This window comes from Pteronotus mesoamericanus, unplaced genomic scaffold, assembly GCF_021234165.1.
Source record: "Pteronotus mesoamericanus isolate MK-2021 breed Mesoamerican mustached bat unplaced genomic scaffold, CSHL_Meso_final contig_173, whole genome shotgun sequence".
Taxonomy (NCBI): domain Eukaryota; kingdom Metazoa; phylum Chordata; class Mammalia; order Chiroptera; family Mormoopidae; genus Pteronotus; species Pteronotus mesoamericanus.
Window position 1 is genome coordinate 10,212,546 of NW_026555072.1, and position 70,885 is coordinate 10,283,430.

Genomic DNA, 70,885 nt, shown 5'->3' on the forward strand with positions numbered 1-70,885 from the left:
TCTCAGCTATTTTAGATTTGTTTTGAATAAAAGGAGTAGCTTCAAAAAGAAATGTTGCTACAACACACAACCAGAGGCCTTTCTCCAGCTGCGTCTGTAACTTGCATGCGTTCAGTCTAATAACTTTTAATGTCTGGCCCTAAAATGTCTTTATAAAAAATAGCTTTACAGCATAATAGTCCAGGTGTCTTTCTGCTTGTTACCGGAGATTAAAAAAATGTGTGGGTTAGCTTTCAGAGACATCCACCTCCAGAAAGACGGGAAGAAAAAGGCATGCATTCCATCGTGCAGGCACAGGTCCTGGACGCAGTGGCGGCCCAGCAGGGCTGGGCACTGCTCGCTGGGGCACTTGCCTGCCTGTCTTTTGCATCAGTTGTTATAAGCAGCTCTGGAGCATGAAGATTTAATTCTGCCCGAAGTTTCGGGTTTCAAACGGTAGAGATGTTTCACTTCTGCTTTGGAAAGGGCTGTTTTTATAACTGCTGAGAACTAAAACAGAATAAATAAAATCGCACCTAACACCAGTCCCGCAGTCGGTATTAAGTCTAATTTTTTTTAAAGGGATCTGCTAGCTAGAGCTGGTTTTGGCCTTGACCTTGACTTAGTAATCAACTTGAGATGCTTTTGATTATTTTTGGCATGGAGACACTCCAGGAAATTTTAAAACTTTCCGTGTGGATTTACAAGTCACCTCCATTTCGGATTGATGTTCTCATCGAGCCTGCACCATCTTGTCCTTAAGCAGAAAAGAGACTCCCCACCTTCAACATAAAAAAGACCCTAGCAGCAGCAGAGTGGGGTCACCTTTTGCCGCGTTGTCCCGGCCCCGCGATCTGGGTGCGGTTAGGCCGGAACACCCCTCCCCCACTCCCACCCCTTCCCGCTAGCGGCACGAACTGGGGCTTCTCGGCTATCCCCAGAGGCTCTGCGCTCCGGGGAGGCCGGAACCTCGCCTCTCCGCTTCCCCCTCCCGCCTGCCTGCCCCCGCCCTTCCCCCGCGCCCAGCGCCGCGTCGGGTGCGCTGGAGAAGCTCAATACGTGTCAATTGAATTAACTGCTGCGGGCGCGGGCTGTACGATCAGCACGACGTTACCGAGTGGAAATTTATGGGGCGAGTGGTGTAAGCCAAAAGTTGCTCCCTGCCAAGGAAAATAAAACGCGGGAGATAATCTCTCGAGGTGGGGGTGAGGGGTCGGGACAGACCCTCCAGCCATCTGAGGTGCACACTGTGAAATGCCCGCGAACTGGGAGACATTTCTGGCGGACCTCCCCTCCCCTAGAGTCCCCAAACCCCCCATCCCCGCCTCCTTGTGCCCCAAGGGCTGCCTCTTCCACCCCCCTCCTCTCCCAACAATTCCCATACAATTGAAACGTCCGGGGAACTCGGGCGGGGAGTTCGGGCGGAACGGCCACCGGTGCCCCGGGCCGTGTTTTCAGGTAGCTGTTGACAGCGAAATGGGAAAGGGCTCCTCCGGGAGTAAGGGGCGCCCCAGGCAGGGGGTGGGTGCCAACGGGCATTCGCCAACCTCTGCTTGGTCTAGTAGGGGACGGGCGACAGGGAGAGCGCAGCGCTGGTGGTGAGAGGAGGCAGCAGCGGCTGCCGCTGGGGTTTGACAGCTTTGGCTGAGCGGAGTGCGAGGCGCTTTATGGTAATTGCGGTCCTCCACTGGCCTTCTGGGTAGCGAGGGGAGTCTCGGCGCGCGGCTGGGAGAGCCGCCCCCGCCGCCCCCCATCCCCTGGGCTCCGGTTCTGTGGGCTGCCCTCGCCGCCGCCGCCGCCTTAGTCGGTCTGGGGCTCGCCCAGGACGCGCGCTCAGACGGGTGTGCGCAGCCAACTCGGTCCGAGAGGGGGAGGGGAGGGCCAGGGGCGAGAGGGGCGCCACCCAAGTGGTCTGGGGCTCGGACCCCGAGAGGCGAAACGCGCCCAGCGGGGAATCGATGACGGCTGGGGCAACTCGGGCAAACCTTTCCTGGGGAATCACCCCTCCGAAAGCCCAACGCCGAGGCGCCGCAGCGGAGGGTGAGCGGAGGCTAGGGGAGCTCAAACTTGCGAGAGCTGGAGGCGGCAGCGGGCGGGCAGGCGGCTGTCGCCCGAACGCTGGGCCTGCGGGGGGGAGGGGAGGCGGCTGCTGGGAGGGAGGGAGGGAGGGAGAAAGGGCGGGTGGAGGGAGGGGGGAGGAGGAAGAGGAGGGAACCCGGGAGGGGGGACGCGTGGGGATCGCGGCGTGCGGCGGCAGACGGAGCTCGGGCTCCCAGCGGCAAGGTGAGGCTGAGCTACGCTCCTCACTGAACGCTGGCGGAGCTCGGCGGCTGCGGGGGAGACGCGCCGGAGCCCAGACCGCGGTCGAGAGCGGGAGCGAAGCGGGCGGCGGAGGGGGAGCCCGCGAGCCGCCAGGCGGGGAGCCCAAGCCGCGCTGTCGCCGCGCAGGGACGACTTGGCCAACACACACACAGGCACACACACACACACCCAGCCCGAGCGGGCGCTCGCGGCGATCCGTCAACATGGCGCTGGGGCTCCTGCCCGAGCGCGGGCGGCAGCAGCGGCGGCGCGGGAGCTGCTGAGCCCGGTCGAGCCCGGTCCAGCAGCGGGAGTCCGGAGGATCGCTCGGGGCTGTCGCCACCTGCCTGGAGGCTTTGAGCCCGCCCCGCCCCCACCCAGTCCAGAGCCCACCCCACAGCAGGGCCGACCCCGAGGGCAACCGGCTGGCAGCAGACGGCGAGGGAGGCGAGCGAGCGCGGCGCCGCGAGCGGGTTGCGGGCAGCCGGGGACGGCAAACTTTGCTGTCCGCCGCGCTTCCCCGGCCCGGCTCCATCTCCGATCGCTACCCATTGCCACCCCACTTTCCTCCCACCCCGCACACCTTCCCCACCCACCCAGCCGCCCCTGGCTCCTCGTCGCCTCGACTCTGCTGGGGGGGGGCACCTCAAAGCTCCGGATCGCAGGCTCCCTGCTTACTCCCCGGCTGGGGATTTCAGGTCAGTGCCCGAAACACCTTTCCCCGGGGAGACCGCACCGGCGGGCAGGCGGGTGCGCCGCGGGCTGCAGTCGTCCCCCTCCCTGGGGCCCCCACCCGCTGCGGGCTGCTCCTCCGACTCGTGTACCCCGCAAAGCTTTCGTCTCGCGCTTCCCTTTGGCTGCTGTGCTCGCTTTCGTTTTTATTTCTTAGCTCTAAGTTATTAAAAATGCAGCCAACCTAAGCGGCCCCGCGTGGGCACTGGGGAGGGGCGAGGCGGGGGGCATGCCGCCTCCCGGGGGGCCGGGAGGAGATCGGGAGTTCGTCGAGTGGAAGTTTGCAGCCTGTGTGTCTGCGTGCGCGGGAGTGCGGTCGCGGCTGAGTGCAGCGAGTCGTGCGCAGGAGAGCGGGGGGGGGGGGGGGAGCTGGGCTGGAAGCTGGGAAGCTCGGCTCGGCGTTAGCTCGCGAGCAGGAAGGGGAGGGCGGCGGGTTCCCGTCTGCTTTCTTTTTCGACTCGGGAAAGAACTGTAAAAACCCCCAGCCGCCGCCGCCGCCGCTTGGTCTCGACTCTCCGGGGGCTGCTCGTTCCTCCTAGTGGAACTCGGCGTGTGCGTGCGCTAGGGTGTGTGGCAGGCGCCCCGGCCGAGCCGAGCTCGACCTGCTGCCGCCTCCGCGCAACTCGGGAAGGGAGTCCCGGGTTTTTTCTTGGCTTGCCCCGAACCAAGAATCACGTGGATTAAAAAAAAAAAAAAACAACTAGGAAATCTACCGGAGTGAGGGGTTCCGACTCGGCCTGTCCTCCCGCCCGCCAGGTCAGACGCTTTGTTTTGTAAATGTTCTTGTAAAATTGCAATCCGCCACTCTCTCCCATCCCTACCCTGTTCCCGACACGCGGGGTAGGTTTTAAGTTCTGAACCCCCAGGGGTGGGGGTAGAATGTGTGCGGGGGCGGCGGCGGGAAGGGAGGGCGGGGTGGCAAGACCTGGGCCCTCCGCTGGGCAGCGGGGAGTCTGGTGGGAAGCCCTGTTGGGCGTGTGCGAGTCTGCGGCCGGAGGAAGTTGGTCTCACTCCGAGGGTGTGCGGTGTTGAGGTGGAGGGTGAAGAGGAACTTGCGCACCCGGGCGGGATCCTCGGCCGCGGCGGGGAGGACAAGACGCCGCGGGGCCCGTGCTCGGAGCAGGCGGGCGGCTGCGCTGCAGAGCCTCAGCCAACTCGGGGGCTCCGGACGGCGGCGACGTGCGCTTGCTGTTTACGAATCAAGCACTGAAGTGCCGTATTCGGAGCGGGGCGTCTCGAGCCATGCGTGGTCCCCGCAGGCTTCCCGCTGCTCGCCCGCTCGAGTGGGCACGTCTTCGGGTCCCCGAGACGGCGGAGTCTGGCCGCGTATAGGCCGAAGCCGGGTGAGGCTTAATTTGCTGTTAATGAATCTTTTCCAGAAAGTCCAAGATCTCCAGCTAGAGGCTGTGAGTGCCCGCGCGCGAGGGCGCGCGCCGCCGGTATCTGAAGGGTGGGGGTTGGGGGAATGGAAGAGCGAAGGGGAGGGGAGGGATATGTGTATTTAAAAACAAACCTTAAAAAGAAACCAGCGCGCTTCAAATAGGTATTCGCACCGCCTCGCTGTGTCTAGACTAGACAGATCAGGGTTTTAGCTTTTCTTTCTTTTTTTGAGAGAGGGCTAGGCTAGGGGGAGAAATAGTGGTGTTACGTTCTAGGGCTAGCCTCTTGGAGAAGGATCCTTAAAATGGCCTGGGAGTAAAAAATGGGGAGGAAATGGCTCACCCCAGAAGGTGGTGGGTGGTGAACCCAGACAGACTTGGGTATTTCTAGCCATCTGACACTTCCTGTGGCACTGGAAAAGGACACCGCGGGTCGAAATCAATCCTTACGAGGTGTTGGATTCGGTTTTGCCAACAGAATTGCTTATGTGGAAGGCGTTTTAATTGTCGGCCTCGGAGACTCCTGTACGTGGACACTTGGAGAGAATACGTTTGGTTCTTGACACTTCCCACTCCACCCCCGACCTGTTATCTGGTCTGGGCTTTGCAATATTGGTTCTCGTGTTTATTTTGGGCATGATTTCACCGCGTGGAGGAAGTAGGGGAAATGTTGATTAATATGCCGTCCAGGTTTAACGAAAGACTGGCCTTCGGAGTGCGAGTATACGCCGCCGCTCACCTGGATCGCCTGGGGTACTTAGGAGTGCGCGGGGTTCGGGCGCTTGGCGCTAGGCGGGCAGATTGGGGCTGGGGCTTGGACGGCCCCAGCGCTGTCCTTTGAGGCCCTGTCACCAGTAGGCGACTGAGAGTTAATTAGGAAGTGTTCTCCGGATCAATGGGCCGCACAGCTCATTAGTGATTCTCTCCAGCCCTTCGCAGGGCCGGCCCGGCCTCTGCCTCCCACACAGGCCGAGGCCCGGCGGCTCGGGCTGAGGAGAGCGCTGCTGGGAGGTGGGAGGGCCGGGCAGCGGGGGGCGGTGGGGAGGCGAGTGTAACTTCGCCGGGCTGCGCGTTGCGTGCGGCGCCCCAAGGCCCGCGCAGCCCGCTCTTTCTTCCTGCCCTCAGTCGCCTCGACTGTGTCTTTAACTCGCTCCCGCTCGCGTCGCTGCCTGGCTGCTCCTCCCCGCCTCCCTCGCCTATCTCTTGTTCTCTAAGCACGACGCCTGTGCTCCCCGCCCAGTTTGGGATTAGACAAGATAAAAATAGGACTGCCCAGTGCGCAGAGCTGTGACTGTGCCCCGGCAGCCGGGCTGACGGGAGCTCGTGGGGCTGGGGCCGGGTAGGACCCGCGGTGCGCCTTGGGCGGCCCGCGCGGATAAGCTTCCCTCTCCACCCCGCAGGCTCGGTCACGCTCCCCGGGTCTGTCCTCCGGGAACCGTGCGGGCAGGGGGACCTGGGCAGGGTCTCCGCGCTCTCGCGGGTGTTGTTGGTGTGCCTGTGATAGATCGGTCTAGACAGGCATGCAGGCTCCCTCCCGGCTGAAGGACGGGAAGGGGGGGCGGGCCGCGGAGGCGGCGGCAGACTCCCGCGAGCTGGGTGGAGGGAGGGCTGCGAGGGTTTCTCTTAACCCTTTAAAGGCGATGGGGGGGGGGCAAGAAGCCTAGCAGAAATTCCTGGAGGCAGAGTAGCCCCGGGGGGAGGGGCAGGTGTCTGGGCCTAGGGTTTTCCCTGTTTGCACGCGCACATCCTGGTGCATTGGGCTCGATACTTCCACAAGCCAAACGCAGCTGCTAGATGATCTAGTTTGACCCGGTACTTCTAAATGGGGAAGATCTGAACACAACGAACACCCTTACTTAAGGAACTGAGTTTGGGAGATGCAGATGTAGACCTCAGTGTTCCAGAAGAGAACTCTTGCGGCGATCCAGCATGGGAAGGTCTACTCAGAGTTGTAGTCTGTTTGAGGGTCTGACCGAAGACTGCTGCAAATGGGAGACCTGAGCTTAAAATGCCAGGCCACTGTGTACAGGTGTTTGGAGAGAGCAAAGAGGTCCCCGAGTTGTCTGTATAAATAGACACACTTTTAACCGTGAACTTGTGTGGAGTTAGTATCACATATGTGCAGGGAGACCGCCTCGAAACAGGAATTGGACAGTGATGTGTACAAGATTGATAATTTGTATACACATACATGGGGTCGGTGCTGAATTGGTCTAAAAATTTCATACAACTCAGCAGGCATTTGGTCTAGTTCTTTCCAGAGGTTGAAATTGGCAGGTGGGTTATATAAATAAGTCATTATTAGCACTCTTGTCTCCTTCTCCCTCCTCTCCTTTTTAGAATTGTTGTCTAGGTGATCTTCTAGTTACGTTTAAACTGCAAAGCCATATTGGCCTGGCCTGAAAATGAGCCACACATCATAGGCAAGGCAAAAAAGTTAGTAGTAAGGAAGTGTACATGTTCGACAGGAGTGCCCAGATTAAGATGTGTGCCTGGATGACATGTGCTGAGACAAATCAAGATACTTCAGCTCTGATGCCCACAAGGAACAAGAGATACACAAGAGATAAACAACTGGCCAAGAGGAATGTAAACATGGATTTACAAATACAGTGACCTATAGTGATATTCTAAGAAAATCCCAGACTTTCTTGAGCTGGAAACTGGGACAGAATTTCTGTAACTTTGGTCCATAGACAAAAGCCCATTTAAAGGTGTGAAGAGGGTCACTTGGAAACACAGAAAGCATTCATATGCATACGCCTATGCTTAAGTACACAGGCTGAATGACAAAAACTCCATGTCTGATGTAGACTTTCCTGAGGAGTGAGACTGTGGTGGACGGAAGTGTGGGCCACAACCGCCACTTTTGCACCCTGGTTCACAGGGAAATAATGTCTTTGGCTAGATGGGAACTGAAGGCAAAGTGGCCTGGGTAAAGGTGGATGGCCCTCAGTTACCAAGATTACCTCTGGTTATAGTTCTCATCTAGAGTGGAAGAGAGGGTGTGTGTTTGTTAAGCAGGTAGGAGGATTTTTAAGAGATATAGAGTTTTTGACCTTGAGTGGATGCAGGGTGGAGGAAGAAGAGGAGTAGCTTTACATTTTGGGTCAGGAGGGAAGAATGGATGTTGCACTGCTCATGTTAAGGTGGCACAGGGCCCAGTGGACTGATAAAGACAGAACTGAAAAGTGCGAAGTTTGGCCTCTGGGAGGAATAAAAAGGAGATATGCTTTCATTTTGCTGTGTATGTGTGTGTGTGTCTCCTCTGTCTCTCTCTGTGTCTCTGTGTCTGTCTCTCTCTCTGTCTCTCTCTCTCTCTCTCTCTCTCTCTCATGTTCTGGAGAAGACCATGTGGGAACTGCCTGCGTAGGATGGATTAGCAGGCGTCTCTGTGACCCCAGACGCGCACGTAAACTAGGCTAGGGTTTGGTTCGCCGGCGGCGTCGATTTGCCGCGGTCCCTCTTTGTCTGAGCCCAGCCGGGAATTCAGCCTTTATTGGGAAGACCGCACTCTCGGGTGGAGCCCGCGCCGGGTCGGGCGGGGCAGGGGTGGGCAGCGGGCTGGGCGGGCGGCTCGAAGGCTACAGTGCCACCCGAACCCCAAAACACCTAGGACGGTACTCAGCAGTGCCCGGCAGCTCTGACAATGCCATCTTGGTGGCTTCCTCCAGGGCGCCGGCCTGCCTAGTAGGGGGCCGCGCGAGTCCACTTCGGCCCTCGCTTCCCACCCCCTTCCCCCACCCACTCCCGCACCAGCCCCAGGCTGAAAGGTACTCAGATGGCCCTTTGTTAGGCCCCAGGGTCACACCCGTCCCCTGGGGGCCGCAGAGGGGCGAGAAAGTGGTGCTCTGGGCGAGAAGAGACCTTCTTGCTAGGAGGTTTCTTGCCGGATCACAAGGTTCGAGCCTGGAGGGGCCTCGCTCAGCCTTGGAAGGGGAGGACTAGGCCCCCGCCCTGGCAGCTTTGCCAATGTGCATGGCCGGCAAGATTCTATGTGCAAAGCCGGTTCCGCTGCTTAGTCCTGGGTGGCAGCGGCCAGGTTGAGAAGCAGCCGGAGCAGGAGTGGTTGGACTCCTCAGAACGACCTCCCTACAGGGGGTGGGCAAGCTGCCTTGTTGCCAGCACTTGGCCTGGGACATCCACCAACCTCCAGACCTGCTGGTCGGCTTTTCTGTGGTTGCCCCCAGTGTGTTCCTTTGGAAGGCAGATCTGACTTGGTGGTAGGTGAAAATTAGTGAACGATGCTTTTCCTTGACATTCTGTGGAAGCCCCCCTTTCCCAGTGCAAGCTCATCTCCGCCGGCCCCCAAAGGAGGGTCTCAGAAATGTGGGCCCCCACTTGGTTACTTTTTAGAGCCATGTCTCCCCAGCAGACAGCACCCCTCAGCACCCATGGCTTGGCTCCCGGTGATTAGTCTAGCGGGGAAGTCCGCTAGGAGAAGATCCTGACAGCATAAAATATAATTTGTGATCTAAAAGACAGTTTCCAGTATAATCTCATTATGCACCACAGACTCCCGGTGTTATTTTGTGGAAGGCGGACAATGATCAATTTACATTGACCCGGGGCTGGGCGAGCTTTTAGATGGTAATTGCCATATTGATTTGCATGCAAAAAGGAGACCTGCTAAAATTAAAGACCGGAAGCTAAATTAAACTAAATTTATTGTCTAGGTGCAAACCAGAGGAACTACTCGGGAAGGGGGGTGAGTGAGAGCAGGGTGGCAGGGGCAAAGCAGGTGAGAGGCCCCAGAGTTTCAGGTCACAAATTTGGGAGCGATGTTTGCCTTTGTGGTTTCATAATGTGAGGGGGGGATCGGTTTAGGGTGTGGAGGCCCAGCGGGAAAAAAGTTATAAACATGTACTATTGCATTTAAGGCACTGGAGTCTTTTAATGCTAATAGTAACTGCGAGGGAGAGGAGAGGTTTATAGCGTTATTGGGGTCTTCCAGCACCATTTCCGGCACTCCCCCCATTTCTATTGTTCTATCCGAGCGAGCGCTCGCAATCGTGTCAGGGACACCCAGAACTCTCCATCTGAAGAGTTTTTTAAAAATTAAAAAAAAAGCCATTCGTAACCCTTTTACCTCCCTTTCTCCCTCCTCCCCGCCCTCTCTGAGCGTGGGATCGCGCGAGTGTGGGGTGCACTGCACGGGCGCCGAGGGCAGGCTCGGACCGTTGGAGGCTGCGGAGTTCCTCCCCGGACTACGTCCCTGTCTCATCCGGACGCCGATCGCTTGTAGAAGCTGCTCGCTCCAGGTGGCCCAAGTGGGGGAGGAGGAGCGTCTGCCGGGTACCCCGTCACGCGGTGCCGGGGGCGGGAGTCGCCTCCCCTGAGGTTGGACGGGCCTGCACCAAGCTGGGGGGCGGGGAGGGCGGTGGTAGCGGCTGGAAACCCTGCCCCGATGGTCTTATCGTGGAGGCCGGAAAGTTTAAAAATGAGAGCAAGCCACTGATCGGGAGTCGGGAGAGGCCGGGCGGAGGCCTGTTCGGCTGGCCAGCAGGGTGAGGACCCGGCCGGCCGTCACCTCGATCCCTTCTGCAGCCCAGGCCCTTTCCCACTCAGTGGCTCCTGGAGCCATTTTTGCACATTCGGAGCCTGCTCGGCTCCTGGAGGAGCAACTGGTCCCTGCCCCCATCCAGTCGCACCTGAAAGCCTGGAGCAGACCTGGAAATTGGGCATGAGGTAGGAGGGATTGTTGGGTGCTGACCCTGCGTTTCTGAGAGAAGAAGTTGGGGGTAGGAAAGGCTTTTTGTGTTGGGAACCTCCAGGGGCCTAACGAGGCCTAACGCGGCCTAACATCTTGCAAGCCACTTACATCTTTATTTCCTTGCCCACCACACCTGGAGTTTTTCCTTGAAACCCTAGGAGTGGTAGGTGTAGACACTCTTTCCAAAGGGCTTTTGCTCTATCTAGATAATCCGATTTATTGCCTTATGTAGTAAAACTAGGGTGGTGAGCCTTGTTCCAGTGCCAGAAGTCTGCACTTTCTGCAGAGACCTGAGAATAGCAACCCACCAACTATCCCTGCCAATTCTGGGGTCTTGGATGGAGGAGAAGGTGGAGCCTTTCGGAGCCCTGACCTCACACCAGGGTATTTCAGTGTAGGAAGATGCAGAAGATGTGGGGGAAATTGGGAACGACCTCAAATGGACCAAGAAATTACTGGGTGTAGGAGCAGCTGGGTTCCAGGCTCCGTGTGGACTGTTACCTTGGTGTTAAAGGCTATCTTTTTATCCTGGACTTGAGTAACAAGACCTGAGGAAGCCTTCTGAGCTTATTGGGGATTTCAAATGGCACAATTAGACTAATAATTGGCTCCTCTCCGCAACTCCAGGACTGAGTTTGACCGTGGCCCATTTTTACTAGCTGTGTGACCTTGGGGGCAAGTTATTTATGGCCTCTGAGTCTCGGTAAGTTTCTTCATTTGTAAGACTGGGAATAATTATCCACCTTAGGATCAAAGAATACTTGGCACATAGTAGGCCCCAAGGATTAGTGACTTCTTTGAATGACTGGTCATGTTCCTATAGGTTGTCCTCTAGTCCCCGCTCCCTCTGAGACCTGCTGAGTCCAGTCTGAGGACTGTAGTTCAAGTTCCCCTCCCAGGGTATCCCCAAGGATATTTCCCTCCCCACCTCCCCCACCCCCGGCCCACCTCCCCCACCCCCGGCCCACCTCCATGGGTTCCCCTCTTCCTTTGTTACAGCTCTTTGCATTCAGCATTTTAAAGGGTTCCATATGAAAAGACTTGGATTTTTCCCCCCTAAATGGGATCATTATATGGTTAGGAATTGATTCCAGAACCGGTATTTGGGTGCTCTTTGGCGAGTCTTCCCTTCATTCTTTTGGGGGAGGGAACTGCAGTGGCTGGAGGGGAGAGACCTGGTTGGAAGAGGTGAGAGGGGGTGGCCTGCTGCAGAAGCCAGAGGTGCTGTGGTTTGTTTGATAGGGATTAAGTCCGGATGTTATGAGGGCTCAGTGTGGTTTTCAATAAAGTCTGCCAGGGATTGCTTCTTTTATATCGATATGTATTTAAAAAAATTACTAGCATGAGAAGAAAACCAGACCTGTATGGATCCAGGCCGGTAGTAAGCTACTGTGATCAGGTTTCCTACTCGACTCCCAGAGGGGAAGTCAGCATTTGATTGAAGCTACACTTGGTTCTTGACTCTCAGGGGATGCCTGCTCTGAAACAGGAGCCCTCCCTTTCTCTCCTCCTCTCCCCCTCCTCCTCCCTCTTTTTCCCTTCTTCCCCTAAAAGCCTTTGTGCTGAAAGAGCTTCAGTAGGCACGAATCCCTGGTCCCTCTCTAAAGAATGCCTTCCAGCCTTTGCTGACATTGTTTCGTGAACAGTGGGTTTTACCAGACCAGCAGTTTTGCCCCCATCCTAGCTCACTATTTTAGAGGTAGAGTATGGCTAGGATGCACCTAACTGCGATGATTTCCACAGTGGGTAGCCGGCGCCTTGCCTCTCCTGTGAAGACACCTTAACCTTTGCCCTAGGTATCCCCAGAGTGGGGTGAAGGTGGAGAGAGCAGGGCAGGGGGTTGTTGTTGAAGGTCTGTTTGTTTTCTTGAGCAAAAGAGGCTGAGGGTAGAGAGTGGGGAGAGTCGGAGACTAAGCATGTTCCAGCTTTAGGTGTAAAAGTTGGTTTAATTGGAGAAACTCTTAGGTATTTACCAGTTCTGTACAAATGCAAATTTGAAATAGCTCTAGGCCTAGGTCATTTAGGAAAGAATAAATGAAGTACAGAAATGTCCAAACTATGTAAATCCTCCAGTTGTCTGCCCTGCCATAAACACATGACAAGTGCCAAGGCATTGCCAGTCAAAACACCCGTGGAACAAGCAGCCTCCACCCTTTGTATTTATTATTTTATTAACAGCATTTTACACAGCATTTAACAAGCACAGCCTGCCTGCTCTGCACTCTCACCAGACTGAAGGGGTGGAAAACGGCTGGGGGTGGGGAGGAATGGTCTCTAGGAGAGAATTCTAGCTGGAGACAGCTCTTCAGATGGGGAAGGAAAAGTAGCATTTAGGGTTAGTTTCTGCTTGCTCCAAAGAGACAAAAGTAATGCTTTGGAGGAAGATATCCCCTCTTTCCTCTCAAGAGGAAAGTTGTACAGATGTGGTGTGTCTGCTGTTGGCTTCAATTCCAGAAGGTGAAACCGAGTCTTGGTTCATCATACTCTGCCCATCGGTGATTTTCAAAGAATAAGTATTTGTCTGCTGTCGTTATTTTACATCCTGGTGGAAAGTTTATAACGAAAAGTAATGCCTTTCTTAAGTCATAAAATGAGCCTTGTATGATTATTTAATTAAAATCTATTTAAGGACCGATTAGGCGTGTAATTTGCGCTAATAATGACGATTATGGAAATGTTCGACTTAACCAAAAATCATAAAGGAGACATTTTGATCAGTGGGGCGGCCAGTAACTATTCAGGGAGTTGGACAATTTCTGAAACACAAGGGGCTGCCGAAAGCGCAGAGCTGCCTGGCCCCTGTGACAGGCAGGAGAGCTGTAGGCCTCCCTTCCCAGACCCCAAGCATGGCTCAGGCAGGCTAGCCCACACTTTGCCAAGCATAGAAACCGACCCTGGGAGCCTGAACAACCTTTATTCCCAGCTGAGAAACTGGGGGGGGGGGAGAGGGGTGGTTCCCCAAGCCACTAGAAGGAGAAAACTCCGGGAGCAGGCTGATAAACCACAGTAAAACCTTTGCGAAATGGCTGTGCTCTTTTGCATTGACTGTCGGCCGCAACGAACGCATGCTGCCTTGGCTAGCCTTGGCTGGAGCCTGGAGGGGTGAGGGAAGGGGGGGTCCCTTGTTCCGGAGAAACCTGCCAGCTGCTGGGCTTGGTGCGAAGGCCGTGGAGGCAGACACAATGCTGCTGTTGTTGGTTTGATCTCGAACTGTGGATTGTTAGTCTGGCTTTAACTATGTGGTAAGGGGGGAATGTGAAGGCTGTTTACAGCGAGTGCAAATAATGTGACAGCTGTTGGTGCACGAGCAGCGCTGTGCCTCCTCGGCACTTACACAAAGCGCACACTATGCAGGCCCGCCCAGAGCTGCAGAGGTGGCTGCCACTTTCTGGCCGGAGTGTCCTCAGATGAGGGAAAGCTCAGCAGCAAACCCCTCCCCTCACATACACCTCTCTGACTCTAAGGATTGGGGTGGAGGTGCAGAATGGTTTGTGTGTTGTGGTTTAGGAAACTCGTTAGAAAGAGGTGGTGGGAGAAGGTCCACAGGGTCATGAGTGTCCCTGTCTGGAGGGGTTTGGCCAGGATCCGTGGACCTGGGTCCTCAGACACTTTTGAGAGAATTTTTAAGATTTGGGGAACTAACTTTCAGCCCTAAGCCAGCTTGTTGGAAAGATGCATTCTTAACTGAAGGCTTTCTGGGAACTGCAAGGGTCTGAAGGCCGTTGTTTCCCCCTCTGAAATGGCCCCGTTATTCAGACAAGTTAGAGAGACAGGTGGGTGCTGTGTGTGTGTTCTGCTCTCTGCATTGTGTCCTGGATTGGAAACCCAAGTGTGTAGGTTCGGGACCCAAAGAGGAGGGGGCGTATTGGTGTGAAAGGGGAGCAGCTTGAGTTCTGACTCCCAAGCCTGCCCATTTTCAAGAGCGCGTTTGCCTTCAGCTGCAGGACGAAGAGGTGCAGTCCTGAGGTCTGCCCACAGAGCCACCCACTCTGACTTAATCAATTAGAGACCCACAGCCACAGGCCTTTTGAGTTCCTGGTTGCGGGGGGGGGGGGCCCTCCCCGTCCCACACAACTGCAGGGAGGCGCCAGGGTGGGAGGGAGAGCAGTTGATGGCAACAATGGTCAGTCCTGGAAATTCTTGGATAGCCTGGTGGGTCTGCCTCTGGACTCTCCTGGGGCAAGGTGAGTAAAAATCACCCCCCACCTCCCTCCCCATTGCAAGATTGAAGCCTGCTCAGCCCTGGCCCCTAGGGTTTAGAGGAGGATCATTTAGAGCTGACTTAACTCTACGTTGGTCCCTTTTCTTTGTGACTGTGCTTGGTCCCTGGGTATACAGCCTACAGGATGTCTACAAATAGAATTTACCAACCCACCCCACCCTGTCAAGTCTCCCCTCTCTGGGTTTTAATGTGGATTTCTACATTCAGTTGGGTTCCCTGGTGGAGAGTGGGGAGATGCTTCTGGAGTGATACATGAACTTCGGTGCCAGTTCTATAAATTGGTCTCTTTTTATGACGTGTGCCATTTTCTGTAGGAATGTTGCTTGCAAAACGAGTTTCGCCTTGGAGGAAAGGCGGAAAGATAAACAAGCTTGCAACGCCAAAACACTGGCAGTCTTTCCCTCCTTCCAGCTCTCTTAAAGCAGCCGGGCTGTATTTCCAGGATTAGACTCCGTGCTTGTGAGGAGGGACTTTGGTTGGCTTTTTTTTTTCCCCAAGCAAATGCAAATTAGAGAAAAATAATTTTCTTTCAACGATATGCAATGTATTAGTCACTTGTTATCGTGCTCCGAGGCAGGCCTCATTTGCGCGTCTGCCAGCTCGCTCACATCTGCTCGGTGCTGTTCAGGGCATTTTAACCTTGGTGGTGTCGTGTCTAGTCCCACGGATCAAGGAGGAGTAATTAAGCTCTGAACAGCGAAAAAAATTCACGGGCCCCCATCTATGCCACACTTGTTCCACAGCTTTGTTTGGGATGTTCCTGAGTTCCAAGATTGAGTAGCAGACATGGGGTTCCCATTGTTCCTTGTAAAGAAAGTGGGCACCCCTCTCCTCCTCTGACCGTCATCCCCAGCCTTCTCAGGACCCCTGATAGCACACAGTCAGCAAGGAGTAGTGTGGTGCAGACCACAGGACCCTGTGTTTTATGCATCTTTTATTCGTAAAAAGTTCCTTTGTGCTTCCTGTGTGTACTAAGGATAGCTGTCCTTAATAGCCTTATGGTATGGCTTATTGGTTCCGGGATTGGGGGGGTTCTGCAAAGCCCTGGTGGAGACTACAGTACATTGACACCCCCAGTGGAGTTGTGCAAATCGTTTATTCTGGATTTGCCCCCAGGTTGTGTAACCTACGAGTGGAAACCCAGCTCTGTAGAGACTGGAGAGGAGTGTGGGGTTGTTTTGGCGGGGTTGGGGGAGTGGGGAGAGGGAGTAAAGGGTGATTAATTGCATTCAACCTAGGTTTCCTGTCTTGGGCCACCTCCTGTTGGGGAGGGACACCAGATTCCAAATGGGCCCCCATCTTGCATACTCACGTGGTTGTGTGTGGCACAACCATGAAAGAAAGTGAAAGGAACAAAAAGCTGCCGCAGTGGCCTGGACAGGCAGCAAGGGGGAAAGGGAAATGTCCCACGATGGTCCCTTAAGCTGACCCCGGGCCATGGCCCTGCCTGGAGGGTAGGGAGGGGTGCATGGGCAGCCCCAGTTGGGCAGCAGTTCTCCCGGTCATCTTGCTGGTGCTCACCCACCCCTCCCTCTCCATAGTTGGCAATATTTGGCTTGCATCTTGGCGGGGCGAGGGGTGGGGTACGTCCGCGGACCACGGAGAGCAACGCTCCAGTCCGGGCAGAAGGGAGCTTAGGATGATGGTGAAAGGGGTCAGCCGTGCCCATTCCCCTCATTGGCTCGGCTGGCAGTACACCCTGACTTCCCCGTGCGCCCACCCAAAGTTGCTTTTTGTCAGATTCGGTAGCGGGTAAAGAAGGTGCGGCGGGGGGGGCTCTGAAAGAAGGACGGCAGAGGAGTGCGCGGGGTGGGGGGCGGAGGGGTTAACCCAGGTCAGGGGATGATTGGGGGTTTCTGGAAGGCCAGGCGGGGTCGCGTCTCGGAGTGGGTGTGCGGGCTGCCCTGGGACCTCGGCGGGCAGCCGGCTGGGCTGAGGAGCCGCGAGGAGGGGCGGGCTAGCTCGGAGCCGCCCGGGTGTGTGTGGTGGGAGAGAAAATCCCTTTGTTGCCGCCCTATCGCCCTCCGGGCTGAGTCTGGGGAGGGCGTGCCCCTCCTCTGCTTTCACCGCTGCGGAGGGCCAAGTTCACTCCGGACCGACCCGAGTGGCTCTCTTCTCTGACCCACCAGCCCTGGGAGGAGGCAGGGAAGGTTCTGGTTGTTCAGAAAGGTCAGGGCTTCGCGAGTTCCCGGCCCTTCTCTTCTACCCCTCCCCCTTGCTTCGCAGCTCACTCTATTACTAATGCAAAACTTGTGGCGTGGGTGGGGAGCCCCCCGCAGGCAATCCGCCATGGCTTGGAGTGTGCCAGGAGTCAGCGCCTGGGCAAGCTGGATCACTGCCGCTATCCCCACCCCAACACTCATAGAGGGCAGGAGGACGGACCTCCCTCAGCCACACCCCTGGAAGCCTGAGACCCGACCTTGGGGGGCAGGCAGCCTTGGGGTTCCCAACTCCCTGCTGCTATGCACACTCAGGAAAGGAGCCCACCCAACACTGCACATCCGGAAGTGCTCTCTCTCTCTCATCTCCCACCCCCACAGGGCCCCCCATCCTAAAATAGGAACTCCCCCACCTTCTTTGACACCAGTAGAGAAGTGCTGTTGTGTGTGACTTAGTCTGCACTTGGAACTGCCCCAGGAAGGCCTCCTGTGTGGTTAGCTTCAATGAAATCCTCACAACTCTGCTGAAGGTCACCCCTCTGTGGCGTGGCCCCCTCAGTGTTCCCTGCCTCAGCTTTCCCACTGCTGTAGAGAAACTGAGGAGATTCTGGGGTTTGTTTTACAGTATACTTAGTGGAGTCAGATGCTGTCTAATGGGGTTAAACGTGGCCTCTACGAGCCATTGCCAGGCAAACCCGAAGTCCATAGTGCAGTTTAATCCTGTGGAAAACATGGTGCCAAATATTTACAGATGAGGGAACCAAGGTTGAAGGGGTTCAGCCACCTGTCCAGAGTCACACTGTGCATGAGGGTGAGAGGTGGGAGAGTGCAGTGACTATGTTCTCGCATTCTCCAGAGAACCAGCCATGCAGTGAGGGAGAAGACCCCTTCCCCCAAAGAGGTCCCGCTGCACACTAGCTGGGATCCCTGCTCAGCCTTCTGAGCCAGAAGCTCCTGCAAATCTGTCCTGGCCTTCTTGGGTACTAACTAGATAACTGCCCTGATTGGGGCAAGGTGTGCCTAGTGAGGGAGACCCTAGAAAGAGGCATCATTAGTACTTGTGTGGAGCATGGGAGTTGGGATGGTGATGCTTTCCATTTTGTCTATGCTACTTGACAAGTGTGATATGCAGACTTTAACTGATCGGCACCTCAAGGGCAGAGGCAGTGGAAAGTGGCCTGGTGCCAGGAGGAGCTGGGGTAGAGAGAAAGGACAGGTGCCAACAGTGGCCTGGTGCTGTCTCCCCTCCCTTCACTCATCTCAGCCTCTCAGGGCCTCAGCTCCTTCTTTTTCAACCTGCTCCTTGTTTTCTGTTAGGGTAACTCACCTTAAGCAAAAAAAAATGTTCTCCTTTTTCTCAGTCCGTAATGGTGTCCTCATGGCAGGAATAAGTGAAATGGTGGTGTTGGGTGCTGCTTGGGGCTCATGTGCCCCTTATATCTTTCCACAGAGGGCAGGAGTACACCTTCTCAGGGGTGACAGCTCCTAATCTTGGTCCCTTTGACCTCTTTCTGCCAATCAGGCCCTTCTCCCCAGTGTCCAGGCCAAGCTCAGATACTAATCATAGCTCTTAGCTTCCAGAACAGATGACTGCTCAGGTCTTTTGAGGGGGACCGAAGTATTTTGTGCTTTCAGTTAACCACCGTACTGAGAGTTGGAGACCCCTCAGTGTGTGTCTGCATTTTGTGGGCCAGGTTTCTCCCTGGAACCGGTGTTCCATCAGGCAGCCACTACAATTCCCGTCTGTTCTTTAGAAACCAGACACTCCTCTGTCTCCCAGGCTGACCTCTTCTCTCAGCCATCTCTCTTCGTCCCTGTCCTGCATCTTTGCCCCCTTCTCTCCACTGCTGGAAAAAAGGGTTAAACCCCAGAGCCTGGGTGTAGCTTAGCAGCTCACACCGCAAACAGGTTGGTGCTTGTAAAGTGCTTTTCATGAGTGACTTCACACATCTTGGCACTTCTAGAAGCATAGCCTGCCTGTGGAAGAAAGCGGGGGGGCGGTTGAGAAATAAGGGAAAATGAACCTCTTATATATAGCAGCAAAGTGACTGTCCTGTTTGTCATCCAAATCACATTGTTGCTCTCTCCACCATGTCCCATGGCCAAGGGTCAGCGAAGCCAGTTTTGAGGCACTTCCCTTTAGAGGTTAAAAAAAAAAAGGTCCCAACTATTTTAACAGCCACTTCTCGAACTGGAGTGGGTGAGTCGCTGGACCTCAGCTTCTCAGCCTCTTGGTTTCTTAGCCCCAATGTCCCCTTAGTAATGCATCCCAGAGAGTTGGGGGAGGGGAGTTCCCATTCTTCAGTAATGATGGGGTGTACACAGTATGGCCTTTGCTAAGGATGTTCCTGCCAGGAAGTTGGGCTTCTCTTGTTTGTCACCCTGGAGAAGGGCCTCATGCCAGGCAGTGCCATTGCTCATTGGCCCTTTCCACTCAGCTCCATCTTTGGTCAGGAACCTGAAGAGTTAAAAGTCTTTAGCTTGTTGCAATGAAATTATGGCTGGCAGTGGCGCCGCTGTTTGTTCAACAGACCTCCAGTTTTAAACAGTTCACAAAAAGTTCATGGGGCAGCTAAAGATTATAAGTGTATGTGTGTGTGTGTGTGTGCGCGCGTGTGCGCGCGCGCGTAGTCAACAGGATCCAAAATGTATCTCCCCACGTTTTGCTTCTTCATGTTCAGCCCTGCCCATCCCCCTCCCCCGCACCCCAAACACACACACAGATGACACTGAATCCTGCGTGCTCTGGGCCTCAACACACCATCTGACCCTGTGCATGTGAGAACACTTCATTCTGACGCCTGGTGTCATTTATCTGTGCAGCATTAATATTGAAAACCCCACAGGACGAGCCCTGGAAAGGGGGAGAAGCTTTGAAAGCACCCAGTGGTTCCAGATGTCTCTTAACTACATTCACCTTTACGCTAAGTCCAGGCTGAGCTTTCTAATGGAAAGCCCTTTCAAAGGAAGGAACTCAGTAGGGTGATCGAAGCAGCACTCTTGCTTCCTCTTTCCTCAGTCAGGTGTTGGGAGGTCCTTGTCACAAAGTGACTACTAAAGGAGGTGTGTAGGAAGTGGCTTGTTTAAGGGGAAGGCTGATTTTGGAGACGGGAGATTGAGGTTTCATAGGCACACACTTTCTCCTTCCCTCATCCTTTTCTTCGGGATTGGATTCAGTGACCTTTTGCTCTTTAAGTAGTTTCTGCATTTCATTATGGCGCACAGTGAGGGGATGGCATGGTATAGTAGTCCCACTGCTGCAGCCAATGACCAGGACACTTGAACCAAGGAATGTCGCTGCACTTTCTACATTAGGCCACTCAGAATGTCTTCCTTTTGTTAGAAGGGGCCGCAGGGGTTAGGGAGGGGACACTCCCTTGAATGTGCCTTGCGGTTGTTCCAGTAAAAGTGGTGGCCTTCCCCTGAACCCAATTTGTAGATTTGAAAGATGGACGAAAAGCCCACAAGCCTCCATAGAACCTTCCTCAACATCTGAGTTGTCTTTTTCAGGGGGTACTGTGGCTCGCACATTGGAAACACCCCAGTCTGAAGAAACGTGCTTTCTAGAGAAGTAGCTCCTTCAGAATCCCACCAGGCCTGCCGCACTCTGCAAGTGTCTACCTCTTCTTCCCTTCTCTATCCTCATTGTTGAGCTCTGACTGTGCGCGGTGTGTCTGTGCTTGTGGCTCTTGATTAACAGCCGGCGTTCTATGTCTAGGGGCTGATGGGGGATGCTGGTGGACAAAAGACCTAGTTAGGACAAAGAAATGTCCAAGAACAGCCTGGCTGTTGGATTCAGGTTTCCCAGGTACTCCCCCATCCCCACCCTCTGTGACTCTGGACTCTCAGGTAAAACATCCTGGATCTGGTGCCTCCAACCCAGGCAACCAGCCTTGCAGGCTCCTGCTCCATGTGCTAAAGTGTAAAAACCGATCATTTGCATATTTTTTCCTGCTAACAAAGGAAATGTGTCGACTTAGGGAACATTTGGGCTTTCGGAAACTGTGTGGGTGGGTATGTAAGGGAGGAGGAGAAAGAAAAGTTCCCCTGATAATCTGCTCGCCAATGATTCCACACTCACATTTGGGTCTGGGTCTCCGGCAAAGATGCTGTGGCCAGTCTGGACAAGGGAGCTGGCGATGTGATTGTGATCAGGGAATTGCCCAGGGCCATCGGTCCCAGGCATTAAAGGCTCCCCTACTTATTAACCCAGCATTTAACAGCAGGATATGGGCTGAAGCGCAGTCAAAAGAAACGGCTCAACCTCCAAAGAGCAATTAAAATCCTGCACGAGGATAAATCACGCGCCGTGATAATCCTGTTAATAAAATGCAGCTTGTCCTGACCCTTCACTCAGGCAGCAAACTAGAATGTGCCGTGGGTGGGGGTGGTGGGCAGAGAAGGTAAGGAAGTGGGGGTGGGGAGAGGTGCTGTCCCCTCCTCTGTCTGGCAGCCTCCCCCTACCGGTAGGTGGAAAATGGGTGGCTTTTGGCTGCTCCCAGTGTGCCAGCGGCTTGCAGCTCACAGCCTGGGCTGCTAAGACTTCTGTGCTTGCTAATGATTTCTTGTCCCACAGCGAGCAGGCGTCATTGAATTACTCAGCTGCCTCCCTCCGCAGCTCCCAGGCCAAACCACCCAGGCCATACCACCCGAGTTTGGTGCTTAATCTAATCTAGGGCTGGAGTAGAGTGGATCACTAGCCCACCGACTCTTTAACCTTCAGGCTGTAAGTTGCACACACCACAGCTCTAGAAACTCCTGGTGGTGTGGGCCACACCTGACTGTTGTACCTTCCACCGGCCCTGTTTCTTTCAAATGTGTTCTCCAAAGGCTGGGAAAGAGGAAGGGAGGCCGGCCACTGGGCAGGGGGTGGCTACACTTTGGGTGGTGTCGGGGAAGCACCTTAACCCTCTCCCCTGCTGGACCTTCCGGTCAGTTGTGTGCCTACACTCCTGGCCATCTGTAGAACATCGAGCATAATCTGCCTTCCTGAGTCTGCGTTCTGTATGAATTGTCTAGAAATTGCATTCTGTATGGATTGCCTAGAAAGAGGGCTTCTCCCTTTTCCTGTTTGGCTCTTCTTTAGTCAACCTCCTGGGATTTTGTTTGTTTTGTTTTGTTTTAAACAGACTAGACGCTTGAAGAAAAGCTGCCATCCAAGAAGACGACATGCTTTCAGCAACCCCCCTGTATGGGAACGTTCACAGCTGGATGAACAGTGAAAGGGTCCGCATGTGTGGGATCAACGAAGACAGGTGAGTGTGCCTGTCTGGCAGAGGCCGGGAGAGAGTGTGCAGGTCTCTTCCTGCTGTCCCTGAGCAGAGCTGAGCGCCCCACCCCCCATTTTCGCACGGCCAGAGTGGCCTCAAAAGGGGTGGAGAGAAAGATCTCTTGCCTTGCTGGCAGCCCTTGATTTACAGTTTTAACAGGCAACCCAGCTCAGCGAAGCATTGCCGCCCTTTAAAAGATTAGCCCCTAAAGCGGCCTTTCAGTGCACTTTCGTCCTTAATTTATTATTTCATATTTATGAAAGAGAATTAATCCCAGTCTATATGCTGCTTTAACTCTAAATGTCAGGAGTGCGGGCCCAGGTGGATCGGCATTCGATGTGCTTTTAAAACAAATAGTTTGCTCAGTAATAACTGGGGAGATAGCCACCCTTTACTTCATTTAAGCCTAGGATTTCTAGGCATCCTCTGCCACACATTTTGCAAGGCCATTGGCTCATCGGGTCAGTCACCTGACAACTCTGTTACACTTCCTGATCAGTAATTTTTCGGGGTGTGGGGTAGAGGCATCTAAGTAGTAGATGATTGAAGCTGGTTTTTGGGGTAATGATGAAGCTTTCTCTGCTGCTTGTCAGCGATTTTATCCTGGGGATTTGGAAGTTGGCACCAGGCACTTACTTTATCGATGCTCTCTGATAACAAGTCCCAGGGCAGCCACAGCAGGCTGGCACAGATGTGCGGCTTCCTCTGGAGCCTAGAGCGGCTGACATTTGTATATTAGTGTGTATCCCTCATCATTTTGATAAAGGCAGTCAAATATGGCTTCGTTATCACCATGGAAACCCATTTCGGAGGACATGGTACCTAATTTTGGGGAAAAGTTTTGAAAGCCTGACCTCGTGGGTAACACAGAAGTGGTTGATGTGGCCAGCCAGCACGCTGCAGCCTTTAGTCTCCCACTTCGGTCTTTGGCCATTATATTGCTTACTGTCTGTCCTCAGGTAGAGCTTCTGAAGGGGTAGCCTAGGATAGCAGAGCCCAGATGGGCCTACTTGGCATCTCTGGAGAAAAGACTGTGCCGGAGTAATGGTTGCGCTTAATTTCTGGTTTACCCACCTCAGGGTTATATTTGTGATCTCACGTCCCAGTTGGCCTGCCTTTGTTTTCCAAGTCCAGTTAAGTCACTATTTGGGGACAACTTTTAACATGGGCCATTGGGGAGGAAAGTTTTTTAAGGGCAGTTGAAGAAAAATGGAGTTATTAGAAACTGATCTTTTTCTGGGGGTGATCTACGAAAGATGGATTAAGTGAGGAATGCTTTCATGAAGTTGGTGTGTCCTTTTAAATAGGAAAATTCCTGTAAATGATGGTGACGCTTCAAAGGCCAGACTGGAACTAAGGGAAGAAAATCCCTTGAACCACAACGTGGTAAGAGATTAATGGCTTCTGTTGATGTGCTATCTGAATCTCAGTGATCTGTAATCAATCGTACATTAATTTGCATACCATTAAAGGGCTTTTGGGGGAGGCGAAGAGCAGGGTGTTTCAGGGCAGGGCTGAGTAGAAACCTTCTGTCTTCTGCAGGACCAGACTCTCACCTAAGCTCTTCCCACCTTGGGTCCTTGTCCACATCCTTTAGTGAGTGGTGGGATATGTGCTGCCTTTTTCTTTGCTAAGCTGCATGCCACATCAGTGCTCCCAACTGGGTACATTTCCAGCTGCCAAGTAGATCCGTAGGGTTTACCTTTCCAGTAATACATGAAACACAGAACCTTTTTCAGGCACCAGGGAGAAGAAGTCAAAAGATGCAACCACAGTTTGACCCATGGCCTCTTTATTGATTTAGAAATGAGACAGCTAAAGTCCTCTTTTCCTCCTGTCCCACTGAAGATTGTTTCTTGTTATGTTAAATAACATCCAGGAAAAGCCCAGTGAACACCACCCTCCCCCTGCCCCGCCTCTGCCCCCAATCCGACAGGCACAGGGAGGTTTAGTGCAAGTTCTGCACCCTGTGAAGATGGTACTGAGAGTAGTGGAGTTGGTGTATCTCAGTTGCAGCAAAGTTTGTTGTTGTTGTTGTTGTTTCTGTTTTTGTTTTTCTGAGAAGGTGAATTTTCCAGAGTTAATTGATGACTGAATTAATGTATGGGCCTCAAGTCTAAACAGATCAACATTTTCTGGGCTTTCAGGATACTAGCTGAACTGGCAGCAAAGGGTTTTGGGGGAGGGGGGAGAAGACCAGAGACCCTGTGAGTCCTTTCCTTTTTAACTCTTTCTGCTCAGATGTTGAGACTGATGTCATTATTGAGCTAGTTTGTAGCTTCTCTTAGGGACTGGCCAGGCTGCTTTGAAGGAATGTCCTAAGTAACATCCATGTTCTTCTGCAAAGGTGGATGCAACCGCAGCCCATCGGATTGATGGCCTGACAGCGCTGAGCATGGACCGCACTGGCCTGATTCGGGAAGGGCTGCGTGTCCCAGGCAACATCGTCTATTCTAGTTTGTGTGGACTGGGCTCAGAGAAAGGTCGCGAGACTGCCACGAGCACTCTAGGCGGTCTTGGGTTTTCTTCCGAAAGAAACCCAGAGGTACAGTTCAAACCGAATACACCTGAAACAGTGGAGGCCTCCACTGTCCCTGGAAAACCCCCAAATGGCTTCAGTGCTATATACAAAACACCACCTGGAATACAAAAAAGTGCTGTGCCCACAGCAGAAACATTGGGCTTGGACAGGCCTGCCAGTGACAAACAGAGCCCTCTCAACATCAATGGTGCTAGTTACCTGCGGCTGCCCTGGGTCAATCCTTACATGGAGGGTGCCACGCCAGCCATCTACCCTTTCCTTGACTCGCCAAATAAGTATTCTCTGAACATGTACAAGGCCTTGCTACCTCAGCAGTCCTACAGCCTGGCCCAGCCGCTGTATTCTCCAGTCTGCACCAATGGGGAGCGCTTTCTCTACTTGCCGCCACCTCACTATGTCAGTCCCCACATCCCGTCGTCCTTGGCTTCACCCATGAGGCTCTCGACACCTTCAGCCTCCCCAGCCATCCCACCTCTGGTCCACTGCGCAGACAAAAGCTTGCCCTGGAAGATGGGCGTCAGTCCTGGGAACCCTGTTGATTCACACACCTATCCCCACATCCAGAACAGTAAACAGCCTAGAGTGCCCTCTGCCAAGCCAGTCACTAGTGGCCTGCCAGGGGATGCAGCTCTCCTGTTGCCCCCCTCACCTCGGCCTTCACCTCGAGTCCACCTTCCCTCCCAGCCCACTGCGGACACCTACTCTGAATTCCACAAGCATTATGCCAGGATCTCCACCTCGCCTTCTGTCACCCTGTCGAAGCCATACATGACAGTCAGTGAGTTCCCCGTGGCCAGGCCCTCCAACAGCAAGTACCCTAAGACTCCAGAAGGGGCTGAAAGTGCCCAGCCAGTTCCTGGCCACACTCGGAAAACAGCGGGTCAAGACAGGAAAGATGGCGGTTCACCTCCTCTCTTGGAGAAGCAGACGATTACCAAAGACGTCACTGATAAGCCACTGGACTTGTCTTCTAAAGTGGTGGATGTAGATGCTTCCAAAGCTGAGCACATGAAAAAGATGGCTCCCACGGTCCTGGTTCACAGCAGAGCTGGAAGTGGCTTAGTGCTCTCTGGAAGTGAGATTCCAAAAGAAACCTTATCTCCTCCAGGAAACGGCTGTGCTATCTATAGATCTGAAATCATTAGCACAGCTCCCTCGTCCTGGGTGGTGCCTGGGCCAAGTCCCAATGAAGAGAACAATGGCAAGGGCATGCCGCTGAAAAACAAGGCTTTGGACTGGGCAATACCACAGCAGCGGAGTTCTTCATGTCCTCGCATGGGTGGCACAGACGCTGTGGTCACTAACGTTTCTGGGGCAGTGTCCAGTGCAGGCCGTCCAGCCTCTGCGTCACCAGCCCCAAATACCAGTGCAGATGGCAGCAAGACTAGCAGGAGCTCTGTGGACACCACACCATCCGTCATTCAGCATGTGGGCCAGCCTCCGACCACGCCTGCCAAGCACAGCGGTGGCACCAGCAGCAAGAGCGCCAAAGCCAGCAACCCAGAACCGAGCTTCAAAGCAAGCGAGAATGGCCTCCCGCCAAGCTCAATATTTCTCTCTCCAAATGAGGCGTTCAGGTCCCCACCAATTCCCTACCCCAGGAGTTACCTCCCTTACCCAGCACCTGAGGGCATTGCTATAAGTCCCCTCTCCTTACATGGCAAGGGACCTGTCTACCCTCACCCAGTTTTGTTGCCCAACGGCAGTCTCTTTCCTGGGCACCTGGCCCCCAAACCTGGATTGCCCTACGGGCTGCCCACTGGCCGGCCGGAGTTTGTGACCTACCAAGATGCGCTGGGATTGGGCATGGTGCATCCCATGTTGATACCTCATGCGCCCATAGAGATCACGAAAGAGGAGAAGCCAGAGAAGAGGTCCCGGTCCCACGAGAGAACCCGCTATGAGGATTCAGCCCTTCGGAACCGCTTTTCTGAGATGTTGGAAGCTAGCAACACCAAGTTACATCCAGATGTTCCTACTGACAAGAACCTAAAGCCTAGCCCCAGCTGGAATCAAGGGAAAACTGTTGTCAAAAGCGACAAACTTGTCTATGTAGACCTTCTCCGGGAGGAGTCAGATGTTAAAACTGACACAAACATGCCTAAACCTGGCTTTGCAGCTGAGAGTGTTGGCCAGACCACTGAGCCCAGCAAGGTCCCGACTGACCAGGCTCTGCAGCCACACCGTGATTTCATCACCCTGAGAGAGGAGTTGGGGCGCATTAGTGACTTCCACGAAGCCTATACTTTCAAACAGGCTCCAGGTCAGTCAGTCTTCAGCTTAAGCAAGGAGAATGTTCCAGCAGGAACCAACAAGGAGAACCTGGGGATGCAGGTTTCTACTCCATTCCTGGAGTCAACACTAGGGAGCGATGGCCCTGCTGTAACTTTTGGTAAAACCCAAGAGGATCCCAAACCATTTTGTGTGAGCGGTGCCCCACCAAGTGTGGATGTCACCCCCACCTATACCAAAGATGGAGCTGATGAGGCAGAATCAAATGATGGCAAAGTGCTGAAACCGAAGCCATCTAAGCTGGCAAAGAGAATCGCCAACTCTGCTGGTTATGTGGGTGACAGATTCAAGTGTGTCACTACCGAACTGTACGCAGATTCCAGTCAGCTCAGCCGGGAGCAGCGGGCATTGCAGGTGAGCCCCACACCTGAATTTCAGTAATTTACCAGTTGTCAGTTTTTTTTTTAATGTGTAAAGAGGACTGGGGGATTATGGTAGGGCAGGACACTGGGCAGATTTGGTTAGTGAAGCTTATGGTAATTTAAATGTATGGAATGTGGCCAGTAAGGGGACATGAGTGGTAGCACTTTAGGAGGTTTATGTGTCTGGTTATTTTAAGTTATTCTGTAGATTTTAAGAGAACTCCATTCAAATGCTGATAAAGGAAGTTTTAACTATTGTGAAGGCTATCTAAAGACTGCATGACGTTTACCTATCAATTGCTTTAATTTCTCTGCCGTTACTGTACGTTAACAAATATACCTAGAAGTGCTGCTTAGAATGCCTTACGTGATACTTGGTGGAGGTGTGTAGCAGCCGCATGTCTGTGGGATTCGTGCAATTTTTTTTTTTCACCAACAAATAAAAGCTCGCTTAAAGGGATAGAGTGATGTATTTAAATTGCTAGTGAATGATAGATGTTGTATAGGAATTTCCTTAAGATATTTTACTTTTAATTAAAAGATAAATAAAGCCAAATTGTTTTGCAATGTTAAGAAAAAAAATTTAGTTTATGCTTATAAAAATGGATGAAGTTATCTAAATGATCCATTGAGTGCCCATTTTAATTACATAGATGGAAGGATTACAAGAGGACAGTATTTTATGTCTACCCGCTGCTTACTGTGAGGTCAGTTCTTCAAATTTTTATTACTAGAATCTTACATAAACCTTTTGAGTTAAATTTCATTTCCAAATATACAAAGGGAAGTTTGTGGGCCATGGTCGTCTTTATTCATTGTGCACTTTGTTTTCTTTTCTGTTGTGTTTTTGTTTTGTTTTCTTTGCGTTGTGTTTTTGTTTTGTTTACCTTCAAAAGAGAATGTCTGTCTCTATGCAATAGTGTATGTATGGCTATACATACACACCGCATATATATCTATACATATGACTATGAATTAAGAATGTGTGACTACTTACATATAGATACTCTTAAATTTTTATCTGTTAAATTTTAAAATATCTCAGTTGTATCATAAATTGTGGTTGGTTTTGGGCAAACTTTTCTCTGAAAATACTTTCCTTTAAGGTAAGGCAAATGAAATAGCTTTTATGGTAAGGTGTTGTTTTTTTTTTTTTTCCCATCTTCATTCTCTTTCTAGCGTGCAATGATGCGCTTCTCAGAGTTGGAGATGAAAGAGAGAGAAGGTGGCCACCCAACAACCAAAGACTCCGAGGTGTGCAAATTCAGCCCTGCCGAGTGGGAAACCTTGAAAGGAAGTCAGGACAAAAAGCCAAAGTCGGTCGCCCTGGAGGAGGCCATTGCCGACCAGAATGACAGTGAGAGATGTAAGTAAAACCCAGAGGCTTGTGTGTAGTACTATGTCGGTGAAAACGGGGCAACTATTACCAGACCTGACGGAGGTGAGAGGAAACAATTCACTTACTATGGCCCAATGTCCAGTTGGCAGCTGCTTGGAGGGACAGGCCACACTTGCCATCTGTGGAAGGAAGGGCTGACTGTCCTTTTGAACATTGTGGCATCCAGGAATGAGGCATTTATAAAAGATTATTTCCTGGGGCACATCATCCTTTTCCACAGAAGCACTGTTCCTGTAGTTTGATGTCAGCAGGAGACTTTAAGTATAAGTGTAGCACATCTGTGTTCTGTTTTGTAGCAGGTACAGATAAGTTTTATTTCTAATTTTTATTTATTTATCTATATTTGGTGGGGGGAGAGAGGGAGAAAGAAGGGAGAGAAACATTGATTAGTTGCGTCTCTTATGTGTCCCAACAGGGGACTGAACCCAAAACCTAGGCATGTGCCCTGACCAGAAATTGAACCAGCGACCTCTACTTAGTGGGACGTTTCCCAGCCAATCAAGGTCAAATAAGGCTCTTTTTTTTTTTTTTTTTTTTTTGTAGCAGTTGAATGACACTTCCAGCCAGAGGTGGTTCCCACCCCCGCCCCGTAGTGACAATCTGGTGTGGAATGGGGAGTACTTGTATTCTGCCTCCAAAGGCAGAGGTTTTGTTTAAATGGGGTGAAGGATGATGAAGGTACCGTAAAGGTGGGCATAGTTATTTTCTGCAGTGGGTTTGTCATCATTGGGAATCAAAAATGCAATTGAAGGACACTGTAATAAAGGAAGAGGTTATTCCCGCTGGAGGGAGGGAGTATTATGTTTCGGAGACAAAATGTGGAGGAAAAGCTCGTGCTTTCCTCAACTCGCTCTTAGTCCCAACAGCTGGTCCCTGCTATGGTGGACTTCGGGATTTGTTCATGAGACTTCCCTGCCTGATGTATTGGCAGCACATGGAAAGGTCTTTCTCGTTTCTTAAATCTGCATGCTTGAGGCATGAATCCCACTCTAGCCCTCAGAAACCTTGTTAGCGATGGTGAATAGGGCATTTTGGGTGAACAGTGAGAGAGTGGGTGCAAAATCCTCCTGAGACAAGACAGTCTGGGATCATGGGTGCAGTTGTGAGCTCTGTGCCATTGGATGTCAATGTTCATTTATTGCTGCCTGATGGAGTTTGAGAGAATTTGTGGTCAGGAGAGTGTGCTTCTCACAGCCTCAACCTCTTCCACATTGCCCAGTTCATCCTTGGGGTCAGAAAGCCAGGGTTCTGGTTAGGCCACACCAGTACTAATTTGTTCTACATTAGTCCAGAATAAGGGAGTTTCTGTTACTAGCCATCGGCGGCCTTACCTGAGTGGTAGGAATTCTTCATGTACCTGAAGTAAAGGTGTCCTTATTTTTTTACCTTATGGGATTGATATGGGAAAATGGAGGGTCCAGGTCGCTCTTGGGTAAAGCAGCAAAGAAAGCTCTTCTGGCTGATGCCCATACCAGGCATACAGCTCTTCCCATCTGAGGTGCCACAGAATGCCAACTTTTGGGGAAGTTTCCTGGGAAGACCTGGTAGAAGTGGGAAAGGCCGGTTCATGGGTAGGTGCTTCTCTGAGGAAGGAAAACTGCCTGTGAGGACGAATCCATCTCTGTTTTGGGTGGATGGTGAGGAAAGCCGGAGGCAGGGAACGGGAAGTTACCAGCCTCAAGTCGCCTTGCCCTGGTTTTCCAGTAACATGGCCAGACCCAGGGTGGCCCATGCCCTTCACACTTCAGTGGCCTAACCTCAGCCTTCCTGCCAGAGAAGTTTGTGTCTTCCCCCATCTTTTCTGTTGAACTTAGACATGAGAACTCGGTGTGGCCAGTGAGAAAAACTCAGCGTGGCCATTGGAGAGCAGGGCCCAAGCCTTAGGTGATTCAGAAAGGCCTTTCCTAAACTTCTGCAAGCTCAGATCAATGGACTCTGTTCCTGGAACACCCAGGACATGGTCCAGCGAGCCATAAATGGCCACTGAGGGCAGGAAAAGGGCTGGGGAGGGTGAGAGGCTCAGTTTTAAAGACTGGGGCAATGAAGGGGGAGGGTGAGTCACCATCCTCAGTTTTCTGGGGAATTATGTGTGGCTTGTGGTTGGTTAAGAGGAATAACCTAGAGGAGCTGTTGTCATTGCTGCCACCTCTCATATAGGAGACAGCAGAGACTGGAATCATTCAGTTGCAGATTAATGGGCCTTCTCCTTTTGGCCCTTGTGTCTTAAGCATGCATGGGCTTGGGCCCTGATCTCTACATTGGTTCCCTTCTGAAGTTCTCTTCTAATAAGTGTCAGTGTGGCCAAGAGCTGAGCCCTGAGCATGTGTGAGCCAGGGCAGAGGCCACAAAGGGGGTACAGGACGCCTTCAGATGCTTTTCCCCCTTCAGAGCCTCTAATAGGGCGGGTGCATATTGTTAGAAGGGGCTCACTCAGGAAAGGTGAATTAACTTGAAAACACAATGGCCAGGATTTTCACTTACTCTTTGTGATTGTGGGGTGGCCGAGTGAAATTTTTATTTTAGAAGTTCAACAAATGAGTCCGGAGACTCCTCAAACTTGGACGTTGATAAGTAGGAATCATCAGTGCCATTTTGAGGACAGGGAGGGACAGGAGGCATGGGTTCATTTCTTCTCCAGTGTGGAGTGACCACCTCCCTTGCCAGCCATTTAGGTGGGGCAGACCCAGCACCTGCTCAGTGGCAGTGCCTAGGCAGGAACTGGAGGAAGCGTGAGTGAAAGGGCTTCACAAAACTTAGCTCAGGAAACTTTTCTTCTGGCTGAGCACCTGCGTGTTTTGTAAGGTACTTTTGAGTTCAGAACAGAGATTGCCTAGGTCTCTTCTGTAGAGGGTGTAAGTTTTAACAAGGTTAGCCTTTGCTGGAGGTGCTGTAGAGGAGGGACTTTCAGTCATGGGTAACCTTCTCACCTTGCATAGGGTTCACTGGGCATGGTTCACCCGTGGTGAAGGTGGTTGGTTGCCACAGTGACTTGTAAATGTTGTCATGGCGATGCTTCTGTGAAGTAATGCTATGGAATACCAATGATAAATTATGGGATACATGTGCTGAGTCATATGACCAGACTGAAGAGATCAAGTGTTAAACCACGAACAACATCTCCAGTCACATATGCTTACATCAAGTGACCAAGGGCACATGGCTTCCCATTTTTAGAAGGGCATAAAGTAGCAATGATGGAGGATGGTTAGAATGCTGTACATATATCTACACCTCCTTTGCCCTCAAGGACAATCCTGTGGCTTGTGGTTGGGATATCCTCATGGAGGAGATCCAAGTCCAGTATGCAGAAATGTGACCTGGAGTCTCTGCCCCATACCTGGTAGCCATGTGTATCTTGGGCACTCAGGTTGGGTGTTCTTCAGAATTATTACTGGCCTGAGCAAGGTCTTGGAGTCACTGAGGGAAATTGAGATCTTTGCCTTGACAGGCTCGGGGTTTGGGGAAGGGTAGGTGCACCTAGTAGGAAAAGATCCTTGTACAAAATGAGGAAGAAAGCAAACTGAACTGTGTGGGTGGGTAGGTGAGTGGGTGATTTCAGTGAACCCGACTTTAGTAATGGTGGGTTCCTGATCACAGTTCAGGATGAGGAACCACAGACATCACACTGTAGGGCCCCAGGGACAAGGCAGGAGTGGACTGCCTGCAAGTGCCATCCTTGGCTGAGTGGGAACGGCAGACGTGTTGTGTGGCTAGCTCCTTGTCCTGGAGGTGAAGGGGCGCCCTCTGCACACAGGCAGCTCTATCAGATGGGCACCTTGGAGGAGCCTGGAAGGGCTCGTCTTGTAGGGGTGCTCTCTGGAGTCTCAGCTGGGCAAGGCCGGCCCTGTGGCAAAAGGTCAGGTGGGGGAGATAACAGACTCATTTCCCTGTTAGGAGGGAAGTTTGCCATGAGAATGAAGACTTAAGGGGAAAACTGGCTCCCTGAGAAAGAGGCCTGTTTAGACAGGGTCACGACTATAACAGACTCAGGTGACTGAGACCTGAAGCTAAAACGTGAAACGTGGAAGTGATTTTTAATTTGATTAGGGGCCGTCTCAGATGTGGACAGAGGTTGCAGGGCAGAGCAGCCCCATTCTGGGCGGGGCCTCACGCATGCCAAGCTGCTGTCTGGTGTGACCCTGAAACGCATGTGTCATCACCCAGTCACCTCTGCTGTCAAACCACCCGGTTTGAACCATCTTTTTACCTAAAAGCGGGGTGGGAGAGTACACTTTAAAATTAATTTTAAAATTACACATGGTGGTTCTTAAGAAAGCCCTCCCATGGGGGTTTCTGGGATGGTTGAATGGACCAGAAAAGTCAAATGGTGTAACTAAGAGGGCTCACATCCTTAAATTTCATACATATGGGGCCTATAATTCCAGCTGGTTTCAGAGTCTTGGTGTCCTTTTGTTAAAGCTATTTCTCCTGACTTTCCCTTTGCCTCCCTTTGCCGGCTGGGCCTGTTTATGAAGCCCACCCCGGGAGGCGGCTTGCAGTAATATTCCCACTTTACAACTGAAGGGGGCCAAGTTGTAAAGTGGCGCTGTTATTGCCAGAGCGGTTAAGAGGGTCACAGAGCAGTCAGAGCAAGAGTCGCAGCCGTTCTCTGCATGGGCCAGAAATTTGGGCGAGCTGCGGGTTTCCTCCAGCTGCTGCCAGCTTTGTGTTGGAACGCTGCCATGACGGAAGACCCACATGGTAGGGGCAACTCCACCAATCCTTTGCAAGAGTACGCATGACCCCTCTGCCCCACGTAGCAGGTATCCTTGAGAAGGAGTTGAATGGGCTCCTTCCACGATTAAGAGCACAGCCTAGCCAAGGCCAGGGTGACACTTGTCTCCACAACTGACTGCCACTCAGCTCTGGGAATGCCCCCAAGAAAAGGCTGACCAGGGAACCAGGAGAGCTGGTCAGAACAGAGGTGATATTTGAAGTGGACTGGGGAAAGGGATCACCATATGAGGAATATGCTTATGATTTCATCTGGGAATGGACATGGGTAGCTTACTCAGCTCAGTATTACTGAAGTGCTTAAACTCCTTCCTCTGGTGATGTGCAGGGTCATTTTGAGGGAACACCTGTACATCACCGTGATGGTTTTGGAATTATTTGTGTATTAGAAAAAATGTGAGCCGCAAAGCAGTTGATGAGCTGTTTCTTAGGTTCGAGCAAAAGTAGGGAGAGATGTTGGGCTGAGGTGATTTAGGAAAGGCCCCCAAGTTGACGCCAGGTTGAGCAGAAGGAGCAGGAATGGCACAGGCAGTGTTGGAGTGAGCAGTTTAGCAAGTGCTGGCCTGGAGTGGAAAAGACCCACAGTGAAAGGGGTGGTGTCTTGTCTTTGGAATGTCCTTAGATGCTTGCATGGGGAGGAAGGCATGTGGAGGAGTGCCAGTGGGGTGACGATATCCTTGTGGGTGTATATGGTGTCACTGAGGTGCCAGGGCCTCAAGGGATTTCCATCTGGACCAGGAATGGGAGCAGCTCCTTGGTTGTAGTGATAGGCTTTTCCCCCCACGGATGTGAGAAAGAAGACAGAGGGACATGTGCTAATCGGGTTGCGTTCTCTGACATTGTCCCTGACTCTGTTTGCGCGCCAGACTCTTGCCCGGTGCCCTTGGTCTCCCACCTTCCCTGCCTCCCAACACTCTGCCATCCCTCTCCCTTCATCGACTCCCCTAGTGCCCACATGAGCATTGGTGTTGCCCCTTGTGTAGATGACATTTAGGGGATATTTGGTCTCTTTATTACAGCAGCCTTCCTTTTATTTCAAAATAATGATCTCAGCCAGTGTTACCGGAGAGGGTCAGCCCTGGCTTGGTTGGATCTTGCTTTGAGGTCACCCACCCTCTGTGGGAAAGGGCCCTGGAGGGGACCTGGGCACCATCGAAAGTGACCAGCTAGGCTATAGCAGGTGGAAAGTTCTTTCATCATGTGCTTTATAAAGAAGATAGTGTCGATGCCTCATCTCCTTGATTCGTTTGTGCCCCTACTCTGAAAAAGTAGAAAGAGAAAGTCATGACTGATACACACCCCACTGTCTGCTTTTACTAGCTGATTGTCTCCAGCTGCTCTTCCTGTGGGACATTCTGTTTCTGACAGGTTTATGCTTCCAGTGTGTGAGGCCCCTGTCTTCACAGAAAGGCCTGTTGGTGGCAGATTACCTTGGGCACGGAGGGCCTGCCTGCTTCCCGAATCCTGCCTTCTCATGGTGACCTTTGGACCTTCATTTCTGTGTTACTATCCCCCCTCCTCCCCCAGGTGAATATAGTGCTGGAAACAAACATGATCCCTTTGAACCCCCGGAGGACAAAGACCTGCCTGTGGAGAAGTACTTTGTGGACAGGCAACCCATAAGCGAGCCACCCACAGAGCAGACAGCTGCGGATATACCAAGCAGCCCCACCCTCCAGCTGGACAGAAAACGCAAAGTCTCAGGTGACAGTACCCACACTGAGACCACTGTAGAAGAGCTGCCAGAGGACCCTCTGCTGAAAGCCAAGCGGAGACGGGTCTCCAAAGGTGAGCTCGGTCAGCTTTAGCAGCCTGCTTAGTTGCCAATGGTGGACATGTGTGCACCCACCCTCAGCACAGGGCGCCCTCGGGAAGTCACGGGGTGGTGCAGTGGATGTTTCCAGTCCTACCCTAGAGCCCTGGGGAACCCACTCATACCTCCCTCCCCCAAAAGCCAGAGGCAGGAAAGATCTTTTGGCTCAAAAGACAGCGAAAGACAAATAGGCCCCTCCCAAGACTTGATGAGTAGCTCCAGCAGAGACAGTGACCACACCCCTTCCCTTCCCCACCCCCATTAGTGATGCGTAAGACAGTTTGTTCCCCCCTCCCAGGGGACTTTTTGATTAATTTGTAGTTATTTCTCCATTAGATGACTGGCCTGAGAGGGAAATGACAAACAATTCCTCTAACCACTTAGAAGACCCACATTATAATGAGCTGACCAACCTGAAGGTGTGCATTGAATTAACAGGGCTCCATCCTAAAAAACAACGCCACTTGCTGCACCTTAGAGAACGGTGGGAGCAGCAGGTGTCGGCAGCAGAGAGCAAACCTGGCCGGCAGGGCAGGAAGGAAGTGACCCAGGCCATTCAGCCTGAGGCCACTGCCCAGGGCAATAACATCTCCGAAGACAAACCCGGCAGGAAAAGGGCAGAGGCCAAAAGCAACAGAAGCTGGTCGGAAGAGTCCCTCAAGTCCAGTGATAATGAACAAGGTATGCAAAGGCCACTCTGAGACTATCTGCCCTCTGTGGGAAAGGGCCTTCGAAGGGAACGTGAGCACCATAGAGGTTGACTGACTAGGTGGTGGCAGGTGGGGAGTTTCTCTCATAATACACTTCCAGCCTCCATACTACTGGAATATACAGTGAGGAGCACAGCTGAGAGGAGGCAGCTGGACTTCCTAGGCTGCTCCTGACCCAGCCCATGGGTGAGGAACAGGAAGGAGAGTCTAGGTGACCCCAGGGCTTGCCAGTGCACTCACTTTAGTCTCAGGCTGTGTCTGGTCACTAGGTCCTGGGCACCAGACTGACCGTCCTTGGGAAGGTCCTCAGTTCCCGGGCCGAGTGGGTTAGGAGTGAGAGAGCACCAAGGGCTGGCTTCTACGCCCTCGTCCTGGGCCTTTGAAGAAACTTGCTACTTGGCATTTTGTGGGTTAACCTGTTTGCCATTTGAGTGTGGGATAATTAAAATATTAATGCTTTGAAAACATAATTGGTATATCTTTAAAAACTGAAGCCACTCCAGTGATCAGGGCTAACAATGGGCTTTTCTCTCCACACCAGCTACAACTATGTAACGCCTGCTCCTTCTCCCCCTCCCTCCTTCCCGCCACCCCCTCCGGATTTAGGTTTGCCTGTGTTCTCGGGCTCTCCGCCCATGAAGAGCCTTTCATCCACCAATGCAAGCGGCAAAAAGCAGACTCAGCCAAGCTGCACGCCAGCCTCGAGGCCGCCTGCCAAACATCAGAAAATTAAAGAAAGCCAGAAGACAGATGTGCTGTGCACAGACGAAGAAGAGGATTGCCAGGCTGCCTCCCTGCTGCAGAAATACACCGACAACAGCGAGAAACCATCCGGGAAGAGACTGTGTAAAACCAAGCATTTGATCCCCCAGGAGCCCAGGCGGGGCTTGTCGCTGACTGGGGACTACTATGTGGAGAATGCTGATGGCAAGGTACCTCTGGCCCCTCACTCTCCCCCGGGGCCTGGGTGAGCACGTCCCACCTGCCTGCTACTCTGCTTCTGGGGACAAAGCTTTCCTTTTCTTGGACTTCTTTCCCAAATGTCACTCCCCCATCATAGTGGGCACGTCTCCTGGGTGGGAGTTAAGTTTCAAACTAGTTAAGAATGAAATCCATGCCCCCACCCCCCTTCCCCAAAATAGGAAAAAGTGCCTGCTTCCACTTGGGTTTGTAACTCAGGGAAGAGGCGGCTATGGAAGGTTGCCTTAAATGTGTGCGCTGCCTGGTTTTGTGATAGGTGACTGTCAGGAGATTCCGAAAGCGGCCTGAGCCCAGTTCCGACTACGATCTGTCACCAGCTAAGCAGGACCAGAAGCCCTTTGACCGTTTGCAACAATTGCTACCAGCTTCCCAGTCCTCACAGCTGCCGCGCTCAAGCTCCCCTCCAGAGACCACCCAGTCGCGCCCAATGCCCCCTGAGGCACGGAGACTTATTGTCAATAAGAATGCTGGTGAAACCCTTCTGCAGCGCGCTGCCCGGCTTGGCTACGAGGTGAGTGCCCCTGTGTCCTTTGTGGGTGCCTTGGATTCAGAAACCACAGTCTGCTGCTTCTTGAGGTTGGTGGGGATATAAGGGGGGATGGGTGAGGGGGTCCAGCCTTAGAGCCCAGCCCCCTCCACATCCAGGACTCTGGGCCGGGTGTCTCACAGGATGTTTGTGTTAGCCCCACTCCACTGCCGTCTCTTTGGTGGCCTGTTCAATCGCGGTGTGAAAAGAAAGGCCTCTCTGATGTTCAGGTCGTGTTCAGGCAGGTAGACTGCTTGGCTTCCTCCCATCTCACTCACTTATCTCTGATATGAAATCTGACATAACCCAGGACTTGGCGACTGGGGGAATTTTAATGACTCCTTTTAGATTCTGATTAGCAAAGGGGAGAGAAGTTGTTAGCTCTATTTTGGGTTGCGGGCAGGAAATGTCTGTGCAGGTAGAGGATGGGGGGCGGGGACCTGAGCCCTCTTTCTGAGAGGGAAAGAGAGGCTGAGGGCTGAGGTTGAGGGGGAGCTCAGGCTTTGACCCAAACTGACTGCCGTTGTCGCATATGCCCCCCAGGCATGGCCTGCTTTGCTGTAGCAGTATAGATGGAAAGATATCTTTCTAAACCCACATGATCCAAAGTAACTAATTTCACCCTTTCCACATCTTTGTGTGGTAATCACTAGTATTATCCCACTTTCGGAATGAGGAAAATAAGCCCCAGGGGGGTTAAATGACAACTTGTACAGGTAGCGGTCCAGCAGTCTGGCTCTAAAGCCCCACCCCCTCTCCCCACCCCTCCCCCACCCCAATCCTCTCCCAGACTGGCTCACATTGGAATTGCCCTTTGTACAGTTCCAAACCTCTGTGAGATAGATTACTCCCTCTGCTCAGTGCGGCTCCCCCACCATGCTTGTCAGTTGAAATTGTGATGTAATAGCCCACAGGGCAAAGGCATTTTTTTATGCTGGCATCAGCCCTCTGGAAAGTTGAATGGTGAAAATAAAATGCAGCTCAGCAGGCTGGAGTGGAGGTATAGATAAACTCTAGGGTGGCAAGACCCATGCTGGCCTGTGCTGGCTGAGGGCTCACACGATCTGTCTGGAGCTGTGGCTCCCACAGCCCAGCTGGCGCTGTGCCGCTGTCCATTGTGTAGTAGGCCCTTCCTGGTGTGAGTGCCTCGACCCGACCCTAAGCCCACTCCTGAAGCATGGCTGTGGGTAGAAAGTTGGAAGCACTAACGCTTTCTTAGTTTGGGGGCTATTTTTGGTTGTTGGTTGTATGTCCTATTGTTTGTATCAACATGTCTCTTCTGGAGCTGTCTGGATTACCTAGAAAGAACTCTCTGGAAAGATTTGGTAGTTAACTCATTCAATTGCAAGCCAGTTGGTTTCCCATGAGCTCAGAGCAGTAGCACCTAGGAGGACAGGGGTAGATACTGTGCATGGCACTGAGCTAGACCCCTCACGCTAAGTGTTTGCTCTTTCCTAGTCGTGGTTGAGAAAATAGACTTGTGTTTCCAGCAGACACTGGAGATGAGGGGAGGGCAGGAGGGCAGCCTGCTCCATTTGCATGGATTTTTGGGGTTCCTGGCCTTGCCTTTGATTTTGGCATCGTTTCCACCGGTCTCCCTTGGGACCAGAGTCCCCATCCTCAAAGGGCCCTTGTTGGTCCTTCAGGAAGTTTCTGTTTTGGTTTTTGTAGAGCCAGTGAGTCTGCAGTCCGGACCAAGGAGCACTTGATTCATGCTTTTGTAGGCTACTAGGCCTTTGATGGCACATGAAGTCTTGGAAATGTTTATATCAGGACTACTGCTCCCCCACCCCCACTTCAAATGTAAATTTCAATATGTAAATTGCACAGGTCATCAGTTTTGATGTTAAACATTTAACTGCTAGATGAAATATTTCATCTTTGAACCCAGCTTTCTAGGATTTCTTTAGGCAGAATTTCTATCAGGGTGATGATCAGTCAGGAGATGTGGTAACATAAACCTTTTAAAGTTGAAGGACAATTTGCTTGACCTGGTAAAGGGGTTAAGGTGTAGTTAGAATACACATGTCTGGAAGGGCTTTCCTGAAGTTAGTCTTTCCCATTGTTATTTAGCTAAAGATACCATGTGTAGTAAAAAGGCTATCTGAGCATTATGTCATGTTAATCTGGTTCTTGAGGTTTAGAAACACCCTCTGTGTTAAATAGACGACTTGCGTGGCCAGAGACACTCAAACCTTTCCCTCCCAGTAAAAAGGCTTTTCATTCTTAGGCTAAAAGGCCAATGTGCAACCACATGCTTGTGCGTTTAGTGGGGATGGTTAAATTTTCTATGAATTAAATAAATCATGTTTTTAAAAAAGTTAATGAGGCATTTAATTAATTAACAATGTCGGGTTTATGGCCTTTATGGTTACATTTTGTGGTTAATGGCATTCGGCTTATGGCCGCTTAACAGAGAACTGTCCAACAAAAACAGTTTGATTTTGTTTGGGAATGGGTGGGCTGCCGTTCAAGCACTCCCATTTCTACGGTAGCAAGTAAACCAAGGAATGTATTGAGTAGACAGACTTGGCTGACCTCTTAACCATTCTCTCCAACTGTTGGTGACAGCAGTTGCCATCCACTTAGAGGCCATTGCCTGCCCAGCTAGAGGAAGGTAGTTTTAGCCCACCTAACCCTAACAGGGCCTGTGGGATGCTTGTCATGGCTGCATTGCATCCCTCTAGCTGGAGCCATCTGGGGCCTTTGAATCCTCCCAGCTGCCCAGGTACCCGAAGACCTCAGTTCTAGATCTAGTAGTTCATGTTCATTGAACTTGAGGTTTAACTTCTTTGAGCCTCAGTTTCCCCCAGTGTTGAATGAGAACAGGTACCGCCTTCGCTTCCTGATATCTCATATGTTACTGTGGGACAACAGAAGATGTACTCATTTGGGAAAATGGAAAGTGCTATGTAAATAGAGATAGCAACCCGGCTGAATAGGATAGCCCGTGGCAAAACACGTGACCTGGCTGTGAGTTACTACTGCCTCTCTTATCGCCTTCCAGGAAAAGAGTTGACTAAGCCATCAGCTCTGCCATCCTTTCATTTCTAGGTACCCTCGAATCAGCCCTAGTAGCGATGAAGGTTTCCAGGTGAAGGCCATAATTGTCAGCAAATAAACCTTGGTTTGACAGGACACCAGACAAGGGACCCGGGGAAATTGATCTGTGCACAGCAGTCAGTGGCGCTCAGACCTGATCCCAGAGCCACATGACAAGGACCTCTCTGGCTGGGGCATACAACTCATTATCTTGCAGCCGTCCACTCGAGTCTGGCTAGTGAGGGCCTGCTAAAAGAGCAGCAGCTTCATGCAGTATCCTGGATACCAGGGCTCAGGGCAGGTGGCCTGGGAGCCCAGAGGATTGTGGGCTTTCTGGCAGGTTAAGATCTGAACAGAGAATGCATTTGTGGGTATGTCTTCTCCCTTCCTCCTCTTGTTTGACCTAAAACAACACGGCACCGATGGCCAGGTTTACCAGCATGCAACGTTAGGTTCACATATGGAACATTCTAGTTAGCTCCCAAGTGATGGGTCACCTTTGATTGACATGCCCTCGAAAGGGAGGTCTGCTGTGACCCATCCAGCTCCCCCTGGTCAAGTGAAGCATGTGTTGGGCCATCTGCAGGGTTTGCCTACCCCCGGCTCTCAGAACCGACAGCTCTGCTGGGCATGGCTTGTATAGGAAAAGAGTAAAACGTGCTTCCTGGTGGCAGGTACTGTTGTATGTGTTTGAAAACTTTTAAATCAAGGTAATAAAACATTGAATAAATTACCACTCTGCTTACTAGGAGCGGTTTGTATTAATATTTTAACATGCCAAAGAAGTAAAAATAATACAGTGATTCTAATGCACACTGTTGACACAGAACACCTTTTGAGAAAGGGCAAGGGTGGACTTTTATTTAGTTTTTGAAAGGTGTAGGTTGCAGTATATGGTGTAGCATATCCTTGTCATTAACTTAAGTAAATATGAAAATGTTATATTGATTTAGCCCCAAGTGGGGTGGAGGGTGAGGCAAAATAGAGGGTGGGGTTATTTGAGGCATTTTGTGTCATTTCTTGATGATGTATTTGATGCATAGAGAGAGCCTCTCTTTTACTCAACTTAGCATACACACAGGAGCATTTGCACTGCAGGCTCTGTTTCCTGAGAAGGCCCGTACTTGTCAGTGTGTCATCTAAGATATTAGAAGCTGGATACCTCTGTACTGGCTGTGCCAAGCCCTGGCCTGAGGGCTTTCCTAGCTATCTGTTGCATCCTCTCAGCCACCCTATAGAGCCTCTGTTACTCTCCTATCTCACAGAGAAACAAATGGACACTTGAAGAAGTTTAGGGGTGATTTGTCCAGGACCAGGCTGCTGGGGCTAATGACACTATCTCCATCACCAAGCTCTTTACACATGGTCTTGCCCCCTCACTGAGAGGTTCACTGCCTGCCTATGCTTTGGTTGGCTCCTGGACCCAAGGATGTATGCCTTTGAAAGCGGGCACTGCCAAGCTATAGAGAGGTCACACAAGGTTCATTGGGTGATGGTCTGATGGCATCCTCCCTTCTCCCCCTGCAGGAGGTGGTCTTGTACTGCCTGGAGAATAAGATTTGTGACGTGAACCATCGAGACAATGCTGGATACTGTGCCCTGCATGAAGCTTGTGCTAGGGGATGGCTGAACATTGTGCGACACCTCCTTGAGTATGGCGCTGACGTCAACTGCAGTGCCCAGGATGGAACCAGGTTAGTCGTGGATCTTTCAGCCTGGCCCTTCCAGGGCACAGGCAGTGGTTCTCAGGGTATGCGGGAAACCCTGGAAGGAAAGACAGAATGACATGGAAGCACATTGATGGCAGAGTCCTCTAGAATGGAATTGACCAAAACTTTCTGAAAAATTTAGATAGAACTTTAAAAGTTTGCGATGTTCCTACAGACCAAAGTCCCTGAAAATGTCCAGCCTGCCTGAATAATTGGAGGTATTGCCTTTTAAGGTCCTGGATTCTTCATTAAACCACAGTATTTAAAATCTACTGGAACTAACAGTCCTGGGCATCCAAACAGGGCCAACTGCAACTGGCTTGGTGTAGGACCTGCCCTGTCTACCCACATCCACAGCCCACCCATCCTGTCGTTGACCTTGGGTCATTGTTCAAAGGCTGGGTCTGAGTCAGCCCAAACATCTTCCTGGTTGTGTGCATGGGGTGCTACCAAGAGGCAGGGTGCTAGGCATTCCCTGGCAGTCATAACATCAGCAAAAATGAAATCTATTTGGTGTTTCATGGTTTCCAAATAGCATTCCCTCAGAATGGGGCTGTGGGCAGTGTTTTGAGCCCCAGTGGGCACTGGTGGGAGGGCCCTCTTGAGAACTCGCCCTGGTGGCTCTGGTTCTGGGCCAGGGGATTGATCATTAATCTCTAGGCTACTGGGGTCCGGCTTTCAGGAGAGGCTACATTTGCACCTAATTTCTTTTTAGAAACAGCAGGCTTTTTTAAAAAAAAATAATGGTATAACAATTGCTTGTTGTATTGGTCTCTATAATGGTGGGGTTTTTTCCTTCTGTAAGGTATCTTGATTATTAAATTCATTGAAACGTTTTCAATTTGGCTTGTGTTCCTCCTTAGGCAGTGGATTTAGATAGATTTGCAGTGGAGGATTAGGCCTGAAATAGTAAAGAGATGTCACTTACCTTGGGCCAGTCACTGCCACAGTTTCCATATCTGGAATGGCAGTGACATTACATTCCCACTCAGTGAAATACTGCTCCTAGGGTGCTTGGCACGCACACACCTAATTTTGCCTATCATTAGAGGCAAGAATTGTGTGCACAAATTGAATCTTTCTGTGTGTCGCTCCTAGGCCTCTCCATGATGCTGTCGAGAATGATCATTTGGAAATTGTCCGCTTGCTCCTCTCCTATGGTGCTGACCCTACTTTGGCTACGTACTCAGGTAGAACCATTATGAAAATGACACACAGCGAACTTATGGAAAAGTTTTTAACAGGTACGACAAAGTTCAAGAAATGGTCTTATTCAAACATCTAGATGGTGACTTCACACACTTCTGGCCAAAGAATGCCACTCACTGGGGCTGCCCTTGTTTACCTTAAGTTTACTTAATTGGGAAAGCAGCATAAAGTTTATGAAAGAACAGATACAGAATTCAAAGAAGAGTTGCATGCTTTATTTTTGCTTATGAGAACTAAAAAAAAATTCTCAGATTGCCAGTCTAGCTTTTTTTTTTTTTTTTTTTTTTTTTGGTGGACTAGGGCATGGTAAAGGCAAGGGTGGTCCATCCCTTGGGAGGGCAGGTGAACAGGTATGTGGTTTTTGGTCAGAAACGGTAAAGAAGAGTGTTGGATAGTATACAAAGGGCATGGCATGGGGTGGACAGGAAGTGAGATGCCCCCTAACTCTGCTAGCACTCGATTCTCACCAACAGGTTTTACCTTGTTTTTCTCTCTCCAGACTATTTAAAAGACCTGCAGGGTCGTGGTGACGAGGACTCCAACAGCTTTTGGGAGTTTTATGGCAGCTCTGTGTGTGGTGAGCAGCATTGTTCTTTTTAGTTCAGTGGGAAGTGAATGAGTTACAGAATATTTCTCTCTGGTGTGGGTGAGGGGTGGTGAGTGTTATAAGCAGGTCTTGGTTGGGAAAGAATCTTTTAATGAGTCCTTTTTGGACAACAGCTGAAGTCTTGCTGTGACTGATTTCATTTCTCTCTTGTTTGCCCTCCATTAGAGCCAGATGATGAAAGCGGATATGATGTTTTAGCAAATCCCCCAGGGCCAGAGGACCAGAATGATGACGATGAGGCCTACAGTGATGTGTTTGAATTTGAATTTTCAGAAAGCCCCCTCTTACCATGTTACAACATCCAAGTGTCCGTTGCTCAGGGGTGAGCATGGCTACCGTGTGGTTAAGAACTAGCTCAGCTGCTCTTGGGGTGGTGGGAGTTAGAAATCCCTTGAAACAGATGAGAATGGGTGGGTAAGTGAATTCCTAAGTGTCCCTGAACCTCAAAAAATGCAGTAGATCGTTTCCAGAAAAGGTGTGTGTGTCGGGGGGGGTGCACATCATGGGATGACTGCCCTCATCACAACACACTCCTGGAGCTCAAAGGACATTGAAGTCAGTCAGTGACTAGAATTTTACAGAACTTGGATCCTTCAGTTACTGAACTCCTTTGGAAAAGTCCTTAAGAGCTTTCCCAACAGGCTACCATAAGAGCCTTCCAAGGCACTTCAGGTCTACTGGACTACAACTGATGATATAACAGCTCCTTCTTGTATAAGATTAGGAAAAGCATTATGTGGCACCTGGGATCTTGTGTGTCGTCAGATTGGGTTAGATCCGGTCTGGCTCCCATGGTCAGACCACTGTGCCCCTGTGACCAAGGCCTTGGGGTGTACATGTCCAGAGACTGTGTTCTGCTGTGTGTTGACCACAGTGCTTAATGAATAACATCCTCCTCAGGCTCTGAAGCAATAAACATGCATGTCGTCACAGTGACATTTTATTAGTGATAGAAATCGTAAAGTGTGGCAAGGGTGTATGTAAGGAATGTAACACACCTTCGCAAAAGCACTGAGGGCTGGGGGTGGAGGTGTGGGAAAGGAAAGGAGAGCCAGCCAGCTAGCCTTCTGTGTTTTTAGTGCTTGATGCATGAGCAATGGAGGAGAGGAGAAATCAAAGAGGTGTTTGTGGCTGGCCTCCTCCAGTGACAATAGCAGGGCACTCACTTGGAGAGTGGTGACCCAAGTTGCGGCCAGAGCTGAGTGAGCAAATCTTTACTTGTCGGTTTCCATCAGCACCAGCAGCCTGTGATGAGGCGGCTTGTGATGCAGCTCCTTCAGAGGTGCTGCTATGGCTTCTGGCTAAGTTGGTTGGTCCTCCCTGGGTGGTCTCTTAATAAATCGAGATGAGTCCAAAGTTTCCACCTATAGAAGTAGATCCTATCCTCTAGGTGTGGTGAGAAGCAGTAGGGGGAGTGGTATCAAAGCAGAAGGAAGTGGCCCTTGTTCCACCTAGGGACTGAGCTCATTGGGATGGCATTTAATACTTGGAAGCACTTTTAATTTTGCCAGAAATGCAAACCACTTTTCCTTTTTCTTGCAGGCCTCGAAACTGGCTGTTGCTTTCCGACGTGCTTAAGAAGTTGAAAATGTCCTCCCGTATATTTCGCTGCAATTTCCCAAATGTGGAAATTGTCACCATTGCAGAGGCAGAGTTTTACCGGCAAGTTGCAGCAAGTCTTTTGTTCTCTTGTTCCAAAGACCTGGAAGCCTTTAACCCTGAAAGCAAGGAGCTCTTGGATCTGGTTGAGTTCACTAGCGAGCTTCAGACTCTGTTGGGCTCAACCATGGAGTGGCTACACCCCAGCGACATGGTCTCAGATGACTACTGGTGAGCTCGCCAGGCCCGCCGTGTACAGTGTGTTATAGTGTTAATCCTTGTGCATATGTGTCATAATACGACTATTTCTGTAAAGAAAGGACACTATTACATATGAAAATATCTCTTCTTTATATAAGAGAAATGACTCTAGTCGGAAGGACTTAGAAACATGTTTTTTTCTTTTTAAACTTTTAAGTCAGTTTTTATGGAAGTTGTTATAACGTTTCTTTACTTTTCAATGCACACATGCTTTGGGATATGTTTGTTTTTACTTGGAACATTTGTTTCTTTTCTTTTTTAAGGAAAAAATGAGGAAAGGGAGCGCAACACTTTGACTTAATTTCATACAAAGCTCCAATGACAGGCGGTGTTCAGAACCGTGTGGTTGGTTTGGGGAAATGAATTTGGTGAAGGCACTTGGTGATGTTGTAACTTTATGTTTTGTTTACAGAGTACCTGCTCGGGTCAGGTAAATGCTATTGGATGTAATCCAGTAGCGTGTAATATAAATTCAAACCATATCCACACACAACAACTAATTGTATGAAACTTTTATATCCTAATTTAAAAGCTGTGAAATTAGTTTTCACGCGTCAAACCGGATTGTTTATATGTTTAAACATTTTATGCTCTTATTTAAAGAAGACTTTGAGCTATTTTTTTCTGTACCCTGTAAAATATTGAAAACTAACATAATATGTTGAGGTTGCTTGAAAATGTACATAAAACTAAAATTTTCAGAATTGTGTGTTTATGTTTGAAATCTGTGTTTTAACTTTGTAAGTAAATTCTCTGCCTTTGTATTTATATTTTACAAAAATTTTCTTAAAAGGCAATAAACCTGTTGAGAAAAGGAGAACATTGAAGTATGTTGTGTCTTATGTCTTCCCAAAACATTGTCACAGATTTCTTTTTCTTAAGTGATATTGATGGTTAATTCCCTATACATGACTTTAGGGTAATTTATAGTCTTTTATCCAAAGCAGACCAGAGGATTTCAGGGAAGTTAGGCTCAGAATATGATTTGGAGTCCTATCCTGAAAACCCAATTTGTGAACATATATTTTGATGTCTCTTAGAGCGTTATCTTCCCTCATCTTCTTTGAAGCCCTAGTTGGGTTTTACACTGTTTTTGGCCTTGCTGGACTACAGTAGCTCCATCATGGCCAACCCTTTATCTTTAGGAATGCTATTCCAGAAACCAGGCTTTTGTTGTGTCACTTTTCCCTCCACGCCTCATGTTTTTCAGTCACTTTCTAGGTCAAGTCCAAACTGGCATGGCCTGATAGTTAAGGCCTGTACCTTTGACTACTCTGTGCCTCCACTGCTCTTTTTTCCAGTAGTATCCACATTGGGTACTGTCATTTGGCCCTCAATTTTTGTCCCACTTCCCTTTATGTCCTTCCTTCACTGCAGAGACTAGAGAGTTTAAAACTGCTAGACTCCCTTGCAGCTAGGAATCTGTTTTGTTTGGAAGGCAGAGTGAGGTAGAGACATCTTCCTGCTCTAGTGGATGCTGATAAAAGAGGCGAGGAGGACATGCTGGCCAGTTGGAGTGACTAGACTAGCTTTCCAACATTGGGTTTTCAGCTTTGTAGGTGATGAGAAGCAGTAGTGTTAGTGGCAACAGCATTCTGATGCCTGGATGACAACCTCAGCTAATTGCCCTTGAACCCAGTCATTCCACTGTCACGTCTGACTCACACATTCCTCTGGCTTTCCCAAAGATTTGATTAAGCATATCATAACTTTTATCAAATCCATTTGTGCTCAGAATGCCTTGAGTGCTTTCTAGACCTGCATTGAACCTTGAGAATATCAAGGCAGAGCAGATGGAAGGGGGTGTAGCTCAGGGAGGAAGCTGTGGAGATGATATACTTGAGTGTGGTCTTGAGTTAATGTGGAGGGAGGAGGAGTCAACAAACTCTTGCCTGGCAGGTAGAAAAGCCAGGCATAGTTGGGAACAGGGAAATCCAGCACTGTCAGATAAGCCAGTATGTAGAATGAGAAAGGGAGCCCCTTTTGGGGGGGGAAGACATACCAAATGAAGTTTTGGGTGTACTGAACACAAAAGGCAGCCAACATCTGGCTGTTTCCAAACTATATATCCTTTTATAATAAACCAGTGATCTAGTGAATTAAAAGTATTACTATGAACTTATGGTGAATTTTATCTTAAAAAATGTTTCCTAGCTCTGTTCACTGAAAAGTCTTAGAAACAATGGTCAATGGAAATTAGCACCACTAACGCTCAGACTATGGCTTCTAAATACTTTTTCCCACTAAAAAGAATTGAGGTTCTTGATACCAGTTTGAAAAGGGATAGAGTTTGAGGGGAGTATGGACATACGCAAGCTGGTGGGGCTGTGTCAGAAAGACTGGGCAGCCAGCTTGGAGAAGTCTCCATTGGATAAATATGGGCTGCTATATTTATTATATGAGCATTAGTGAGGATGACTACGGCGAGTATAAACAAACACAAAATATGTTCAAATCCATGAGTTCATAAAGGTACACAAAACAAACTATCACCTTTAGAAGGATGTTGGGGGAAACATCGTTTGAAAGCTGGCAAATAAAGGAAGAATCAAGCATTTTCACTGCCTTTCCTACAGAACAACAGTATTCCAACCAGTATACAGAGAAATAATAGAATGTTACTATTTAAAAACCCTTAATGAAATACTGGGTCTAGGCAATGATCATGAATGCCAACATTACCAAAAATAAGAAATTAAAAAAGGACTACCCAGGCATTATGAGCTTCCTGATGGGAATACACCTCCTTATGAATTAGTCTTGCCAAAAAAATGGATCCTGAAACTGATCAAACCTCTAGAGCAGTGCTGCCTGATAGAAATAGAATGTGAACCATGTATGTACTTTAGAATTTTCTGATAGCTACACTTTAAAAAGTGAAAAGAATAAGGTGAATTAATTTTTATATTTTAACTCAATACATCCAAAGTGTTAATATTTCAACATGCAATCTATAAAAGTTATTAATGAGATATTTTACCTTTTTAAAAATATACTAAGACTTCTAAATCCAATGCATATTTTATACTTACAACACTTAAATTTAGACTGGCCACATTTCAAGCGCTCATTAGCCACAGGTGGCTAGTGGCTACCATACTGGACAGTGCAGGTCTAGATCTATTTACAATTTACAGAAAATACAGGGAACAGATGAACATGTTAGGATACTATGGGTATCTATTCAGCAAAAGCCAGACTGAGGCTCTACAAGGCACATGACTTGGTTTCTTCAAATAAATTTTAAGGGGAAAAAAACAGATGAAGGGGAAACCTATAGACTAAGAGAGGCTTAGAAATACCAAGAGTTGCAAAATATGGATCTTTGAGTCTGATGTGAACAAAAATATTTGTGAAAACTGGAGAAATAGGAACACTACATTTTTTTTTTGGTAGAGTCCTTTTACATGCTGAAATATTTATGGATTAAATGATAGGATATCTGGGATTTGCTACAAAATTATCCAGGAGGAGGTATAGATTAAACAAGTCATATAAATTGGTCATTGTTGAAGTGGGTGATGGGTATGTGGAGGTTTATTTGCACTATACTCTACTTTTGAGTACATTTGAAGTTTTTCCACAATGAGCATCAATACCTATCTTTTAGAATTGTGAAGGTTAAATAAGATAATGCATGTAGAGCACCAAACAGAATATCCAACAGGTATTAAGCACGAGGTAAATGTGTAGGTTACTCCTTTTTAAATGTTGTGTACTTTAAACAAAAATGGACCCTGAAATGAGCCTGCCCCCTCACACAATTTGCGAGCTCCTTTGAACTAGATTTGGTTTGTTTTTACCATCTGGTTCAATAGAGAGACCAGGGCTTCTGTATATGCCAATTATGTAGTTTTTAATAGTTTAAATATCCAAAAATGAAAAATAAAAATGCTGACTTTAAATATAAACAAGAAATGAAACTTTGTATCACATTGACATTACCACACAGAAGAATTAGTGTAAATAAGTGTTGACAATAGTACAGAGTGTACATCCTTAGTGAAATATATTCAAAGAACAAAAATAGCTGAAGATACCTTAAACTTTACATAGCAAATCTCTTATAGTGGTGTTTTTACTGTAATTCTGAAAGCATTTTATAAGCATTGTAAGATAGAGCAAATGATAGGTATATTGGTGATGTTGGAAACCACTATGTAAGAAGGGAGATACAAATATGGAATGTGGGGAAGGGAGAAAGAACCTTGGGTTGGGTTTGAATTGTCAACTTAAGATTTAAACAAAACAAGTACATGTGGATTTCTAAGCTCTGCCCACTAAAAGGACCTAAGAAACATTGACACCTGAGTAGCAATGAGCACATCTAGCACAAAATTCTTGGTTTCTAAATACCATTGACTGTCAAGAACCAGGGGCTACTTGAAGACATGGTTGACTCTGAGTCTGGAGCAGGAAACATACAAGGTGAGCTTTGCCAGCAGAGGGACAGACTGGCACCATATGCCTCCCAATATGATGAATAAAGACAGGGCATCACCTCTGCAGTGTTCTTGTCAAAATGTGTAACCTGAGTCCAACCATGAAGAGAGAGATAAATCCAGAATGTGGGACATTCTGCAGGACAACTGGCCTGTCCTTTTTTTTTATTATTTTTTAATCAATGGCATGAAATACAAAAACAGGAGGAAATGTTTTGGATTAGAGAAGACTGAAGAGACAAGGCAACCAAACAAAATGCATGAACCTTGATGGAATCCTAGATCAGGAGAAAAAAAATAATGATAAAACACTTCTGGGAAATTTTTTAAAATCAATTTATTGAAGTATAATTTATATACAATAAAAGACATCCATTTTAAGTGTACAGTTCTGTGAGTTTTGACAATTTTACGCCCAGGTAAGCACCACTCTCAATAAAAAATTTAACATTTCCATCACCCCAAAAAGTTTCCTTGTGCTTCTTTGCTTTCAACAACTCCCTCACTCCAGGTAACCACTGATATGGTTTCTATCACTATAGAATCAATGGGGGAAATTGAAATAAAAATGATAAATTAAAGGGTACTGAATAAATGTAAATTTTCTTAGAAGTGATAAAGGCATTGTGGTTAGGTAGGAAAATGTTCTTATTCTTGGGAGATGTATATACTATGGTGTTTAGGGGTGAATTATCATGATGTCTGTAATTTACTTTCAAATGGTTCAGTAAAAAGAGTATACACACAGAGATAACAAGGGCATGACAAAATATTAATAGTGAATCTAGGTAAAGGGTATATTACACTATTCTTTCAACTTTTCTTTAGGTTTGAAATTTTTCAAAACAGTAAGTTGATGGAAATATAATTTTCATCTCAGACATTTTTTAAAAAGGTCTTATTTCTTTTTAGAGAGAAGAGAAAGGAGGGAGAGAAACATCGATGTGCGAGAGATACAGATTAGTTGCCTCTCACAACTGGGGACCTGGCCCACACCCCAAGCATGTGCCCTGACTGGGAATCAAATAGCAACCTTTCAGTCTGCAGGCCAGCGCTCAATCTACTGAGCCACACCAGCCAGGGGAGACATTTTTTAATGGCTCACATTACTGCTTCCTCAAAGAAAGATGAAACAAAGACAGGTTCAAACATTTATTACCTTGTCACTCTTCTCCCTTTTCTAAAAGACATTAGGATTCTGTCAAAAACAGAAGGCCCAAGCCCTGGCCGGTGTGGCTTAGTTGGTTGGGCACTGTCCTGCAAAGCAAAAGGTTGCCAGTTTGCTCATGTGAGAGGCAGCCGATTGATGTTTCTCTCTCACATCAATGTTTCTCTCCTCTTTCCCCTTTCCTTCCCCTTTCTCTAAAAATAAATACATAAAATCTTAAAAAAGAAAAAAGAAAACACAGAAGGCCTAAGAGATTTCGCAGCCCCTCCCCTCCTAAAGCCCAGGTTCAGAATTTGGGGTTTTGGGGTTTGGATGTGGGTCTGGTGTGAGAGAGGGGGATGTCTCTCCTCATCACATTGAAATCACCCCCTTTCTTAGTCTGTTCCAGCTGCTATAACAAAGTACCAGAGACTGGGTGGTATATGAACTACAGTAATTTATTTCTCAATTCTAGGGGTTGGAAGTTTAAGACCAGAGTGCTAACATGGTTGAGTTCTGGTGAGAACCTTCTTCCTGGTTACAGGCTGTCCACTTCTCCTTGTATCCTCATGTAATGGAGCTCTCTGGCCTCTCCTTATAGGGGCACTAATCCCATTGTGAGGGGTCCACTCATGACCTAATCACCTCCCAAAGACCTCCTCACTTCTTAGTAAATACCAGCACATTGTGCATTAAAATTTCAACATATGAAATTTGGTGGAAACACAGACTTTCAGTCTATAACACCTTCCTTTCCGCAGCCCTCTGGTTTGGACAAATGGAAGAATTGATCTGCTAGTTCTCAACCTGAGCAATATAGGTCCTCATTAAGTACTTGCAGGCAGAACCAAGGTGTTGGCGAGAGTTGCTATGCCCACCATGAGAATGTACTGTTCAGATTTGCCTTGGGGAGAATATTTCATGGAAGGCCCCAGCTACCTTCCTCCCCTGGATCCACCACCATGTTCAGGCTAAGGCCACATTTTCTGTGGGCTGCTCCCAGCCAGTGACTGAGTGCAAGCCCGCGTGTTGAAGCTGGCTCATTCTGGCAAATTGTGGAGCTCCTCCAATGGGAAACCTAGGCTCAAGACTCCTCATTGTCTGGCTGAACCTATCTTGGAACTACTCGCAGCCTGAGAGTCTTTCTACTCACTTCTTCCTTCTCTTCTCCTTCCACAAGTGTCAGACCTAATCAAGGTCTGAGGGCTTTCCTTACTTTTTTATCGCTTCCTCCTCTGATGACTCACTTTTTTTTTTTAATTTGTCTAATCCCATCTTGGCATCTGCTTCTTAGCTGACCCAAACACACACACTTTCCCTCTGTCACACTTACTATAAAAGAAGACTAGGGCCAGAATTAGCAGAAGCCAGATTTGCTTCTGAAAGCTGGTGTTTTCCCTCAGTGTGTTTATATTAAAGGAAGGAAGAAGAAGAGGAAAAAGAAGAAAGGAAAAGGTCAGCATTATATTGAGTGGTCAGGTCAGAGAAGTCCTCTCTGGGGAGGTGGTGTTTGAGCAGCCAAAGGGATAAATAAATTGGTTTATAGTCAACCACTGAGATGCTGGATCCCAGCTACACCAACCAAGACAGATACATGTCACAAACAATACTGACTAAAATAGAAGACAAATTACAAAAGAATGTGTACAGTGTAACACATTTATAATATTTAAAAATAGGCAAAATACCACATTATATTCTAAAGGGTTTCGGATAGTAAAGGTATAAAAACAAGAACAGGAGTGATACATATCTAATTCAGAATAGTTGTTATCCCTGGGCGGGGGTGCTGTGGAGAAAGGGAAATCGTTACCAGAAAAAGGGAGAAAGGGAGGGAGGGAGGGAGGGAAGGTGAGAGAGACAGAAAGAGAGAGAGAGAGAAATGCTAAGGATACAAACTATGGAAGCAGAAGTTTCTTTTGACTGAGCCTGTGCAGTGCTTAGAGTTGAACATAAGTAAACAGTTCTGGTCTTTTGGTTCATCCTATGTACAACCCTAGAAGGAAAATCACAAGAGTACAATGATCGCCTATCTATCCGACTTTCCTCTATAGATTAATCTTGCTAGTGGATGGGACCATGACCCTGAACACGTTTTTGGAGGCAACTGTGAGGCTGGTTGATTGGTCCAAAGCTTAATTTCTGCCTCTGCCACCCTCACCCCCAACTCTAAGAGATTTGTATGGTCTATACAAGTTCTAACACTGTTCCCAGCCGAAGGCTTCAGGCTTAAAGGGTGTGACCAAGAAGGACAAGTCTGAAACCTTTCAAAGTTGGCCTAATTGTTCTCTTATGCCACTAGATTTCACTTCTTCAGAAATGAGCAGCCCTCATGACCCATTTCCTGGGGCCGGAAGATAGCTGCTTCTATGTGTCCAAAGCTTGCATTTTTAGGGTATACAAATTTAAGCCAAGAGTAGGCTTAAGAAGACTCAAAAAAGAGCAAGGAAGCTCTCTCTTCAACCTTTCTCCTTCTCCATCTTTCATTTAACCCCTTCCATCCACTTTCTCCTCTCAGTTCCAGTTACAGTAGCTGCATAAAAGTCACCCCAAAACTTCATGGCTTATGCTGGTGTGAGGACAGACATATAGACCAATGGAATAGACTGGGATAGTGAGCTCAGAAATAAACCTTCAAATAAATGGTCAACTGACTTACAACAAGGTTGCAAAGACCATGCAACAAGGAAAGGACAGTCTTTAACACATGATGCTGATAAAACTGGATGCATGTGCAAGGGATAAAATTGGACCCCTACCTCACATGATATCAAAAAATTAACTCAGAGTGGAACAATGACTTAAATGTAAGAACTAAATATATAAAACTCTTAAGAGAAAACAAAAGCAAATTTTGGTTAGGCAATTGTTTTTTAGATATGACACCAAAAGCATGAGCAACTAAAGAAAAAACTAAATTGGACTTTTTCAAAATTAAAAACTTCTGTGCTGCAAATAATTACCAGTAAGAACGTGAAAAGACTGGACTTCTGGTCAAGATAGCAGCATAGGTAAATGTGGTATTAGCATCCCAGCCCAACCATATCAAAATTACAACTATGCCCTGGCTGGTGTGGCTCAGTGGATTGAGTGCCGGCCTGTGAACCAAGGTGTTGCCAGTTTGCTTCCCAGTCTGAGCACATGCCTGGGTTGTGGGCCAGGTCCCTGGTAGAGGTATATGAGAGGCAACCACATATTGGTGTTTCTCTCCCTCTCTTTCTCCCTCCCTTCCTCTCTCTAAAAATAAATAGGTAAAATCCTTTTTTAAAAAAAAATAATTACAACTAAATTACAGAACAACCATCATTCAGAACTGCCTGAAATCTAGCTGAATAGAAGTCCTACAACAAGCGATTTAAAGAAGGAGCCACATAGAGACTCGTAGGAGGGGCGGAAACATGGAACGGGCTGGTACCACACCCACCTGTGGAGGATAAAAATGAGGAGGGATATCTCAGCTGCAGAGGTCCCCCCCTGAGGAGCAAGGGGACCAGTGCCAGACTGGGCCCCCAAACTCAGTATTCCAGCGCTGGGAAAAAGGAGTCCCCATAATTTCTGGCTGTGAAAACTAGCAGGAGTTGAGGCTGAGTGAGATGGAGGGCTTCTGGAGTCCCAAGCAGTTCCTCTTAAATGCAAGCAGTTCCTCTTAAATGGCTCACATATAGACTTACTCTGACTCACTCTTTCTGAGCTCTAGTGCTGGGGCAGCAGATTGGAGGGCACCAGGAACCTATGAGGAGGAACCGAAGTGTCTGGCATCAGGACGAGAGCTGGGGGGCAGCTTTCTCCCAGATAAAAGTGCTGGCAGAGGCCATTGTTCCTTTGATGAGCCCTCCCCCAACAGAGCCAGCAGGTGGGTGCCATATCTGAGTCTCCATCAACCTAGCTATCACTGTTCACCCCTGCCCTGGTGATTCCATGAGACCCTGTACCCCTCATCTTGTGGGCCTACTTGCCTTTTCCATATGAATAACCTGTCTTGGCATATCTTGGCACACACTTTAGACTTTCCTAAAATCTCTCAAACAAGCACCATCTGGCCTCAGCATGCCCCATATTTCTACCTAAGTGACCCCAATCCTAGCACTATCAGCAGCCAGCCTTGATTCACAGCTTGACCTCTCTTGGGCACCTTCAAACCACGAACAAGTAGCAGGCAGCTGCAGATCCCTTTGTAGCTCAAGCTAGGTGGCCCTGGGCAGAACACAGGTGGCAATTGACTTTGGTCTGCACCACCTGGGAAGCTCCAGAAACAACTCACCCAGTGGACAGCTTCAGACCACATCAAAATACCACTCAACCACCTTTACCATGACACACTCAAGGGGTGGACTCAGTGGGCACCAGAGCCCTGCTGAAATAAGCCCTGCTCTGTGGGGCAGGGCCCTGCACAGCTGATCCTCTGGGGTGATCAGATGTCACAGCCAGTGCTTGCAGTGGATCGGCCTGGGGGTAAATCCCTCCCATTGATATGCCAACAGCAATCAAGGCTCAACTACAACAGGAGGGTGTACACAGCCCACATGGAGGTGGGCACAACTGAAGTTACCAGCTTGAGTGTTTCAGGAAGCTGTGTCACTAGGCCCTACAAGACACCTACTATATTGGACCACTCTACCAGGCCTGGGAGACATAGTAGCTCTACATAGAAACAAACACGGGGGCCTGCCAAAATGAGGAGACAGAGAAACATGTCCAAAATGAAAGAACAGAACAAAACTCCAGAAAAAGAACTAAAAAAAAAAAAATGGAGACAAGCAATCTACTAGATGTGGAGTTCAAAACACTGGTTATAAGGATGCTCAGTGAACTTAGGGGAAAAGTAGTTGAACTTAGTGAGAACTTCAACAGCATAAAAAGAGGACATGGAAACCATAATAATGAACCAGTCAGAAATGAAGGATACACTAACTCAAATGAAGAATAATCTACAGGGTATCAGCAGTAGAGTAGATGATGCCAAGAATCAAATCAACAACTTGGTATTTGAGGAAGCAAAAAACAAAACAAAACAAAACAAAAAACCCCAATCAGAACAATAAAAAGAAAAAGTAATAAAAAAGAAATGAAGACAGTGTAAGGAGCCTCTGGGACAACTTCAAGAGTACCAACATTTGCTTCATGAGGGTGCTAGATTGAGAAGACAGAGAGCAATAAATTGAAAACTTATTTGAAAAAATAATGACAGAAAACTTCCCTAAACCTGTAGAGGAAATACACATACAAGTGCAGGAAGTGCAGAGAATCCCAAACAAGATGAACCCAAAGAGACCCACACCAAGACACCTCATAATTAAAATGCCAAAGGTTAAAGACAAAGAGAGAATCTTAAAAGCAGCAAGAGAAAACCAGTTAGTTACCTACAAGAGAGCTCCCATAAGACTGTCAGCTGATTTCTTAACAGAATCTTTGCAGACCAGAAAGGATTGGCAAGAACTATTCAAAGTGATGAAAAGCAAAGACCTACAACTAAGATTACTCTACCCAGCAAAGGTATCATTTAGTATCAAAGGACATATAAGGAACTTCCCAGACAAAGAAAAGCTAAAGGAGTTCATCACCACCAAACCATTATTACATGAAATGTTAAAAGGTCTTCTTTAAGAAGAAGGAGGAAAAAAAAGACAAAAATATTAACAATAAAGTGGCAATAAATAAATAAATATCTATCAACAAATGAATCTAAAAAAACCAAAATAAACGAAGAAGCAGTACTGAAACATACTCATAGATAGAGAGAACATTTTGACAATTGTCAGATGGGAGGGGGGTTGGGGAGATGGGTGAAAAAAGTAAAGGGATTAAGTAGTACAAACTGGTTGTTACAGAATAGTCATGGGGATGTAAATTACAGTATAGGGAATATAGTCAATAATATCTTAATAACTATGTATGGTGTCAGATGGGTACTAGATTTATTGGAATGATCACTTAGTAAGTTATATAATGCTTAATCTCTGGAATGTACACCTGATCTAATATAATATTGTATGTCAACTGTAATTGAAAAAAACTGGTTTAAACAACAACAACAAAGAGAAAATGAAAAGGAGAGTGACAATGTGTGAGTTTCACACATTGGAGACTAGGAGAAAATATTTGCAAATCATATGTCTGATAGGGGATATATAAAGAATATATAGCCCTGGATGGTGTGGCTTAATGGACTGAGTGCTGGCCTGCGAACAAAGGGTCACCTCTTCAATTCCCAGTCTAGGGCAAACGCCTGGGTTGAGGGCCAGGTCCCAAGTGCAGGTGCGCGAGGGGCAACTACACATTGATGTTTCCCTCTCTTTCTCCCTCATTGCCTCTCTTTAAAAATAAATAAATAAAAATTTTAAAAAAGAATATATAAAGAAGTCTTATAACTCAATAATAAAAAGACAAATTAAATTACTTATTTAAAAATGGGAAAAGAATTTGAATAGACATTTTTCCAAAGAAGATATGCAAATGGCCAATAAGTACAAGAAAATATATTCAACATCATTATCCATCAGGGAAATGCAAACCAAAACCACAATGATAAATGACTTCAAATGGTACAGCAACTTCAGAAAACACTTTGGCAGTACTTTAAAATGTTAAACAGAAAGTTTTCCAAATGCCCCAGCAACTCCACTCCTAGGTATGTGCCCAAGAGATATGAAAACATATGTCCACAGAAAAACTTGTACACAAATATTCTTAGCAGTATTATTCATAAAAACCAAAAATTGGATAGAAACCAAATGTCTATCAACTGATGAATGGATAAATATAAAAATATGGTCTATCCATACAATAGAATACTACTTAGCAATAAAAAGAAACGAAATACTGATCCATGTTACAGCTGGATGAACCTTGAAAACATTTTGCTGAGTGAAGAAGCCAGACACACAGGACCACATATTATATGATTCCACATATATGAAATGTCCAGAATAGAAAAATCAATACAGAGAGAAAGTAGTTTCATGGTTGCCAAGAGCTGGGGAGGAGGGTGGAGAAGGGGAGTATGGAGCTTTTTAGGGGGTGATGAAAAGTTCTAAAATTGTGATGTTTGTACAACTCTGAACATACTAAAACCAATTATATACTTTAAATGAGTGAATTTTATGGTATATGAATTATATTTCAATAAAGATGTCAAAAAGAAACTTCTTGCTTCAAAACAACAACACAATTATTTTGCTCATGAATCCATAACTTGAGCAGGCTCACCTATGCTCCACTTGGCGTCAACTGAGATGGCTCAAAGGCTGGGGCTGGAATCGTCGAGAGGCTCCTTTACTCACATGTCTGGTTTGGCGGTTGATGCTGGCTGTTGGCTCGGACTCTAGCTGGGATTGTCAGCTGGAACACCTACACTCTGCACATGGCCTGGGATGCTTCCCTACGTGGTGGCTGGGTTATACAGGCCAGCATCCCTAAAAGAGGGGGGACCGCGCAGAAGCTATCTTTCTTTTTATGTCCTGCTTCTGAAACTCACACATTGTCACTCTCCCCACATTTTTTGTGTTAGAAGCGAGTAACTGAGGCCAGCCCATGTTGAAGAAGAGAGTGATTACATTCCATCTTCTGCAGGAAGAGGGTCAAATAATTTGGAGGCTTCCTTTAAAGCCATCACACTCCCTTTGCCTCACACATGCTCAAAATCTTTACAGACAGGAAACCATTCCATAAGTGTAAACCAAGGGACCACACTGAAATGCCTCCAGAGGCCACAGAGCAATGTAAAGGAGCAGTTTGGGCCAGATGCTCACGTGCACTTGTCTTGGGGTTACCCCAGAGGGTGGCAGGGGCTATGTGAACCGAACAGTGTCCTGTCTGAAGGGACCAACGCTACTCTGAAACAGGCCATTGCTGCACTGTGACTCCAAGTTGCCAGCTTCTCTGATTTTTCAGAAGAGAAGCCAGTAATCTGAATTTCTATGTGAACCCTCACAATCATTTATGCCAGTGATAAAACATTGTGTAGGCCAAACAAAAGCAGTCTGGTTAGGCCCCGGGCCCACCAGTTTGCAAAGTATGGTGTAAATTTGTGGAGATTTTTATTTCCACTCACAGGGAAATACAGAATAAAAGTTTCCAAAATTATGTTCTCCCGTGGTCCTGATGATTCACCCCCGCTGTAAGGGCAGAGAGACCATATCAACAGCCTCAGCCGCAAATGCTCCCCAGAGAAACAGTGCAGTGAGGCCATTGAGCCTGGGGTCCTGGTTAATTTTCTGGTAACTAAATAAGTGAAGCCAGTGTAGAACATGAACTTAAAAAATTCTTTTAATTTAAAAATTCTAAATTTTTTATTACACAAATGAACTGCAAGCCCATGGGAGTAGGGGAGGCCAGGTATTGGTGAAAATCCTTTCAACTTCCTTTTTCTGTGTATATATATATATACACACACACATACATACACACACATATACATATATATACATATATACATATTCTTGTTTTATTTTCTCATATTGTACGGGTGTTTGATTTTTTTAAAAGATTTTATTTATTTATTTTTAGAGAGGGGGAAGGGAGGGAGAAGGAAGAGAGAAACATCAATGCACAAGAAACATCTATCAGTTGCCTTTTGCACGCCCCCAGCTGGGGACCCAGCCTGCAACCCAGGCATGTGCCCTGACTGGGAGTCGAACCAGCAACCTTTCAGTTTGCAGGCCAGCACTCAGTCCACTGAGCCACACCAGCCAGGGCTGTACAGGCATTTCATAAGTAGCTTTTTACACATAACATATCATGAATATTATTCCACATTAATAAGTATACTTCTCTGTTATTATTTTTGATGATTAACATGGTCATTTACTATAGTAGGATTTATTTAACTAATGTCCTGTCATACCTGTCAGGAATGGCTTTGGACTTGAGGACCAAAAGCAAAAAAGTGAACCACCACACATGAATAAACTAATAGTGGCTTAAATAAGACAGAAACTTTAAGCTCATTATGTCAGTGAAGTCTACAGGTAAGCAGGACTGTGTCTGCATACCATCTCTTGGCTCTGCCTCTCTCAACACACTGCTTTCATGTCATGGCTAACTAAAGTGGGAGGCAGCTGTTCTGAGCAGACTGGATGCCCAGGAACACTTAGGTGAGGCAGGCACTCAGTCTCACTTCAAGGAACTCTCTGAAGAGTGGGGGAGCACCATTTTCCCACATACTAGGTCCAGTTTCATCCTACTTTCCCACTTCCAACTCCAATCTCCCCCTGGCTGAGGCCCATGTGATTTGTTGGAGTCCCTGGCTCAACCCTGCCCTCTCTGCTACCTGAGACCCTAGTCAGACACCAGATACCTCATCCCCACACAGAGTTTCCCACCATTTGTCAGCTCCCTTTAATAGCTCTGCCATCTCTGAGGACCTCCAGGTTACCCCAAATCGACCCATGTTTGGCTGCAAAGTCCCTCAGAACTCCTCTTCTCTTATTTTCCCAGACCAAAGCCCAGAATGCAGGCCATTCAGTGCCTAGCAGCAAGGCTGGGAGGTTTCAAATATATGCACTCCCCTCCCCGCCAGCACTCTTTCTCCAAGACATTCAGGGCTCCTCATTCCCGATTCCTCTCAGACTACCACCGCCTGCCCTTCTAAACCAACCTTTCCAAATCTTCTCTCCTCCCAGAGGCGTGGCTTCATCTTCACACCAGCTCCCCCCTTTAGTTCTTTCAGGAACCTCCCTCAACATCACACTTCTAAAAAGAAATAAAATGAACTCAATCCCTGACTGGTGTGGCTCATTTGATCAGGCGTCATCTTGCAAAGCGAAAAATCTTGGGTTCAATTCCCAGTCAGGTCACATGCTTGGGTTGCAGGCTCGGTCCCTGGTTGGGACACGTATGAGACACAACTGATCCATGTTTCTCTCTCACATCAATGTTTCTCTCCCTATGTTTCCCCTTCTCTTTCTCTCTCTCTAAAAGTAAATAAATAAAATCTTTAAATAAATAAATAAAAGTTTTTAAAAATGAAGTCCAATGTAAGTCACCACCCAAAATCAGTGTTTAAAATGAAACTTCTGGAGACCTACGAGAGCCTCATTTCTTTTCTGGTTCCTGGAATAAGACAGGCACACTATCTTTGTCCTGGGGTATCATAAATTCCTTGAGGACAGTGGCCCACCTGAGTACAGAGTCTCCTCAGCTGTCTTCACGCAATGACCCCTCCATCAAGGCTTACTTTGAGTACACTGGGCAATCTACTTGTAGGAATGTATATTGTCTCTCACTAAGTTGTAAGACCTTTGAGGTTAGAGTTTTCTTTGTATTTCCTCTGCCCTCGCACCAGGCCTTAATATTACACAACCATATTTTCCTTCAAAAAGAGGAAGTTACCTTAGAGTTTTTTCATAGAAACTGTTTTATCAAAATGTAACACACAAAAAAGTACACAAGTCATAAATATATATCTTTTAAAAAAAAAGATTGTATTTATTTACTTTTAGAGAGAGAGGAAGGGAGGGAGAAAGAGAGGGAGAGAAACATCAATGTGTGAGAGAAATATTGATCAGTTGCCTCTCACACGCCCCCAGCTGGGGACCTGGCCTGCAACCTAGGCATGTGCCCTGACTGGGAATCGGTGACCTTTTGGTTCGCAGGCGGTTGCTCAATCCACTGAGCTACACCAGCCAGTGTTATATCTTCAGGTGCACTTGGATTTTCACAAACTGAACACACCCAAATAACCAGCACCCAGATGAACCGGAACATGACTAGCACCAAGAAGGTACTTGATGCATGCCCCCTTCCAGTCTCCTCCCCACCAAGGGTAATACCTAGCTTGTCTTTTAACATGATAAATTAGTTTGACTGGGTTTTATAATTTATATAAATGGAATCCTACTGGGCATATCCTTTTGTCTTTGGATCCTTTTATTCAACATTAGTTGGTGAGATTTACCTGTGTGTTTATGCGTGGCGGTAGTTCGTCACTTTCCTTGCTATGTTGTGTTCCAGTCTGTGAACATTCCACTAAATATTGATCCATTTGACTGGCGGCAGTCACCTTATATTATTTGAGTCCCAACAAAATCTCTTGCTTTGGAGGACACTCTCAATGACTTGATTTTGAACAGCAAAGTGGTGTTTGGGGAAGAGCCATTAATCAGAAATGGCCTTAGTCAATGCTGGCTTGTAATGCTTAGAGTGGACACGTAAAAGAATTTGTTTACAAAAGGAAAAGAAAAAGAAAGAAAAAGGAAGGAAAGAAGAAGAAAAGAAAAGAAAGGATGTTTTCTTAGCCTGTCCCTGCTCCTATCACAGGATACCATAAACTGGGTAGCTTATAAACACACATTTATTTCTCATAGTCCCGGAGGCTGGAAAGTCCGAGATCAAGGCAATGACAGATTTGTTGTCTTGTGATAGAACCCACTTCCTGTTTCATAGATAATGTGTTTTTTTTTTCTGTGTTCTCACATGGCAGAAGGGAACTGAGAGCTCTCCGGGGTGTCTTTTAAGGCACTAATACAATTCATGAGGGTTCCACCCTCGTGACCTAATGACCTCGCAAACCCCCCCTGCATGTACCATCATAGAGGTGATTAGGATTTTAACATATGAATTGGCAAGTGTGGGTGGGGGAAACAAACATTCAGTTCACTGCAGAGACAAAGTAAGTTAACTAAGATTTAGTTATTTCTGGTTCTGACACAAATATTGAATGTTATCGTGAATAAGCTCTTTAATGCTTGTTTTCAAAAACAAGTTAGTGGTTCTGCTGTAGAGATGACAAATGCACACAGAAAGAAGTGTGAAAGAAAGAGACAGCCTAATGGCTGGCCAATGAGTACCTGTAGTTTTGGATAAAATTTCCACATGGACAGTGTAAGGTCTCAAACTACTTAGTGAGCAGGGCAGACAACATGCTCTCAAAAGACTTGTCAGGTGACGGATGCAGTCTAGTGACAAAGAAATGACTAATGTCAAAGATTTGTGGGAAGTTTGAATAAAATAGCTTTGGGCTCTGACAGTGGAAAAGGTAATATAATCTCAATTAATAGGTTATTTTAATTATATGTGCTTTTAAATACATATAGATAACTGTGATGGTTTTAAAAAAAATGTCCACTTATTCGTTAACACTCCTCCCTTGAAGGGGTGGAGCCAAATTCTCTTTCCTTTGTCTGTGGGCTGAACCTGGTAGTTTGCTTCTAAAATTAATAGAATAAAGGAGACATGATGATGGGCGACTCTGGAGGCTATGACCTAAGGCACCATGAACATCTGGTTGCTTGGTCTCTTGCTTCCTCTTGGATCGCTCTGTCTCGGGGAAGCTGAGTACCATATTGGGAGCTGCCCTATGGAAAGGCCCATGTGGTGATTGAGTGAGGAAACCCTCAGGTCTAACAAAAACTGTGCAATTCTCCAGCCCCTTCAGCCCTGGAACGCTGTCCTGCATCTAATATTTTAGGACTAAAAGTAAAAGGTAGATACAAAAGGTATTTTAGGGCTTTCTCATTAGAAAAACTCAGGATCATTTTACATTTGGCCATTTAGGACATTTCATGCATTGACTGGTTGGGTAGATGAGTGAATCTGGACTTAAGAAAGGATAGACTTTAGAAGAGGGATTTGAGATGGAAGAGCCCATTGGAAGGAGCCAATAAAGATGTTATTGCAGTGATCCAGCAAGAGAAGATGGGAGCCTGGGCCAAGGTCAAGGCTGTGGGGAATGGATAGAGGAGGACGCTTAGAGTCAGAGGAATATTTTGCCATAGAGGTTCTCCATTATGGACCCTCGTGCCTGTCAAATAAAGCTTATGAACCCCTTCTCAGAATAGTGTTTTACAAAGCATATGATAAAACAATAGGATTAAAAAAGGAAACTAATTATATTGAAATACGTTATCAAAATACCAACATCCCACAAAACTCTGATATAGTTATTGTGTCCAAAAACTCATTGGCACTTCCCTCATTGAGAAAGGGGGTCTATGTCCCTTCCCCTTGTTTCTAGGCTGATCTTAGGAAGAACTCTGCTTGACCAATAGAATGTGGCAGAAGCAACATTCTGGCACTTCCAAGGTTAGCTAGGTCAGAAGAAGCCTGGCATCTTTCTCCTTATTCTCTAAGCAATTTGGAGCTATGAACCACCAGATAAGAAGTCCCACTATGCAGAGGCTGCCATAATGGAGAGCTCACTTGAACAGATGACATGGACAGGCAAGGAGACTGCCTGGAGGGACAGAGAGACAGAGATACTTAGGGAGCCCCCAGCCATTTGGATCATCCCACCTGAGACCTCTGACTTTGCCTGGAGCTGAGATGAGGCAGCCTGCCAAGCCCTGCCCAAATTGCAGTTTCAAGAGCAGAAGAAACAGTTGTTTTCAGCCACTAAATTTTGAGGCAATTTGTTACATAGCATAGATAACCAGAACAGAACACTAATGGATGTGCCTCTAAATTATGAATTAAATAATAAGATTTAGCAGCAGACCTAACAAATATCATAATTTCAAATTAGTGATGTAATCAATATATTGAGAGATCGGCGTCAGCTGTAATGTTATGAAAATATCTGTGATTTTGATTAGTGACCAAGTCATAGGTGCTGTTAACACAATTGCAGTTGTTGCCTACATGCATGACTGAAGGGCATGCTAAATTTCAGTTAAAGGTTAATGAAAAGAAAAGTAAAAAAATTTCCCATTCCAGTTCACAAGTCTCACAAATTCTATCCCAAGTTAAGAAGCCCTATTTTAGAGAGAAATCGGGGCATCCCTTTGATGACTGATTCTGTCCTTCTTAAGAATTCAGTGAAGCTGCTTTTATAGGCAGCTGAACAGACTGTATTTTAAAATGTGTTTTACCAGAAGCTTTAAAAATACCCCTCCTTTCATTCTTCTCCTTGCTCTCTCATGTTCTTTCGCATTTTTCTTCTATAGCAGCTTTTGCTGTTTCTTAGTGTTCTCTGCTCCTCTTCGTCCCCAGTACCCAGCAGGTCAAGGCTCCCTTGTCTCTAGCCTGGAAGACACAGAAGGTTCTCTCAGGCTTCAGTCGTGCCTGTCGCCACCCACTCACTGCCCTGCCGCCTGAGGGAGCGTCCTAGAACACAAATGTCATCTCATTCTCTCCAGCTCCCCTGTCCACACTGGTGAGCAAGAGGGAGAAAAGCTTCTATGATGAAGACGTTCCAGAAGCAGTCTCCTCTTTCCTGGCCACCGTGATTTTGTGACACTTCTCTTACTGTTCCAGCCTCTCTGGGTTTGCTTTTGCACTTCCACCCTCTCTGAACACCTTCTTGCATTCGCCCTCAAGGCTAAAAGACTTACAAGCAAAGAAAACACCCTCATCACCTCCTCCAGGAAGCTTTTCCTAAGCTCCTCATCCCAAGATTAACTAACCACTCCTTCCTCATTGGCCCACTCACTCTGTTGAAGGATAGATTTTTCCTTACACATTTTATTGAAGGGCAGCACATGTACAGAAATGTGCATGTATTACAAGTGTATCACTCAGTGGATTTTTCAAAACTGAAGGTACCTGTTGCATTTGTGTGTAAACAGAACCCAGGCTAAGAAACAGAACCTTCCTAGTCTCCCAGAGGTTTCTCTGTGCCTCCACCATCACTAAACCCCTCCCCACAGAAGGTAACTGTTGTCCTGACCTCCAACTGCAACGACTAGTTTGGCCTGGAATCAGACAGTATGTGCCTTTTGATGTCTGGCTTCTCCTGCTCAATATCATCTTTGTGAGATTCCTCTGTATTGTTATGGGTGATTATATTGTTTATTTTCACTTCTGTATCATATTTCACTGGGTGAAGACACCATAGTTTCCCCATTCTGCTGTTGATGAGCATTTGAGTAGTTTCTAGTTTGGGTTCATTATCAAAAGTACTGCTAGTAAACCTACCTTTTGGAGAACATGGGCACTCAATTCTGGTTGCATATATACATAGTAACCTACAAAGACTTCTTGAAACAACTGCAACAATTTATTGCACATCACCATAATTTGTATCCCTGTTTCTCTCTCCTATACTGGGAGCATCTTTAACAATGGGCAGTGTCATTGCCATTTAGCTTATAGTAGCTTTTCAGTAAATATTGTTCAGAGTAATGAATACTAGCAAATTACTAGGAAAAAAAGTATTCTCCTATGGCCTTCATATTGCTCATCCTTCTATTCTTAGTTATCTTATTCTAGATTCTGGTTATTTACTACTTATATTTTTCTAACATTTTGTTACATTTCTATTATAAATTTATACAAACCCTTTGCAGAAGAACCTGAGATACACACACACACACACACACACACACACACACACACACACACACACAACTTCCCTTTTCCCATCTAAGCTCGCAGAAAGGAGTGGGACTAAGAAATTTGAATATGTGATAATTTACCTACTCTTTTTGAGGAGAATCTTAGCTACACTACCAAGTCCCTGTTTCTGGAACAGGAAGCAACCTGAGTCTTCTAGGTCACACTCCAAAAATTTTATCATTTCAGTTGTGGAAAGATAGCATGCAGATAGAAAGGAAGATATTTTATCTTTAAGTAACATTTTGGGGCATACCTATAGGAGATTTACTCTTCCTGAACTTAATCATTCCAGTTTTGCTTTTCACACTTTTGGTGGCTTCTTGTGTCATATGAATGTGTGTTTTGTTTCGTTTTGACTGTATCTCCCAGAATGGTCCCTCTCTGTAAGTTAAGTGGTAATGAATTCTTACAAAGATCTGACTTCCAACTGCAAAGCGATCAAAAGAACTATTTAAAACTGTTTTACTGCTCCTGCTAGTTTATCATCACTGTTATTGCCGGAAACATTATTTTCCCATATATATTTAGTTCACTCTTTTACTCCGAGCAATGTGATTTAAGTTATTCCTCATGGCGTTAAGAAAATGGTTCTCAAGCTTGAGAAAAATGAATGGGTGTCTTCCTTTGGGGGTTGAAAAAGGCATATCCACCCAACTAGGCAAAATAGAAATGTGTTTAGTGTTATTAGAATGGTTTGGAGCTATGTCCAAATGCAAGATTGACTCATGTATTAGTTATTTATGGCTGCATAACCAATCACCCCACAATTTAGTGGCTTAAAACAACAAACATTTATTATCTCAGAGTTGCTATGGGTCAGGAATTCAGGAGCCACTTAGCTGAATGGTTGTGGCTCAGGGACTCTTGCGAGGTTGCAGTCAAGATGTTGGCTGGGGCCGCAGTCATCTGAAGGTTCCACTGGGGCTGCAGGATCTGCTTCCAAGATGGCTTACTTACATGGCTGTTGGCAGAAGGCCTCAGTTCTTCGACACATGGCTCATTCCATAGGGCTGCTTGAATGTCCCCATGACATGGCAGCTGGCTTCCTCCAGATAGCAATGAGAAAGCCACAATGCCTTTTATATCCTAATCATGGATGTCAGGGACAGTCACTTCTGTCACATTCTGTTCATTAGGAGTGAGTCACTAAGCACAGCCCACAACTAAGGGAAGAAAAATCAGGCTCCACCTTGTGAAGGGTGGAGAATCAAAGAATTTGTGGACATATTTAAAAACTACCACAGGTGGTAAATAGGTTAAGTGAATCCAATCAAGTGCTGGGGCCATGTAGGTGGTAGTTACATAATTCCCTCTCCTCCACTCAGATGACAGAGTGAAGAGAAATAAGGGGTTAGAAAAGAATCAGGGTAGGATTTACCTTGAATTTGGGACCTGAGGTTGAGAAAAAATATTCATCGGAAGGGTGTGGCCTTGGATCCTCGTTGTCATAACAACTGTAAATGAGATTAAAACGGGGTCTGTGGGTCTGTCTGGGGTGTAAGCAAATTCTCCCTGAAGATTTGAAAAACCCATTCCTGCATCCTGTCCTCCAATTTCTAGCTGGACACAAATATGATCTATATAGTGTGATGAACCGTTGACCAATGTTAAAGGCTAATTCTCAAAAGAAGACAAAATCATGACTCTCATAGAAATATAAAATGAACACATCACAAAGGTTTTATTTAACTCATTAAGTGAGGGAATGGGTGAGCTACTATAACCAGTTTAAAGGAGAATCCCAAGAACAGAAATATTTATAGAGCAGGAATATTGAAATGAATTTACAAATGGAAGCAAAACTGGTTCTTTGGGTGGGGGTTGATGTGGTCCCTTACCCAGATAGAAATTATTTGCTTCTCTATAGGCAAGAAGTATTCACAGTGCTATTAGATAGCCACACTTTATAGAGTTGTATAGCCTAGGCACAGACAATGGGTCGTATTGCTGTAGGTTCAGACAACCCACCCCCTCTCCTCTTAGGATCTGCTTGTTCCAAAGCCTTAAATTTTTCCTTACATCGAGTAACCTCAATTCCCTTGAGATGGCAAAACACATTCCTCAGAGGGTGTCCTTTTAACCTTGGGAAGGTTGAGAATTGAATATGGAGAAGATGAAATAAATCAAATATACTGTGGTGATATTTTGGTGTTAAGTTCAGGAATAATCTATGAATGTAATTTAATATATAGTGTTTATGAAAACTTGCTGGTAGTAAAGAACCAGACAGCTTAGCCTTATGATTCCAACTTAAAATTGTATAATAGACTTGAGACTTGCAGTTTTAAAGTAAAAGGAATTAAAATTTGATTTGGAAAGCAGAGTTGCAATGTTGAAGACAGTGGGATAGTCACAAATCTAATTTATTTGATTTACAAATGTTTAAGTCCATTCAGGCATTTAAATGCTTAAAAAGAAAATAAAACAAATTCAATATACATATCGCAGTCTAAAATGTTTATGAAAGTTTAGCTATATTTATAAGTGGGTAAGGCAGTCTAAGAGCATTTAGTCTGTTCAACCTGTCTTGATTGAGCTTTAATCAAAGCCCTCTCTAAAAATGATTGCTCTAATTTTATATAAAAATACCAAGGTTAATAAACGGAAGTTAAAAACTTCTGAAAGTCTAGCTTTTATCATCTGGAACTTTAACAAATTTAATAGTAATTTAAAACCCCAACGTAAATGATCTTTTCTATATACACCCACACAAATTTACTGGGATATCAAATAATTCCCATTGATGGTTGGAAGGAAAGAGATGTGGAAAGAGGTAAAGATGGGGTGGGACATAAAACAAAAAATGAAGTCACATGTTGTGTTTTCTTTTTAAAATGGATATGTGGCAGTTTTAAAACATAGCCCCAAGATTCTTTGACATGCCTCCCATTGAGAGATAAGAGGGAGTCCTCTCCCTTTGAATTGTGGCTCTGTGACTGCTTGGTCAATAGAATATCGTGCAACTGACACTGTTAGTTGCCATGCTCAAGGCTTAAGTAAATGGCAGCTTCCTTTTCCTCTCTTTTGGGTGCTCTCTTGGCACATGGTCACCATGCTATGAGGAAGCCCAAGCAATCCTGTGGAGAGGCCCACATGGAGAAACACCAGAGCCAGCACCAATTTGCCAACCATGTATGCGAGCCCTCTAGAGAACAGATCCTGGGGTTCCAGTTGCGCTGTCCCAGCTGACACAGTGTGGTATGAAGGTGAGTTGTTTCTGCCAAGCCCTGCCCCAATTGCAGATTCTTGAGCAAAATAAACAATTATTGTTGTTTACACCACTAAGCTTCAAGAAGGTTTTGCACAGTAATACAAAACCTAAACAAGATATAACTACACATAGTAAAGTGTGCAAACCTTAAGTGTACTTGCCTGATGAATTTTTACGTTTTGTATATAACCACGTAGCCATCGCTCAGATTAGATATAGAATATTTGCATCTCTCCAGAAGCTTCCCTAGTTGAACAGCTTCTTGAGATACTCAGACATGAGATACCTGAACTAGTAGCTCACAGCTCTGGGCAGCTCAGCATTTATTTTTTTCTCAGAGAGGTTTCCAAACTTAACTGGATTAGAAACATTCTCTCCAGCATCCACCGATGAAATAAAAACAGGCTGTGATGTGTGGGCCAGAAATAAGCGAAGGCTCAAATGGAAGACAACCAGATTTCAGTCTGTAACCTCTGGGAAGTAGGTCGGCAGGAAAATGAGCTGATCTGCTCTTAAACCTCCCATCAGCAGAGTCACCTCGTAAAATGCAAGTGCATAGGGTGTTGTCTTAATACCTGTGGTCAGGCCTCTGAGGCCTGATTTGGTACTGTAACTACTAACTGCCCAAAGCAACTGAGGCCAAAAGGGCTTTGGGGAATCTTTAAGCTGGGAGGGGTAGATTCCCCCTGCCCCAAATCTGCTTCGCCAACTGCTTTATTTCAAACTGTGGGCTGATTTCCATTTATCACACTTGGCCCTAATTACCCTGGAGCAGCCTTTCCTCCTCAGGCCTGGAGCAAGAATTTTAAGGGGCTCCTGACAAAGCAAGTCCCTGAGACCAAACAATAGTGGAGGTTCCGGGAAAAGACTGGGTGAGGAAATGTCCATCCCCAATCCTCTCCTTCCTGGAGACCTAGGTTCCAGGCTGGCTTGGGATCTCCCCAGGTAGGGACCCGAGTTCCTCCACTAAATAGATTTTCCTTTTGTTGTCACATTAATTTGCAACTCATTAATAGTGACAGAAGTGAGGTACTGCACCGAGGTCATTTGCATATTCATGAGTGACTTATTATTAAACAAATAAGATTTTCCTATCTTCGCGAGCACCCAAAGTAAGGCTGAACAGTACATTACACCGGCCCCGATGCTTTATTCTCTCTTTAATATGTTAATAGATGCAGTTGATTTCTTTAAGTAAATATGCATCTATAAAACAACACGTACTTTATAAAAAAGAAATCATTTAAATAATAATCCATTAGCAAAGTTGGCAA

The 70,885-nt window shown here is 47.6% G+C and overlaps 1 protein-coding gene across 6 annotated transcripts; it reads left to right on the forward strand.

The window, feature by feature from the left end:
* The first annotated feature begins 2,201 nt into the window (after positions 1 to 2,201).
* On the forward strand, positions 2,202 to 46,342 carry BCOR (BCL6 corepressor). 6 transcript variants are annotated; one of them, XM_054566551.1, is made up of 15 exons: positions 2,202 to 2,262; positions 21,615 to 21,740; positions 23,063 to 23,141; positions 24,103 to 26,943; positions 27,605 to 27,658; positions 28,131 to 28,317; positions 34,612 to 34,872; positions 35,234 to 35,578; positions 36,214 to 36,539; positions 36,845 to 37,099; positions 41,684 to 41,850; positions 42,964 to 43,109; positions 43,574 to 43,651; positions 43,847 to 44,003; positions 45,224 to 46,342. In XM_054566551.1, exons 2-15 carry the CDS (start codon positions 21,655 to 21,657, stop codon positions 45,513 to 45,515), a joined length of 5,274 nt encoding a protein of 1,757 aa, XP_054422526.1. In that variant the 5' UTR covers positions 2,202 to 2,262; positions 21,615 to 21,654; the 3' UTR covers positions 45,516 to 46,342. The 6 variants fall into 6 exon arrangements, with proteins under 6 accessions (XP_054422526.1, XP_054422525.1, XP_054422529.1 ...); XM_054566550.1 differs by lacking the exon at positions 2,202 to 2,262 and adding an exon at positions 2,594 to 2,978; XM_054566554.1 differs by lacking the exon at positions 2,202 to 2,262 and adding an exon at positions 2,594 to 2,978 and having other exon boundaries at positions 35,336 to 35,578.
* Positions 46,343 to 70,885: the final 24,543 nt, after the last annotated feature.

What these genes read in the sequence shown, in the direction of transcription:
- BCOR (XM_054566551.1), top strand. Translation starts at nt 21,655, where the DNA reads ATGCTTTCAGCAACCCCCCTGTATGGGAACGTTCACAGCTGGATGAAC. An exon ending in GTCCAGTGATAATGAACAAG is followed by an intron (nt 35,579 to 36,213) that starts GTATGCAAAGGC and finishes CTCCGGATTTAG; the next exon opens with GTTTGCCTGTGTTCTCGGGC. An exon ending in CAAGTGTCCGTTGCTCAGGG is followed by an intron (nt 44,004 to 45,223) that starts GTGAGCATGGCT and finishes TTTTTCTTGCAG; the next exon opens with GCCTCGAAACTGGCTGTTGC.